The sequence below is a fragment of the Dipodomys merriami genome, unplaced genomic scaffold, assembly GCF_024711535.1.
Source record: "Dipodomys merriami isolate MVZ:Mamm:240054 unplaced genomic scaffold, mDipMer1.0.p SCAF_1, whole genome shotgun sequence".
NCBI classification, from domain to species: Eukaryota; Metazoa; Chordata; class Mammalia; order Rodentia; family Heteromyidae; genus Dipodomys; species Dipodomys merriami.
Genome location: NW_027202270.1, coordinates 8,856,387 through 8,928,475, shown reverse-complemented (window position 1 = coordinate 8,928,475; position 72,089 = coordinate 8,856,387). Strand labels below are relative to the sequence as shown.

General features: G+C 40.6%; 1 pseudogene; it reads left to right on the top strand.

Moving 5' to 3' along the window:
• The first annotated feature begins 25,141 nt into the window (after positions 1–25,141).
• Positions 25,142–25,714, top strand: LOC138811541 (transmembrane protein 126A pseudogene; annotated as a pseudogene).
• The last annotated feature ends 46,375 nt before the right edge of the window (positions 25,715–72,089 follow it).

Sequence of the window (72,089 nt, the reverse complement as noted above, 5' to 3'; positions counted from 1 at the left end):
ATATGCAAGACAGAGTTGAACTAGTGTCTGCAAATTTTATGCTTACTATTCTCACATGACTTGGGAGAAACCTGATCGTTCTCGAAGGTCATCAGGAAATACATAAAATGACTTTGCAGTGTTATTCTTCCAATAACTTCAGCTATTCCCAATGGGAGTTAAAAATTCAAGCCATGCAGCAAAGCTAAAAGTAAACTTATTAGGAAAACAACTTAGCTAATATTTTCCCTAATCCTTCCTTTATTGGAAACAAATTTCACAAATTTCCATTAAGTGGTATAAACAGTGTGCATAAAGTGCATTTGCAGTTATTTAAATGTCCTTACTTATTGTGTAACCTTGAGAGAATATTTCAATACAGTTGAAAAGAATCCCTCATCATTATATTGATAATGTAATCAGCTTATGATGTAATGTCTGATTCAAAACATCAAAGTAAAACTGAACAATAAGTTTAATAATATGACCATCTCTGGAGAGTGAATAATTAATTGTGCTCAGAAAAAAATAGTTCTAGGACAAATTCCTAATAATAACTTGGCTCCAGCCACTAACTACGTATCAACTATATACTTAATGTGTTTTCCCTCATGAATCCAAAACTAAAATAGGAGTTTTGCTGTTGGAGTACCACTTTTCCCACTGAAGGATTTAGTTCACCTTCACTCTGAAGGTCACAGAACAGAACCTAATTATATTGAATCCTTATTAGAACAACTAAGGAGCCACTGTGATATTAAGAATGGTGAGAACTTCACCTATGCTTAGATAAAATTAGCAGCCTCAGAAGCTCTTATTTGTGCCTGTTAATAAGCCAGTATGCCACCAACCAGTAACAACTTAGAATTTAAGTTAAAGGATGCCAACAATGTTTATTAGTTATACCCCTTTCAAGAGAGACTTTGGCTTTTAATGGGTCTTGATTGAAACTTCATTTTTCCAAGAAAATAAAGAAATTTAGAAGGGACAACTTTAACTGTGCAACTAGTCATGGGTTTTAGGAATATACTTCAAAATACAATTTTTCTGATTAAACATGAATAGTATAGTATGAGATATAATAGTAGTAACCAAATATGGTATCCATTGCACACATAAACTAGAGCTGTGGTAACTATGTTAGGTTCTGTCTTAAATCTTCCTGATTCACTATAGGTGAGTGGAAACCTTCCTTTGGCCAAGTATCAGACAAAACTAAGACAAGATGGTTTTCTGGTGGTAGCTCATGGGTAGAAGGTCAATCCGCACTATGGAACCAAACCATATGTGCTAATTAAAAGCCACATAGTGGGGCAGGGAAGGTGGCTCAGTGGTAGAGTGCTTGCCTTGCATGCATGAGGCCCTGGGTTCAATTCCTCAGCACCACATAAGCAGAAAAAGCCAGAAGTGGCTCTGTGGCTCAAGTGGTGGAGCACTAACCTTGAGCTGAGGAGCTGAGGGACAGCACCTAGGCCCAGAGTTCAGGCCTCATGACTGAACAACAACAACAAAAGCCACATAGTGGCTGAAAAAGGAGGAGAGAAATCTGCTTAATGGAAGGTACTAAGAGTTCTAAGAATGGTGGAGGAATGAGACAGGGAGGAGAGGAGGAGAGAGAGGAGAAGAAAGAGAAGGACTTGCTTAGAATGATGCCTAGTGTCTGCTATAGTGGAAGGACTCCAAGTATGTTCTAGAAGAAAGCCTTTTTAATCAGACAACAGGTCACCAGGGTTTTGACAACATATTATGGGAAATAGTACAGATATGTAAAAAAAAAATGAGTCACTAGAAAAATCCTTGCACAAATCTTAAGGAAGACCTGGAACCAAGCAGATGCATGGTCCATTCTATGACTGTCTAAAAAATGATGTAGGGACACAAAAGACAGAAAGGCCCCATGAACTGGGCCTGCTCAGAAGTGGTGAGTGGATTATATTATCTCATTTGCCTATGGTCACAGAAGGATACTAATGGAGTTTTATTACTGCACACATTAGTTCTGAATTTAGGTTTGCATTCTCGGTAATGGTAACAAATGCTTTATGCATCATAAATCTACAGGTACTCACACTGGATGGTAAAAGACAACATAAACATATACGCGGGCACGATAAATTATACAGGACTCTAGACATTAACACAGTGACACCAAAGGAGGATATTCTTAGGAGAGGATCAAAATGGCCATGTGCATATGATCATATATTTATCAAAATGAACTCTAAGAAATGGAAACAATAGACTTTTGGTTATTTTGTTTTTTATGTTTTTGTTTTTGTTTTCTCCTTTCATGCTGTTTTGGTTTTCTGTACCTTTTGTCTCATATGTAAGTTTATCTGTTTGGGGAAGAGTAAGTAGGGAGCACAGAAATGGTGGGACAAAGAGTGAACCAATGTAGCAGTGATAGTCACCAGACACCAGGCTGAAAACGCACTGCATGACTGTGTGGGCGGAGGGGGTCAGGTGGGAAAAATCTGGGACAAAGCAAGGGAGAGGTAACACTGCTCCAGAAGAGATGTAGTCATCACCTGACTTACGTAGCTGTAACCGCTCTGTACATCACCCTTACAATAAGATGAAAGCAGACAAAACTGTTCCTCCTTGAGCTCCTAGAGTAGATGCGATCTGATTAAGGATTCCATTTTCCTGCCCGGGCTATATATGATGTTTGCTTGAGGGTTCATCCCTTTGAGTCTATGAACTTGCCATCTATCTGCTTACTAGGCTAGCAGGTGCCTGGGAAGGGGAGAGTGAATGGCGCCTGTGGTTTAAGTCAGTGTGACAAAATAGTGTGGCTGGTATTAAAAGTGGTGAGTGGAGTGGGTGTTGGATTGTATGCTGTGCTTTGTCTTCATTGTGGTCTTTTAAGAGTGCATATTTGAGGAGTTTTCTAAGTTGGTTGAGTAGGCTGAAAAGCTGTAAGTGAAAAATGTAGGAAGTGGAAAGATGCAAGATTTGAACCAAATTTTTAAAAAAATTAAGGCAATTAACAATCACCAGATAGGCTCCTAAACGTAAAAGGTTATTTCCAGTAGTAGGGATATAAACACAGGAAAAAGAGAAAGAAAAGGGTGGGGGACTCGGAACCGGATAAAGATCCAGGCCTTGCAATGTGAAGCATACCTGTCTGTGTCTCGTGGTTTCCAGCATGGTTTTATAATGATTCATTTCCATAGCTGAAGCCTATTTTTCAGATCCCAAAACAGAATGCCCTAACCTGGATTCATTAGATATTCTTTGGGCTATGACTCTATTTGATATTCATGACTTTTATTGATGTTTTAAAGTCAGTAAAGGCAATTTCCAACTCCAGTGTAAATTTTTAAAATCTATAATGTTAGTGGAAATGAAAAGAAATTACTTTTAATATAAAAATCCATCTAGGCTTTAGAACAAACTGTCTCAGGTCTATATTAGAAGATTCAAAAATGTGTCCTCCTACATTCATCAAATCAAAACTGCTTCTAACTTTCAAACTAAGAGTTTTCAACTGAAAACTTTTAAAAAAGTCATGGTTTTTGAATTATGAGGTCATTAGCACCATGAGCCATTGCATAACAAAAGAGCAAATTATTACTATAAATCATGAAACCATGTAAGAGTTTGGATTTATGTAGTGCAAGAAAAAAAAAACCTATGAGACTATTTTTCAGTAGGGCGCTATCAAGATACTCTTTAAGTAGTAAATATTCCTTTTCATTTAAACTTCTAATATAGAAGTTTAAAATATTATACAAGTATTGCCTGGATGCCATTGTGTATATTAATAGAACTAAATAAGCACCCTTCCACTTTTCCAAATCAACTCCTCATAAGACTCCTCCTACTTCACTATAATTTGCTATTTTTAGGTGTGGGTAGAGGTGATAGAGTACTGATGACTCCATTGGGGTTGAAAAGTAGAAAAATTGGTGGGGGGGAGGAGGATTGGGTGGGGGACAGGGGGAGGATGGGAAGGGGAAACAAAGGAGGAGGCTACAATGCTTGATAAGAAATGTACTCATTATCTTGCCCATGTAATTGCAACCCCTCTGTACAGTATTTTCACAAAAAAAAATAAATTAGAGTATATTAATCTAATTTTAAAAAAAAAGAAAAGTAGAAAAAATGGATTGTATTTTTTTAAATTTTGGCTCAAAAGTGTCCAGGATGTAAGGGCTCTGTCTGTATAAAACTGGTGTATGTCTGTGTGTCATATCTCTGTTTAAGCTACATATACACCCTTTTCTGTTTTGTGGCTATGGCTCTAAAATTCGGGTACTTACATGGCCTCAGCTTGAAGCTCACACTGAACCCATTTTACATCCACTGATTTTTGTTTGTTTGCTTGCTTGTTTTTGTTTTTTGGTTGGTTGTGGGACCTGAACTCTGGGCCTGGGTGTTGTCCCTCAGTTCTTCAGCTCAAGGCTAGTGCTCTACCACTTGAGCCACAGCACCACTTCTGGCTTTTTCTGCTTATGTGGTGTTGAGGAATCGAACCCAAGGCCTCCTGCATGCAAGGCAAGCACTCCACCACTGAGCCACCTTCCCAGCCCTGCTTGCTTGTTTTTAGATAGAGTCTTGAGGTTTTGCCCAGGCTAGCCTCAGATCAAGGTCTTTCTGTGTCTAGCTTTTCACAAAGTTGGGATGGCACAGGTTAACCACCATACTAGGATTTCTGGTTGACACACAGTCTTGCCAACATTTTGTCCTTGAGTCCTGATTGTCTGGGTCTTCACCTCCCAAGTAGCTGGGATTGATTATAGATGCAAACCATTGTCCCTACTCATTCTTAGCCTTCCTGAGCTCATGTCCTGAGTTCCTCTCATTAACATTTCAACTCTAATCTCTACAGCCAACATTTCCTTCTTGTCTGTGTTTGTTGCTGGCCTTACTAGAAACAGAATGACTGGCAACTTCTTCCATCCTTATTTTCACATAATAATTTCCCCTTTAAACTTCAGCTTCACATTCAGTTTCCCCTTAACTTCAGTTTGTGGATTATTACCAACATCAACCATGGCCCCCAAGTAGTACATGGCCAGTTCCAAAGATATTGATTTCACAGGTTTTAAACACTTTTGATTACCATATGTTGCTATGGTTGTCCCATTTTTCTATTTATCAATAGTATTGTTCTGTGTCTAATGGACAAATTAAACTTCCTCATAGCTCTGTTTGTGCATACCGCTCCAGTTCTGTACGCACTTCCATGCACCTGCTGGGTGTTGGGATGTTTCTCACACAGATACAGGAAGAAGGGATTACCGGGTCATGTATTTTCCCCCCTATATATAGACGCCCATAATGAAGCTTAACTCATAATTAACCTCAGGAAAAAGAGGAACAAAGTTACTAGCAATAAAATAGATCAATGTTAAAGAAATGCTGTTGTTGAACTGATAGGATAATGGTCACTCTTTCTGAAAATAGTGTACTGTGTTTGCTGCTCTGGAAATGATTTGAAGGCAATACAAGCCAGGATGAGAGGCAGGGAAGGAGTTACGCAGCCATGGATGTGGCATTTCTCGACTTCATATGAGTTACTTGAAGACAAGCACTGCAGACCAAGATGCCCTGCATGCATCCCAGACGGGACCACCATGGCACTTAGTAGCCGGGCACCATCCTCGGTGTGGATATCTCCAACAAACAGATGATCCATGCCTTTTGGGTTGGAGCAAAAGCAGAAATTTAAGACCTTACCATCTTACAACAGTGCACAATTTTAAATGTATGGTTTCAAAGCAAAAAATTAAAAAATCTCTCTATATGCACACACACATATAAGCAAATTTTTGTTTCTGTCATTATTTGCAGACCACAGTTAAGCACAGTGGGTGCATGTAAACTCAGACAGCAAACCCACAAGAAGGGGGGAATACTGCTATGAATCTCTGAATCAGAAATCAGATAAACCTGGCCAAAAGAAAACCCTTTCTGCCAATGCAACTACAGCTTTTTTTTTCTCCTGAGAAGGGCACAAGGAGAGCGCCGGACAGTCATCTGATAAGCCATGACAAGCCAAAGGGCAAAACAAGGACAGCGAAGTTTCTCCCCTGGTTTGAAGACATGCACGGGGCAGCGCGGCCAGTCTTGGAAGGCTCTTGCCTTGAGCTGCTACTATGTGAATAATATTCAAACAGCACCCCAAAAGAAACTGACGGGGATTTTTTCCTCTCATTTTTTAAATCATCAGCAATTATTAGTCCAAGAGGGCCCCATTTAGACATGTTCATATGTATACCTGATACACTTTGATCAGATTCATCCACCACTGCCCTCCCTCACCCACGCTCCTCTTTTGTTCTGTTTTCACACGTGTCCGTACAGTAGCTGACCCCAGTCACCCCCTTCCCCCTCCTCTCCCACTAGCATCCACATCCTGGTCATGGCCTATTTTCCCATCCTGTCATCCATTTCTCTAGTAGATGCTAATTGCCCAAAGGCGTTTCCATCCAACCAAACCCTTGACAAACTCCCACCTCCAAATGACCCTTTTCACATGGTTAGTGGCTGTTTTTCCTACTATGGTTCCTAAGAGGTTGAATTAATTAACATGTGAAAACACGTTTTTCTTTCAGGAAGAACTTTCATAAATGTTGTTTCAACTATGAACCAACGTGAACCTTTTACTCAAACACTGTCTTGATTTGGGGTCTTTTTTTTGGGGGGGGAAGGGGTTCATATAAAGGTGGTTTAAAATCTTTCTTCCATACGCTACCCTTTCAGGAAGAAAGGTTGAATAAAGGATCCAGAAATCTTTTCAAAATTAGATTTTTCTGCTGCATGCCAGAGGTCTACCAGATTGACATAGATGCCCTTCATAGTGATAAAGAAAATAAAGAAAATTACTTGCTGTGAGCTTCCCATTTGATCCAATTCTGTGCATAACTCCTATTTAGGTCAAGCTCTTGGGTTTGGAATTAGCTAAGGGAGAAGCAAATGGCCGATGAAGGTGGCATTGGAGGAAGTGGCTTGGGGCCTGGTCCTGATAGCACAGGCTATTGTCAAGTCGCCCTGTGCCCAAGCCGTCAGACCAGAAAACCTCAGTGGGCTGAGGCACTAAAGCTGACTTCCCCCCAGTGTCACTGATCACGAAAGCCATTCTTCCCCAGCAAGGAAGTGAGGAAACAGCACAACCAAGGAGAATGCAGGCACGGCCCCATCCCCCGCCCACTGAGGATGAGGATGAGTTCCGCTTCACTGTTCTCTCCAACTTAACCACACAGAACATTCTAGTTTGCAAATACTTTGACATGAACATAAATACTATCAGTGACGGCACACGGTAGAATTTATTACATATATATATGCATCTATCTATCTATCTATCTATCTATCTATCTATCTATATCTATATCTATATCTATCTATCTATCTATCTATCTATCTATCTATCTATCTATATATATATATATATATATATGCCAGGCACCAGTGGCTCTCGCCTATAATCCTACCTACTCAGGAGACTGAGATTTGAAAATCATGGCTCAAAGTCAGCCCAAGTAGGAAAGTCCATGAGATTCTCCAATTAACCACCAGAAGACCAAAAGTGGTGTTATGGCTCAAAGTGGTAGAGTGCTAGCCTTGAGCAAAAGAGCTCAGGGACAGCGCCTAGGCCCTGAGTTCAAACCCCATGACTGACATATCTATCTATCTATCTATCTATCTATCTATCTATCTATCTATCTATCTATCTATCTATCTATCTATCTATTTATCTATCTATCTACCTACACACACACACACACACACACACACACACACACACACACACACACAGATTCCCTACTTTAGAAACAAGAATAACAAATGCAGACATGGGAAGTCCTCCCTGAAGCCTTGCTGCACTTGGCCATGTTGGTTTTACAATCAGTGGTGTTCACTGCCCACATCGTGCTCTGATGGACTCCCAGGAGAAGTGTCATCTAACCCTCTGTCCCTCTGACTGGACTCAGCTTCTGCTGCTCAGAATGCCCCACTAAGAAGTAAGAGGCCTTCAGCCACACTAAAGCTACCAGCACAACTATGTTTATTGCAGCATTATTTACCATAGCTAAGATATGGAACCAACCCAGATGCCCCTCAGTAGATGAATGGATCAAGAAAATGTGGTATATATACACAATGGAATTCTATGCCTCCATCAGAAAGAATGACATTGCCCCATTTGTTAGGAAATGGAAAGACTTGGAAAAAATTCTATTAAGTGAAGTAAGCCAAGCCCAAAGAAACATAGTCCCATGGTTTCCCTTATTTGCAATATCTGGTATATGTATGAGTCAAGCAGAAAAGGTCAGATAAGTTGATGTTAGGGGAATTAACCCTAAGATATATATTCAAATGTTTTTTTCTTTCAGGTGATTGTTTCTAACACATTTATAAGATTATTTCTTTGTTGCTTTGTATGTCCCTCCCCCGTAGTATAACCCCTGCTTTCACTGTATTTGATGTTGGTATAATTTGTGGAGGGGAAGAGAAAAAAAATGGTTTAAATAGGGATACAGGTGGATCCATTGCAACAATGAGATGTACAAGTCGTTATGTGGAAAACCGAGCTTTACAACTTTGGTGCGGGGGTTGGGGGGGCAGGGGAGGATGGGAAGGGGTGGGAAGGGGAAACAAAGGAGGAGGCTACAATGTTGGATAAAAAATGTACTCATTATCTTGCTCATGTAATTGTAACCCCTCTGTACAGTATTCTCACAATAAAAAATAATATTTAAAAGTGAAAAAAAGAGGCCTTCAATACAGAGATGAACTCAAAAGTCAGTAACCGTGTTCTGTGTTCTGCGTGTGTTATAGAATCAAGTAAGGTCAACCAAATAGTGAGCAGCTCTCTCTCGTGCTGAGAACTTTGTTTCTCTACCACAGGTGTCACTGGCATCCAGATGTCCTCTCTATCTTCTCTCTCAAAAATGCCTTTAGGGAAGCACTGGCTGGCACAGAAACCCATCCAGCCATATAGCACTGAAGCACATTACCAAGTACTTAAATACACATAGTACTCTCCTAGGGCTGATTTTGAATTTTTTTAAATCTACTTAAATGTATGTGGTCTTACTGGGTTTCTAGATTTCATACTGAATGTCACAGCTTTAGAGAATATTTAACAAACTGTGGGTTGAACACATGAATGGTCTCTGTGAACAAATTAGTATCTTGTATCAACAGTGAAACAAATAAGCTAACAGTATAAGTAATACCAAAGCTTTCCCTACATGATGGAGGGCCAGTGAGAAACTGTGTGTTGATTGCGCCACCTAGAGGTCAGTTGGTAATATTACAAGTCTAGAAAAGCAGAATGGAAAACGAAGATAAATTTTCTCCTGAAGTTTGCAACATAGTCTCTTCTTCCTACAGCTCCCAATTTGAGACCTCCAATATACCAGCTGTTTCTACCCCAAACATTGGCTCTAATTTCCATCTATGACACAGGACGGTCTCTGCCTTGTGACACTTCTCAGAGCAGGCTGGCTGTGGTTTCTGAGGAGTCATTTAGGGAGTAAGATAAAAAAGAATCTTGTTGAGCTTTATCCTCTACACGACTCAGAGACCACCTCTACACATGGAGTGTTAATGCAGGACTCTTCAAAAGGAACAGAGTGCTAGTTACAATCTCGAAAATAGAGAAGAAATTGTATTCTGAAATTGTGTTGCATCATCATGACCAGTAAAATCTTTCCCTGTTATTATTTATTAGTTACTGTAGAAAGGGATGGGTTGAGTGGGTTTTGGAAGAAGGATTTACAGAAATTAAATGAATTGACCTTAATAGTCCAATAACTTTGATAATTGTATAAAATGAGTAACTACCATCCAAGGAGATAAAAGAAGTGCTGAGCCATGGCTAACATTTCTCTTGTATAGCTTTACCCCTTAAATCTTGCCTTACTGTTTTCTATCACTGCAAGTGAATTTTGTCTTCTCATGGACTTGAAATAAATATTTCTTTGTGAACATTTAGACTTTGGGACCTCTATGCTGACAAGTGTTGCTATGAACACTTTTGTTCACATTTCTATGACTATGAAGTAGAAGCTCTGAATCTTAAGACTCTGCTGAATGCTGGGTGCCCGTGGCTCGCACCTGTAATCCTAGCTACTCACAAGGCTGAGATCTGAGGATCACAGTTTGAAGCCATCCAGGGCAGGAAAGTGTGTGAGACTCTTATCTCCAAATGACTGTCAAAAAAGTGGAAGTGGTACAGTAGCTCAAGTGGCAGAGTGCTAGCTTTGAACAGAGAGGTTAGGAACAGAACTCAGGTCCTGAGTTCAAATCCTAGGATGGACACACACACGCACACACACACACACACACACACACACACACACACACACACACACACACGCTCACAACAGAGAATCTACTGAAAGACTGAACATAAAGAAGGTTCCAAACAGAATTTTTTTTAACACTTGGAGTTATTTACATACCCAGGATGCCAACCATTGTCACACACACACCACACACACACACTGCACACACACACACACACACACACACACACACACACACACACACACACACACACACACACACGGCTAATTATCACATAGCCAATGTTTGTTCATGTACAAATCAGTATACAAGCAGACCAGTAGGGAAGCTCAACCTACACCTTCCCATTCCTTTTCTTATTTGTGAATTTCAATTTTTTTCTAGAGATTACAGGATAAAATATTAAATATCTGATTCATAGTGCTGTAAATACTTTCTTACCCAACCCTGTGACTTTCTTTGGTTTACATTAAACTAGTACATTTTCCAGATCCCTGATGTTTTGCTTGAAGAGTTGAGTCAATTAAGTAAAATTTAAAAACCTTGAGAGACAGAGAGATAGATAATAATAAAGCATATTGATCTAGGATTTCCCTCTCTCACAGAATTTTTGTCCTGTTGGGGTATCAATGCTTTCTTCTTTCTATCAAAACTTCCCTCGGGAATTATTTTGTCTTTTCCCATGCTCAAAGGCATATCATTACATTTAGGGTGATCTGATCTTTGAACATTGGAATAGAATGCAGCTATATAACACCTTTGCATTTGGGGGGAGTGAAAGAAGTTTTGAAAAAACAGAAACTGTTCCAATGTGACCTTCCCGTGACCTTGGCCTCTAAAGTTTCTTCTCTCCCTGGAAGTTCAACTGCACCTCTGTGATAGTCTCTCTTCACCACCCACTGCCACCCCTGCAATGCTCTCAGCAGAGCCCAAGGCCTCATCAATGCCCTCTCAGTCTCGAGAGCCCTGGCACCAACCCTTCCTAAAAGTGGGTGAGCTTCAACAGACTTTTCTTCCTGCACCTGTAAGTCCGGCCTTTCTTACCCAAGATAAAATTCCCCAAAAACTTTCCTCACATCAGGTAACCGAAGTAAAGGCTCGTGCTGAGTGGCAAGACCGTGATTTGTTTCATCCCACAAAATCAGGTGAGCAAGGTGAGTTACTGGATTTGCTGTTGCTTAGTTCTGGTCCTCTTGATACATGAACAGAACATCATAGTCCTCAAGATGCCTCCTGTATAACCAGGGCTGGTTTGCAACTCAGTCTTCCTGCTTTGCTGGGGTCTCAGGGTGAGCTGTCATGCCAAGGTATAAAAATAATTATTTTTCAGTACTGACAATTGAATCCAGGGCTTCAAATCTACTGGGCAATGATTCTATCGCTTGAGGCATATCCCCAGTCATTGACTTTGTTTTGGGTCTGGGTTCTCTCTCTAATTCTGCCATGGTGGGCCTCAGACTTGAAGACTTCTTGCCTCTGCCTTCAGAATACTATACTTTGATTTTTCTAGGCCAACTTTTCCAAAGTGCATTGTTCCTTTGTCTCTAGACATAAAACATTACTTGATAAATTGCTTGCCCTGATTTTCGTGTTTAAATCAAGGCCCTGTATTTCTAACCTCTTTCTAGTCTGTAAGTCTCAGGTGTGAATTTTGAAAAATTATTCCTGCACCTGTGAATGTCTAAAAGAAACTCCCCAGTTCAGCCTGGGGCTCTCCATGACATTGTAGGTCATGGAACATTAAGTATCCCATGGTTCTTTCTTCAGTTCAAGGGCACTTCAATCATTATATTTTCATTATAGTTTTATTTCCCTGGCTTCCTAACTGATGAGTCTTATATGGACAAGGCCCATATCCCATTTGCTTTTTTTTACTTTTTTTAGTTGCAAACACTAAGTTTGGTGCATAGCCAAAGTTCAGTAAGCTTGCTAGTAAATAAATAAATTCCTTTGATACCGTATCATTACTATATAGTATTGCTGCCATATTACTCTTTCTGTTGTATCACAACTTCTCCTGTGACTAGCCCACAGTATGAGTCAGGAACTATCTGAGTGGCACACGCCATGTCTGTGCTCACAAGCTGAGACTCAGGGGCTATGCCCTTGGGTTACAAGCTGAGTCACGTTATCCATCTGGCATGACACTTTGAATGGATTTTTAGGGCACAAGCTCTATTCTGGAGTTCAATTTTTGCAGTGTCCTTTTTACCACCCACACTGAGAGAGTGTCCCATGACGTCTCAGTAACAAACAAGTCCTCCGCACCAATAGATTTCAATATGATTAATAGTCTTGGCTTTCTCATAATAACTTGGGCTCTGAGCTGGACAGTAGTGACACATTCCTATAATCTGAGCTACTTAGGAAGCAGAGAATGGAGGATCTTGGTTTAAAGTTCTACCAGGCAGAAAAGATGGAGAAACCCCCTCTCAATCCATAGCTAAGCCAGGTGGGAAGCTGAGATTGGGAGGATGTTTGTTCCAAGCCAGCCTGGTGAAGACAAGTCCCAAGACTCCAGGCCATCTCCATGGAGTCACGAGCCTTTGATCCAACAAGGATGGGAAGCCAAATGTAGGAGGATGGTGCCTGGAGCAAATGTTCTGGTCCAAAGATAGATCCTATCACAAAATCACCAGAGAAAATCAGAGTGGCAGACCCGGCTCAAGTGGTAGAGCACCAGTCTAGCAAGTCTGCATTTCTGACATGGTCTGGATTGATGTTGATTCAACCAGACTTGAATCTCACTTTAAACAACAGAGCTACAAGCCGGAGTATCCAGGCACAGATGATGAATTACTGTTTTACACAGAATACAGCCATCTCCTTAACAAGACGGAATGATGAATTCACTTCTTCCTCTGCCCTTTAGGTGGTAGATTCAGTATAAAATAAATAGTATTTCTAGTCCTTTTAAAGGAAAGATGTGCTTCAGCCTTAACATGAATTTGATACACGATACATTTAACGAAAACCTGGAATCTGAAAGTAAATTTCTTGAAAACTCAATTCATTGAGTGAAAAGCACAGGGCATGGTTATCAAATGCAAAATTCAAGATCTCTGAGAATATCTTGACATTTTACATTTCTCTTTCCTTTCTTCCCTTCCTTCCCTTTCTTCTTTCTTTTCTTTCTGTGCTGATGGAGATCAAACCCACAGCTTTGCACTTGTTAGGCAAGCACTCTGCCCCTGAGCTACTCTGCCAGCCCCTGGTATTCCATTAACATCTATAATTCAGAGATTAAAAAGCAAATACTGTCACAGAAGGTAATGTAAGAGATTTCACCTGGAGAGATCAAAAGGTCAGAGCTGCTAATTGGAACAGCTGTTCCAATAGAAAAAGCACCACGTTGCTGCCCTGGTCTCCCTGACTGGAAAGCCAAACATGCAGATGAAACACTGGGGTTTGAATGGCATGTAAAGACAAAAACCAAATCTCCACTGAAGCATGATAGGAAACAGGAAGGGAGAGATTTTAGGTAAAAGCACCTGAGTGTTAGTCTTGTGCTTTGTCTTATATTTCCCCAGTGAAACTGCACTGACTATGCCCAAAGCCCCTTGCAAAACCCCCAGATACTGTCATAAGGAGTTCCTTGAAAATGGAAAGGACTGAAAAAGAGAAACACAGACAGCAAAAGTGGGATGTAGAGCAATAGGAGAGAGCCGTCTTGCAAGATTAATTATTTATGTCATGAATCCCAACAAAACAAGATAGTAGGTGAGGATGATTCTTGTTTAAACTGCTAGTGAACAGGGATTAAGGTCAGGAGCTGATTTGAGGAATGGAAAGCCTGAGGCTTGAGTGAATAAATCCTAGCTGCCTCTGCCTTCTTCAGTTAGCTCAGCTGCATCTCTAAGGTGACAGCGAGCCTTTTCTAAAGTATGGGGAAGTCAAAGCAGCCTCCAGACACCCAGTGAATCTTCCCATAGGCGTGAATTCTGGCAGCCAGCAGACCCTGGACTTCTCCTGCTCCCTGAATCCACCAGCACCTGAATCTAATACACCCAAGGATGACTCATTCCTGATGACTTGATTAACAGGCTGTGATTATTTGGAAATCATAAGGCTTTTCCAGCATCAGAACTTCCACTAAGCTATTTTAAAACAGTCCAGAAAAGGCAAGTAATTATTGAAATGATCTCAAATGCTTCTTGAAAAGAATGTTTTATAACCACCCAAATAATCATATTCAATTATTGGCTCAATTAGACACAGCATTTCCTGGAAAAATAACATATTCCAAGCTAAAAAATATTTGTATAGTTTTGCAGTGAAAGATGCAGAGGAATATATATATATATATATATATATATATATATATATATATATATATATATAGAGAGAGAGAGAGAGAGAGAGAGAGAGAGAGAGAGAGAGAGAGATACACACACAGAGAAAGAGAAAGAGAGAGAGCACTGTATATGTATGCTGTTCTGAGGCTCTAACTCAGGGACTGTGAGTAGTTCCTGAACTGCTTTACTCATGGCTAGCATTCTACCACTTGAGCCACATCTCTACTTACAGTTTTTTGGTGATTAACTGCAGACAAGAGTCCCATGGACTTTCCTACAAGGCTGGCTCCAAATTTCAGTCCTCAGATCTGAGCCTCCTGAGTACCTAGGATTACAGTCATGAGCCTCTGGCAACTTGCTTTGATATTTTATTTTTATTTTTACTATATTTTATACTATTATTAAACAAACATGACAGCTAGAGAGATGTACGGCTTATTTGTAATCACACCCAGAAGTGAGGGATAGGATACCTGTTTAAATGTTTGTCTACATTGCTATGAAAATTAAGGTGAACTAAGAGAATCAAAGAGACCCTGCTGATGTTTGAAATCCTAAAGAATTCAAATTCTAGAGTCTATAGAACATACGACCCTAAGTATATTCATATACATAAGCCTTTATTTACCAGTCCAGACTAAAACTGTATGAACACGGTATTCAAATTAGGCAGGAAATAAGAGCAGAACGTTTGCAGAAATGGAAGGAAAAAAATGGGTAGATATTAGTTGAGAAAAAAGAAATGATCAACAAATGATTTTAAAGAGTTAAAATGTCTAACATGACTGATCCAGAAAGATATGCAAACTTAAACTACATTAGAAATCACCACAGAAGTGTATTTAAAATACCTAGAAAACCGAGAAATCTGTGAGAAGTTCTCATGGGTCTTAATTTTCTTAGTAATATCATTTGTTGCAGGTTCAACTTTTTTCTTCTTCTGTTGCTTGTGGTTCTTTTGTTTGCCAAACAAAGCATTGCCTAATACGAGGTCCAGACTATCCGCAGGCCTTTTTCAAAGACTTGTATTTTTATGTCTTGAATTTAGGTTCCAATTCATACTGAGGTATTTTGTGTGTGGCATCAGGAAAGGATCCAAGTAAATTCTTTAGCCTGTGGATATCTGGTTATTCAAGAACCCTTTTGGTAAAGACTGATACTGTCCTGTCCCCCTTGAACTGTCTTGGCTTGCTTGTGAAAATTAATAATTCAGGTTTCTATTTCTTTACTTTTCACTGTGCTCTCCTGGCAGACATATCTCTTCTCATGCAACATCGGACTGCTGGGGTCTGCAGGACAAGAAAGGAGCTGTTTTAAGGACCAGATATACTCATACTCATACCCCCACTTAACTGAGGGTAAGAAGTCAGCCATGGCTCAAACGCCAAAGACTCTGAGGATGCGCAGATGGTTTTGAAAATAAATCCTTGTTCGTTTGCTCTGTGCTTGAGGGGAGTTTTCATGAATATTATCTGTGGGTTGTTTCATAGATGTTAAGCAGTTATGATTGCGACATTGGGGAGAAAATCCACAGTGCTGATGGCACCACCTCCCATCGGGTGTCAATTTGGGATTTGGGTTTTGTTCTGCATTTCTTTCTCTCCCCGCCCCACCGCAGTACTTCTCTTATTTGCATAGCTGTACTTCCTGTATTCAGACTCCAGCTGCTCTTCTCTCTTGTAGTGCTCAGCTTTCTGTTAAATAACCTGTGCGCTTTTAATTTGATATTTTTCTCCTCCAGAAGTCCTTTATTCCTTCTATTTCTCTTGTCACTATGCCCGTATTTTCCATTCAATATTTTATGCACTTACAATGAGCTCTGACAGCTCATTCCATTATCTCTGTCATTTTTGGCCTTTTTGTGTTTCCCTTTTTTTTTGTTGTTTTGTTTTTTGTTTTGTTTTGTTTTGTTTTTGACTAGGGATCAAATCAACTGCCTTCCCACTAAGCTACAGCCCAGCCCTCCTGGGTAGATTTTATTGTCTGAGTTTCCCTTCTGGTTTTGCTTCATAGTTTTTCTCCTTTGGTCTGTCCCCTAATGTTTTATTACTGCTGAGCATTCCAAACATCATGTTTGACTATTTAGACTTCTTTATTTTTAGTGGAACATTTGAATTTCTTTTTGAAAGATAGTTGCTAATCGTTTTAACATGTTGGGACTCATATTTAAGCAATCATAGGTGGGGTTCAAGTTCACATTTCATCAGGAACAATTTCATCCTCTTGCTAACATGTGATGGGGGAACAGGAGGGGGGGGCTTTGCTGAATCCCTAGAGATTTGGAAGTTCTGTCCGTTTTGATTGTTGAAGATGAATATGTGCTGTGTGGCCTTAGGAATATTTCCAGCTTGTAACAGCTTAGCTATTCTTTGATTAGACTCATGAAACTCCACTTTATGAATGTGGCTTCCCCTTCAACTAGCACGCAAGAACTCTGTGAGCTTTCTGGAACTCTTTTTAGGTCTAGTTCCCTCTAGTTATTCTAGCTTTTGCTTTACCATGTCCAGCCAGTGAGATGTACTGAACAGCCAGATGTCTCTCTTCAACTCAACTACAGGAATCTTCTATTTGCATCCGTTCTGCTACACCAGGGCCCAGAGTGTGGGGACAGACAGGAAGCTATGCCATAAGAGAGCTTGCCTCCTTCATTTCCCTTTGCAAAGGTACGTATCATGACATCTGCTATCTAGTAGCTGTAAATAGTGATTTTGTATATTTGATCTTATTTTATACTTGTTACGGCAAAGCAAAAGCCCAGTTCATTTTACTGCATTGTGGCCTGAAATGAAGTCATCCTAACAAGATTTTAAGAAGCAAAGTCAGGCTGGGTGGGGTGGAACATGCCTGCAATTCCTGGAACTCAAGACATAGAGACAGGAGGATCGCAGTTTAAGGCCAGCCCAGGCAAAGTTCCAAACTCTTTCAGAAGGAAGCCAGAGATAACTGTCTGTCCTTGTCATATTGACCATTCAGAAAGTAGAAGTAAGAGAGTGGCAGCTGGAGACCCAACTGGGAAAACATGTGAGACCCTATCTGAAAAATAAAAAGCAAAAGGACAGTGGATGTGCTCAAGAGGTAAAGCACAGGCCTTGCAAGTGTGAGCCCTGAGTTCAATCCCCGCTACCATAAAGATGGAAAGTTAAAACGGGAGTTATTTTTATGAAAGGAATAGTTTGGGAAAATAATTTTAAAGACTTGAAAAGAGTGGACCAAAATACAATGATCTTCAAGTCAAAAATTTAATGAAAACTCTTAAAATATGACTTCCTATAGTCAAGATTTCCCTGTGTATTTGTGTTTGATATGTCTGAAATCCCTATGCTTGGATATGAAACAAAACCCCAGAGAGAACTTTCAAGACCCAAATAACATCTTAAATTAATCCTTCTGGTAAACCTTTACAATGCAATACAGTATTATCAACTCTATGTACCATGGTGTACATTAGAAAAAAAAGAAATGCAGAAGGGCTAATGATTTGGCACAGTGGTGAATGCCCACCACATGCACAAGACCCTTGCAGGAACTGCAGCACTGCAACCATCATCACCAACAACAACAATAACAACAACAACACTACCATCACCACCAACAACAACAACACTACCACCAACAACAACACTACCACCAACAACAATAACAACACTATCACCACCACCACCAACAACAACAATACTACCACCACTCCCCAACAACAACACTACCACCACCACCAACAACAACACTACCACCACCAACAACAATACTACCACCACTACCCAACAACAACAGTACCACCACCAACAACAACAACAGTACCAACAACAACACTACCACCAACAACAACAACAACACTACCACCACCACCACCAGCAACAACACTACCAACAACAACACTACCACCACCAACAACAACACTACCACCACCACCAACAACAACAGTAACATCAACACTACCACCAACAACAACACCACTACCACCAACAACAAGAATAACACCACTACCACCAACACCAACTACAACACTACCAACAACAACAACACTACCAACAACAACAACAACATTACTACCACCAACATTACCAACAACAACACTACCACCAACAACAACTCTACCAACAACAACACTACCACCACCAATAACAACAACAACACTACCACCAACAACAACACTCCACCACCAACAACAACACTACCAGCAACAACAACACTACCACCAACAACAACTCTACCACCAACAACAACACTACCACCACCAACAACAACAACACTACCAACAACAATAACAACACTACCACCACCAACAACAACACTACCACCAACAACAACAAAACTACCAACAACAACAAGAATGACACCACTACCACCAACACCACCACCAACAACACTACCAACAACAACACTAACACCAACAACACTACTACCAACAACAACATTACCACCAACAACAACAACACTACCACCAACAACAACACTACCACCACCACTACCAACAACAACACTACCAACAACAACACTACCACCAACAACAACACTACCACTACCACCACCACCAACAACAACAACACTACCACCACCACTACCAACAACAACACTACCAACAACAACACTACCAACAACAACAACACTACCACTACCACCACCACCAACAACAACAACACTACCACCACCACTACCAACAACAACACTACCAACAACAACAACACTACCACCAACAACACTACCACTACCACCAACAACAACAACACTACCACCACCAAGACAAAATTAAAATCCCCAAGGATACAGAACAAGAGTCCACAACCCACTTCAGATTCATCAGAATCCTAAATCTAAACCATCTTCTATTCCTGGTAATCATTTTATTAAACCATAAGTTGGTTGCTCAACTTATAAGTTGGTGTAACTCCATTGGAATCTGCCCCTGCTGCATATACCACACTTCAGTGAGCATGATTGTGTTATATGCATGAGACCCTGTATGCATTTATGTATATACTTATCATTTCACTCTCACTTCTTTTTTTTTTTTTTGTCAGTCGTGGGGCCTGAACTCTGGGCCTGGGCGCTGTCCCTCAGCTCTTCAGCTCTAGGCTAGCACTCTACCATTTGAGCTACAGCACCACTTCCTTCAGTCTCACTTCTACACACAAGAGAAATAAGCCCTTAGCATGTGCTCTAAGGTGGGGAGGGGAGAGGCGGGAGGGAGACCCAGGAGAGAGAGGCAGATGAAGGAAAGGAGGAAGAGCAGGGGAAGGTAATCATAACACAGAATAGACATGTCAAAATGGAGCCTGGAAAATTAAGTGGGGGGGGAGAGATGGGGGGAATGAAGAAAGGGTGACATGGCTCAAGATGCATTGTACTTACAAACTGACATAAAGAGCTGAAAGCCCCCCGGTAACATAATAACATAAGTAAATAAAATAACAAAAATATAAAAACCTAAACCCTGTCCTCAGGTAACTTTTGCACAGCCAAGCCCCCACTTCCGGCCTTCAGACTGGAGCTCTTTCAAGTGTCTTCTGCAACCATGCACTGCTCAGATTTGTGTTGGATCCGTCCTGACTTGGGCCTGTTGGCATTTGCTTTCTGTCTTCTGAAGCTCCTATTACTCCTCTCGGGGCTGTGTGGTAAGATTTCTTGGAAGGTCTCGGTGGCCCAGAGTTTTCCAGCCTTTGAAATGCAACCCCTCTCCCCGTGTCACATGAGGACATTCGTGACTCTCTGTTTGGAAGAGGACACAGTCCTTTCCGCTCAGCGTTTCCATACGCTGAGCCTCCGCTTTGCTTTCACAGCTGCTCTTAGTGCCTGGGGTGGGGTGGGGGGCTGCCTGGGGGCTTGAATCTCTCTCCAGATCCTCTGCTCTCTCTCAGCAAAGGTCACGGGGATGCCCATCCCTTAGGGCAGGAAGAAGACCATATGTCCTGGTCAAACTCTGCCAGCACAACTCCTCTTAGTGTCTTTCTAGAAAGCTCCCCATGGCCCTCTACCCCTATCAGCTTTCATGCAGAAGAAGCATTGGCCTGCGAGGGTCCTCGGGAAAAGCCAGCTGGCCCTCGAACCTCTTTGTGCATCTGGGAGGATGAACTATCTGCGGTCTGACCTCCGTCCGGGCCACAGAAAGCCAGCTTTGCTGTGTGGCTGGAGAGCGTCCCTCGGCAGTGCCGCGGGCCAGTTCACTTTACACATTTGATCGAGGAAATTAAGTTCAATTGGATGAGGAGGAAGGCCGAATGATTTCTAACAGTGAGATGGAAAGTCCCTCACCTCAGCCAGGGAGGAGTTTGAACTGTCCTGATGGCAGATTCCACACACGCAATGTGCATCTCCTGAGCTGCTTCTTCAGCCCATCCAGATAAGTAAAAAAAAAAAAATCAAATACTGGCAGCGTTAGAAGAAGAAGACCATATGTTAATTTCCAGAGGAAATAGCTACTCATTAAAATATTTGCAGAGTCTGATGAAAAATATTTTGGTTTTCTAATAATATGCCTCATATTCTGAAGCAGCCAAACAACCCACACCCTTAGCCTGGCTGGAACTAATATCAGCAAGGGTGTGTGGTGAAAAATGGGAACTTGCAGGCAAAGATCTATGAAGTGTATTCTCAAGCGATGCACTCTGCCCCTTGCCATACCACTTTCTCACTTGATATACACATTCAGAGATGCAATGTGGCCAATACTAAAATCACCAAAAGAATACCTAGAGAGTTACAAACAGAGGAGGAGAGTGCAACCAATAAGAATACACCAAGAGCCAGGCACCAGTGGCTCACGCCTGTCATCCTAGCTACTCAGGAGGCTGAGATCTGAGGATCACAGTTCAAAGCCAGCCCAGGTAGGAAACTCTGTGAGACTCTTCTCTCCCCTATACCATCAGAAAACCAGAAGTGGCACTGTGGCTCAAGTGGTAAAGCACTCACCTTGAGCTGAAGAGCTGAGGGACAGGGCCCAGGCCCAGAGTTCAAGCCCCACGACTGACAAAAAAAAAAATGCATCAGGAAAGCCACATCAATTACAGGCAGTGTGTGTGTGTGTGTGTGTGTGTGTGTGTGTGTGTGTGTGTGTGTGTGTGTGTGTGTGTGTGTGTGTGTACATATAGCTACCCAGCTGACTTCTCTGTGAGCAGTTTCGATAAAAATGAGAAGGCTATGCACAGAAGAACTGAGAGGCCGATCAACACGGAGACAGTGAACTAGTCACCTCTTCAAACTCTTCAAAATAATCTACAACGTTAGACAATAGCAAATCACTTAGGTGTCTCTGATCCTGTAAAATACTATTTGTTGAAATGAACCCCAGGAAATGCAAACAAGAGGGTTTTTTCTTTGTTGCTGTTTTTGTTTGCTTTTTGTCTTGCCTCTTTGTTTATCTGCCTTTAGGAGGACAGGGGGGTACAGAAATGGTCAGATCAAAGGTGAAAAAAAAATGTAGCAGTGGTACTCACTAGACCCAATGTTGAAAATGAACTGTACAACTTGTGTGTGGGGAGGGGAGGGGGAAACTGGGAGAGAGGGAGGGAAGGGTGACATTGTCCAAAAAAGAAATGTATTCTTTACCTGATTTATGTAACTGTACCTCCTCTGTTCATCATCTTTATCGTAATACTTTTTAAAAAATTTAAGAAAATAGTAAATCACCTGCAACTATAAAATTAAGACATAACTTTAAGTTGATGGATTCCTACATACAAAATTCTAGCATCAAGATTTAGGTTGAGTCATGGCCTGTCATCTTTGCTACTCAGATGCCTGAGTATCTAGGTTGATACTTGATCTGAGGATCAAGGTTCAAAGCCAACCTGGGGAGAAAAGTTTATGAGACTCTTGTTTCCAATTGGTCTCCCTGGAAGTAGAGGTGTTGATCAGGTGGTGGAGCACTGGGCTTGAACAAAAAAGCCAAGTGAGAGTGTAAGGCCCTGAATTCTAGCCTCAGTACCATACACAGAAAAAAAAAAGTTAATTGGGAAGGAAAACTAATAAGAACACAGCTCGGTTGAATCCACTTGAAATGAAGGAGAACATATCATTAGACACAGCCTAGAGAATTCAACTAGATAACTGGGGTTGATGAGACTGTGACTCCATCTTTAATGCTAATACACCTGGCCCACAAAAGGATTATTGCCATTTTTGAATATTTTAAATGAAGACAATTAATGAAATTATATCCAAAGAGCAGTCTTTAAAGGATGGGGTCTGAAGAAAATAAGGACAGATAATCAGCTCTACTAGTTTAAGATCTACTAGTTAAGGGTTAAAACAGCATGAAGAAGGCCAGCAGTGGCCAATATAGATGTGACTCAGGACTCAGCCTCAGACCAAGAAGGTTCTAATGACAGGTGGTCCAATGATAGCGGTCCCTCTTAGGACCACAATGCTTCTCACCAAGGCGAATACTGGGAAAGGATGGGTATGGGGATTTACTGTAGACATTAACCTGAGGGCCAAGGCTTGGGAAGCAAGGCGGGGGCTTCCCAATTCCCCAGAGTGGAAAGGATCACTTCAGAGACGGCTTGACAGGAAGAGCATGCACTCCGCACCCCCTTCCTGGGATGAGGAGATGTTACAAGTTCTTGTCCAGAGAACATGGGGTGGGGACCTCCCACAGAGCACGCAGCTTTGCAAATCCTGATGTCTGGGCTACAAAACCAGGTTTCCCCTCACTTAACCCCAATTAGAGTGTCGGGATAAACAGAGAAAATCGGCCAGAGAGAATTCAGTCTCATTCCACACACCTTGATGTATTCTTACGATTGTAAAAGCACGGTGGGGTGAGATTCCATTTTATCACAGGATAAAATGGCAGCTTATGGAGTTCCCGTGAATTGCCCAAGTCACTTTGGAAATCCCTAGCCAGGCTGGGCCTTTGCTCCCAGTCGTCGGTGGACCTGTCACCTGTGCCACAAGGGATGAAAGAACTTTCGGGACATACAACAATCCCCTACAAGTTGTCTGCTAGAATTTCCTAGCGGACAAATTGAGGAAATACGTAAAGGCTTGGATTTCAATGTTGTGCCTATGGAGAATGACAAGTGTTTTCCATGTCTCAAGTGAAGAACGTAGGCTCATGAATCACTCTATGGAGTCTAGTTGAAGGAGGCTAGAATTACCAAGTCATTGTTTAACTCACCTTAAAATCAGGGCACAATTCCTGGATAATCTTACTTTATTATATTCTAAGCTATAGATTATTTTTTTGGGGGGGTATTCATCATGGGTCTTGAACTCTGGGACCTGGGCGCTGTCCCTCAGCTTAAAGCTGAGCACTCTCTACCACTTGAGCCACAGAACCGCTTCTGGTTTTGTAGTGGTTAACTGGAGATAAGAGTCTCATGGACTTTCCTGCCCAGGCTGGCTTTGAACCGTGATCCTCAGATCTCAGCCTCCTGAGTAGCTAGGATGACAGGTGTGAGCCACCACTACCCGGCTAGATTTTTTTTTTAACAAGGACATGCACACACTCCTTCATCCATCCATTTACAAGGAGTAGAAATAAGAAATGAGTGGAGGAAGGCTGAGGCAGAGAGTTTGAGATCAGCTGGAATTCCCCTCATGATAAGATCTTACAGGGGTGAATCCGGGGAAGGAGTTCAGCAAATGTCATCTGAATAATACTCACTTTGTGGCCTCAGATCAAACCACTCTGGCTAGCACACCTGCAGTGCTGTTTATTCTCAGCCCCTCCCCTTGGAGATCGGACTCTACCCATGTGGGGACAGGGCAGGAATCAGAATCAGGAATCCTCATGCAGACGCCTGTGATGACCTTTGAACTCTCAGCCCAGGAAGAGCCTTCCAAGCTGTGAAGACCCAAACTCACCTTCTAGAAACAGGCACAGAAAACACACATGATCATGTGTTTCAGATGGACTATTTCCAAGTAGAGAAGCAATGACCCCCAAAGTGCTCCTCGCTGAGCCAGGTCAGCCCTTGCCCTTTAGTGACAGGCCAGCGCTGGTCACAGAGACCCAGAGAACTAAGTGGCCTTAGGGCAAACACTCAGGCAGACAAATCCGCCTCCCTGGAAGACTTGGTCACGTGATGACCAGGTCATCCAAGGCCTTGCCCTCTCTCACTGGCCTAGATATATAGCCACAACTGGGTGGGGTTGGGGGGGACCCCAAATAAGGCTCTGTGAACACAGCCTGGAGATGCTGGCTCCAGCCACAGTCTTCCTCCCTCTACTTTGAGCAGGAGAAGCTCACTCTCAACTTTGGGCATTTCTCTCCAAGTTGGCACATGGCTCTGGAAGGAGGGAAGAGGGGAGGGAGAGAGGGAAGGAGGAGGGCCAAGAAGGGAGGAAGGGAAGTTAAGGAGGTTGGGAAGGAGGAGAGGAGGGAATGAGAGAGGGAAGGAGGGAAAGGAGGAAGGAAAAAGGAGGAAAGGCAGGAAAGAGGTAGAAAGAGAGGAAAAGAGGAAGGAAGAGAAGGAGGGAGGGAAGGAGTAAGGGAAGAAAGGAGGGAGAAGGGGAGAGCGTGAGGAAGGGAAAGGAGGGTGGAAAGAGAGAGGGAGGATGCATCAGCCAAAGATGGCTGCGCCCAGGCAAATGGAGCAAAGGTTGTGGTGAGACCCGAGCGGCCCAGGAGGAAACGGGAGCCGGCTGCTGGCAGGTTCGAGATGGATCATAAACCAGATGACACCCTCGAGGAAAACTTAACTTTTGATATCATAACCAGACAAATTAACCAACTTCCAGAAGCAGGAATACCCTTGAATATGGGTCAGCGTATGTTGGACTTAGTGGGGCTCTCTGTGGCCTAGTAACTAACAGTCTTTTCTGATGTGTCTTGCATGTTACAAAGGCTCCAGTGGCATCTGGCCTACCAATGGCAGTGATCCCATTCTTGACAGCTAATGTGGCTTACAGAGGTTTTGTAAGTTTACCTTTGAGTACAGGTGATTTGAGTTGTGAAACCTGGGTGGAGTGATTGGTTTAGCTGTAGGTGGTCTGTACCCTATTATCTTGGCATTCCTATAAATGGGGGTCTAGCAGCCAGGTTTGGATCAGCACTGCTACCAGATAGAGCAAACATCTTCACTTTCTGGATCAGGATTTCTAAGCTTGTCTTTAGAAAAATGCTATTTCCCATTTTACTTCAGACTGCATTTGCAGCATACCTTGGATCTAGACAATATCAGCTACTCATAAAGGCTCTTCAGTTACCTGAACCTGACCTAAAAATGACTTAAATAAAATAAATAGGTGAAAATAAAAAAAGAGAGAGAGGGAGGATTGAGAGGGTTAGGGAGAGAGACAGAGTGGAGATGGAAGGGAGGGAGGAAGGAGGAAAAGAGAGGAAGGCAAGGAGGGAGGGAGGAAAAGAGGAAGGAAGAGAAGGAGGGAGTGAGGGAAGGAAGCGGGAAGGGAGGAGGGAGAGAGGAAGGGTGGTAAGGGGGAAGGGAAGGAGGAAGGGAGGAAAGGAGGGAGAAGGGGAGAGAGGGAGAAAGGGAGGGTGGAAAAGAGAGAGGGAGGACTGAGAGAGGGGAGGGAGAGAGAGAAGGGAGAAGGGAGGGAGGGAGGGAGGGAAGGGGGGGTCAGAGAAGGAGGCGGGAGTCTCCAGTTAATTGCTGCAGGTTACTTTGGGTAAGATCCACTGAGACAGCACAGCACACGGGCTGGGTTGTAACTCATCACCTGGGGTGCAGGCATTTGTGGGTCTCCAGCCCCCCGCAGGCCCCTGGCTCGGGCAGAGCCAAGCGTCCTCTCTGGGATTGCTCCCCTGGCACAGAGGCCTCTCTGGGCCGTGTCCTCAGCAGGACCCTCCGTGGCTCTCCACAGTCCTGGGGTCCCCACGCCTCCGCCGGGCGCCTGCGCCCCTGATCACGCCAGGGATGGACCTAGCCACCTTGTGCATCCACACCACGACCCCGCCTTCCCCTCTGAGGCGCGGGTAGGACCCTGAAGCCGGCCCACCTTCTATCCTTGCAAGCCCAGCACCAAGTTTAGCTTGCAGAAAGAGCAAGGGAGGAGACAAAGGCAGCCTGAATTCGAGCCTAAAGGGGGAGTCTGGAAGAAGCCCTGGGTGTGGGGGAGGGGTCGTTTCCAGGGCCCCCCATTCTTTCCTGTAACCCAGGGCAGCCCCAGAGACACCCGGCAGGGGTGGAGCTGCTGAGGGTGGATTCACAGGTGAGCCAGAACAAAGCCTCCCTCCGCCATCACTTCCCCCTGACAGCCACTAGAGGGCGATGGAGGCCCATTCATCCCGCCCGTCCTGGAGTCCTCCAAAGCCCCTCCCTTACCTTCAAGGCACAGAGTGGGGGAATCTGGTTTGTGGCTCTGCTTGAGTCAGACCATAGAACTGTCCTGTAGTCTGCAATGAGACCCTGCGGGACATCCGGGCACTGCTCCTCCATGCTTGCTCTGGCCTGCCTGATTTCTCTGTACCCTCACCCAAAGGCCCAGGCTTGGAAATGTTTTTGCCCACCCCCTCCTCCCCCAATGGGTCAGGTTGAGAGAAGGAGGCCCTCGGATCCCCTAGCCTTCAGCTCCAGGCCAGCCCATTGTCAGAGCTCCATTTTCAACCCTCAGAAGCAAACAGCATCCATCCGGTTACTGTAGCCCTGTCCCACCTCCTGGGGTTGGGGAGGATGGGGGTGGGCTGGGGGGTGGGGGCGTCTCCCCCTTCCCGTTCTCTCTCCTCCACCGGGCTGGGACTCCCTTCTTCCCAGACAGATGGGGATGGGCAGTCTGCAGCCACCAGCCCAAAGCTGACCACGCCTGCGCGAGGGAACTATTTCCAGGGCCCAGCTCAACTTCTGGAGGACAGGGCGATGAAGGGTGAGTTCGGGGTTGAGAGCCAAAACCGCAGCCATCAACACCACCAGGGCCATCAGCAGTGAGATCTGGTCTTCGGGGAATAAACTAACCAATGACAAAGGAGAAGAAGGTCTAGCTTGGTTCTGGAGCAAGGTTTTTAAGACTTGAGCTGGCAAACGAATCACCTGGATATTGTTTGTTTCTTTGTATTTTCTTTAAGTAGTTGTACAAAGGAGTCGACACTTAACAAGGCAGTTTATGAACACAATGTATCTCGGCCAGTGTCTCCCTTGAGAACGTTCTCATCCATCCCGCCCCGCCCCGCCCCTGCCCTTACTCTTCTTAGTGCTGTGGGGTTTACAGGGATTTTTCACTGCATTCTTAAACACAGATTTCTGGTCCTCTTCTCAAGGCTCTGACTTCAAAGTCTAGATTGCAATCCTATTATTTATATTTCTTTGCGGCAGTTGGGAGATAATAAATTCTACTCTCTCCTTAGGTAGGTTATTTCGAATAACATTTTTTTCTTATTTTTAACACCTGGTTTTATGACTCCACTTTGAATAGCTTTGTATGGTTCGCCTCTTCTTTATAGATGATCAAATATAAAAGCACATATTTGAATTTTATTTTTTAAATAAGATCAATTCTACAAAATTGTGCCCTAGAAGAAACCTCCCTCTTGAGTTTAAGATTCTTTGAGCCGGTTAAAAAAATATATAATGACTACAATAATAAATATTTTTGCAATTAGTTTTGTAAAGAGTCTGCTTAAGTCATACATTTTAATACACGTGGAATTTTTAATTTCACACATGATTTAACACTAAACAAAGTTTATTTAAAAATACTCACAAAACTGTAACCAGCAGATTAAATGCTTTTCATTGGGAAATTGTATAGAAACTCAGACAAAGAGCAGAGAGAAAAACTAAAAATTGTCCTTGGCATGGTTTTTTTTTTTTACTCCATATAGAACCAGATGTTAAAAGAAAAAAAAGTCAATTTAGCTTAGTTTCTCTTCTCTATAATACCTCACATTTACGGATTTCCCCTCCCCCTCCATTCAACTAAAAATATAGCAGCATTGGCATGCCCATTTTATTTTAATTAATAGATCTTTGTTGTCATGTGACAGTAGCGACTTCCCCTTGGGCTGAAGCAGTTCTGAGGGTAGCCCTCATCATCTGTGCTTTCCAAGCAGTGATTTCACTCCTACACATCAGAGACCTTTGATTTGGCTGAGCTAATAACATCTCTTTAATTATTTTCATGACTTACTGATGCTCCCTCCTGTACATTAATGAGTTTTCTTAGTGCAAGAAGCCAAACTACAGGAAATGCCTGGTTGCATGCATGCAAAATTCCTCTGGGTTCATTCTGAATTTACACTCCATCTCCATCTCTGTCTCTGTTTCTGTCTCTGTCTCCATCTCCATCTCTGACTCTGTCTCTCTGTCTCTTTCTTCTGTCTCTCTCCGTGTGTCTCTGTCTCTCTCTGTGTTCTCTGTCTCTGTCTATCTGTCTCTCTCTCTCTCTCTCTTTCGCTCTCTGTCTCTTTCTGTCTCCTTCACAATCTTTTCTGGTTCCAGGGTTTGACAAGCTCGGGTTCTTGGACTTGCTCAGCCTGCTTTCTTGGCCTGATGCTCTACCACTTGAGCCACACCTTCAAGCTGGCTTTTGGCTGGTTCTATTGGAGATGGAATCTGGCCAAGTTCTACCTGGGCTGGCTTTGAACAGTGTTCCAGATTGCAGCCTCCTGAGTAGTTGGTATTATAGGCCTGAGCACCACTACTCACCATATTTTTCATGGTTTTAGTTTGTTCATACGTAGAATGATGAGTTTAAAGAAATTGATTTTAAGGAAACTTTCATTTCTCAGATTCCATAATTTTATAATCAGTCTCTTATATGTTTAATCTTATTAAATAGTTATTTAAGTGGACAAAGTCATTGGGATTTTAAAAATCATAGTTGGGATATAACTTTATTTTTAATGTAATTTAATTGTTATTACTAAGGTGGTGTAAGAGGTATTACCATTCATAGGTCAGGACAATGTCACCCTTCTGTCATTTTCCCTGTTTCCCCTTCCTGTTCCTGACTAAAAGTTGCCAATTCACTTTTCACACAGTGTCTGTGGAGTACCATAACTTTATGAATTTCTCAAGACAGATGAAATCTAATAGTAGTAGCATGCTAATTTGTTCTTTTCTCCCCCTTTTTGAATAAGAACACTGACAAAGATGAGTTTAGCTGGTATGGCCTAACAAAAAGATCCACTAGGTGGCAGTATCATGAAGAAAATGACAGCCATCTGGGCAGCTGTGGCTGGAATACATCCGCTTTGTCTGCTCAAACGTCTCTGAAAAATTGAATTATCTAATCAATATAAGCCAAAATGAACCGGTGAACTGGAAAATATTGATAGCAATTTTGGGTTGTTTTAAAATAAGATAAACCAGCACTGTAAACGTTATGTGGGAGTTCATTCTAAAAACTGGTACCAAGATTGCTTTAAAAATTCAACCCTCATTGGGCAGGGGTGATGAACGGCCGAGGATGATGAAAGGTGTGATATTGATCAAGAGGCACTGTGTTCATACACTGCTTTGTTGGATGGCCACTCCTTTGTAGAACAATTTAGAGATAATAAAACTATTTAAAAAAATTAATCAAATATGGAGTTGTTGTTTTTTTTTTTAAATAAGAGAGACTGGTAGTAATTCCTAGGAAAAGAATCTAAGAGGAAAGATTGACCAACTGATTCATTTCTTTAAAACTGTATTTGGAAGGTGGAACAAGGAAATATTGTCTTAGGTAGTGTGTTCCTTGTGTGTGACCTGTTCCTTGTGAGATGAGTGTTTTAATGGGTCCAGAGGGAAGTGGTAGCCTACAGCTAGGGACCAGACAACATGTCAAATCACAGACTCTTAGTACCTGGGGCTCCTCCATTTTCCTGAAGTATGAACCTCAGCATGGACACCAGCCTCTCCCCACCCTTTCCTTCAACACCAGACACTGGTGGAGGGTTGTGGGGTATGAATTCAGTGTCGATAGAGGGAGCACCACCTTCTCTCCTAGAGGGAACCCAGGACAAGGGTCAGGACAGCTCTCAAGGAAGACTTGGGCAAGCTGACCACTGGGACCACAAGAGCAGAAGCAGAGACCTGCAAGGTTTCCCTGCAGTTCAGATGCAGATCTGACTCTGCCTTCACTACAATGCTCTCCATCCTGGCCTAGCTAAAATCCAGCTGCCACCTAATTTCTGATGAAAAGCAGTGTGATCATAGGTCTAGATTTTGTGGTAAGTCTGCAGAAAGACACGGCTTGAAATTCTTCAGTGTTTACATCTTGCTGAGCTTTTGTCTCTTTCCTGCCACTGGAAAAGGAATAGAGAGATGTGTCATTGGGGTTTGGTTTGATTGTTTGGAGCTTATGTTCATTTCCATGCCTCTTTTTCTCTCATATCAGATTGTGGCAACTGTGGCTGAAATAACCACAGTGAAGTCCATAGAATCTCTAGGCCAGGTCTGCGGACTTGGTTCAATGGGTCAAGCATTTACTTAGCCTAACACAACAAGGCCCTGGGTTCAATCCCCACTCCCACAAATACAAAACAAAACCCAATCATGTCTCCTGTTTTTTTTTTTTTCCTCTTGGAGATTTACAGTGAAGGTTTTCTGAGGCATAGACTAGATATTGAAGATGTTGCAATTGCTGCAAAGATTCCAAATGACAAGGCTGAAAACTCCTGTCTAGAACAGTCTTTCTTCTCAGCAAATTTTCCTTCAGCTGAATCTAATTTACAACTTTCACTTGCTTACTGGGATGTCTAATGTTGATGTTCCCTAGCCATTTGTCATGGTTTTCCATTGGTCTTTTCTGTTTGCCAGTGTTCCTGTTTGCTTACAATCTCCAACCTTGAATTACTTCTCATCTGTTTACTCTAGTCTGTCTATGAGAGGATTTTACACTGGGATACTCTTGGGGTTCTACTATTCTTTTAATTTGCTGTCTCATGGGAAGGCAAGTTGCTCTCTGGAGTGGCTTATAACCTGAGAGAGTGATCAGAGTGCTGTCTGGGAATCCATCCATGGCTGTTTTGCCTTTCCTTTTGCAGAATGCCCAGTGGTACTTTTATAGGTTTAAGAACTCTGTTTTCTGTCAGTTCTACTGCTCTGTGTGTCTGGGTCACAGACGATTGATATTTTCCTGCTCTAATCCCCTTCATTGGCTTTAAAGTTCCCAGAGGAGTAAGTTTCCTCCTAGAGCCAGTATACAGTGGGGGCAAGGTTCCCACAGAACTCCACTCACAGCTCCACACAAAGATGGTGGCCCGCTGTCCTTTCTCGTGGCTGTCCATGGAAGCCACATTTCAGTTCTTGGTCTTGACTCTGGTTTATTCCTGCTGCAGGGAGATTGCCTGCCATTCTTTGGTGCTTTGGCCATGTAGTGAAAATCTACTCATTTATCTAACTTGTCTATGGGGGGGTCTGAAGCAGCATTTTGGATTCCCCTGTTCACTTATCCCCATTCCTTCCCCAACCCACATCACTACACTGACTAACAGATGCTCAGCCACGCCCTCAGATCCCAGGGCCCTCCCAGCCCCTGGCCACACCAGACACGACTCCCTGCTGGGGCCACAGCTAGGGAAAGACACAGATACCCATCACCTCTGACAATGTGAGCATTTTATACCACAGAGCTCGTTTTCTTTATGTATGGGTTTCTTAAAATCTTCCCACAATGGTTATAAGCCACTGAATGATCATTGTGATACAAAAGGGTTTTTCTTCCTTCCTTCCTTCCTTCCTTCCTTCCTTCCTTCCCTCCTTCCTTCCTTCCTTCCTTCCTTCCTTCCTTCCTTCCTTCCTTCCTTCCTTCCTTTTCTTTCTTCTTTTGTACAAGTACTGGGGATTGAACATAGGGACTCATAATCTCACTTGTCTTTTTTGGCTCAAGGCCCTTGCTCTACCTCTTGAGGCACATAGATGCAGCCAGCTTTTTGATTGTCAATTTGTAGTTTTCCCACCTGGACTGGCTTCTAACCATGATCTTCAGATTTCAGCCTGCTGAGTAGCTAGGATTTCAGGCATCAGACCCCAACAGCACCCAGCTGGCTTTTAAATTTTTAGTAATTTTGAATGACTAACATTCAACTGCTTCTCCCCCAAGTGTGTTTCTTATGGATGCATATTCTTAATTAAATGAGTTTTATAAAATACATGAAATTGCTAGTATTTTAATGCATGTTGAGATGAAGTTTGGCCCTTGTTTTGCATTTTACATTATAGAAATTGTTAGCATTTGGTGAATTTTGGGGGGCTGTCGGGCAGGGCTCTGCTGACTCTTCTTTGGATTGATCACTGAGTCTTAAGGAACAGAAAGTAATTTTTTAAAATAGTTTTTAAATACTTCTAGAAAGATAATAGGAGTGGTAAAGCAAGCAAAAGAAATCATCACTCCAAAGTAATTTGTGAGAAATCACGATGGTAAAAATACTTAAATGTAATTGGAAATTAGCTTTTCGGTTGCAACCATTTGCTTAGATCTTTACGGAACAAAGGAACTAAAAGATAATGAAAGACACATCCATCATCAGATTGCTCAGATTGCGCAAAAGTGCCTCTGCCCTTAGTTTAAAAGAATAAAAATCAGCGTATCTTGCATATGATTAGCCAGGCTCCATTTGGATTGGCTCCATTAAGATCTTCTTGTTAGAGTGTAATGAGATTCAGCCCGCACACAGGAGCCTTTACCACCTGTCAGGGAGCCATCTGTCCACGACTTAAAGGCACAAGCAGACTGTCTTCCGTGAAAAGAAAAAAAAATTGTATTAGTATGTTTTTTCTTTGTTCTTTGTTCCTGATTTAAAGCCCCTGGATTGGGATCAGGACCTGACAGGAGCAAACCTCTCCAGGTGCTCCGCGATGCGTCCTCAGACAGGACTGCCCGTGAACACCTGGATCTCACCCTAGCCTCTTCACACACTATCCGGCTGAGAGGAGACTGGAGCAGATAAGCCGCAGAACCTCCATGAAGTCTGCTCTTCTTTCAATGTCCCCTTCAATCCACATCATGCATTGATAAGATGCCTTCAGTACAATCAGTGACCAATGCTGAAGCCTTGTTACCAAGGGATATCTGTCGCTTGAAGGAGAGTTTGCCCACAGTTCTGTGGGCTTTGCAGATGCATAATGTGCCACATGGATGGACTGTCTAGTGGAACACAGTTATTTCTTTGCCCTGAAAATCTCCAATCCTTTACTTACTCATCCTCTGTTCCAGTGTTAGACATGACTGCTACTACTACTACTACTACTAGTAGTTATTATTATTATTATTATTATTATATTACTGTTTTTGTAGTTTTTCATTTCATGGAATTTCATAGAGCTTGGCAATTACCTTTGGGGCTTTCTTTTTTTTTTCTTTGAGCACTATGCACTGTATACATTTTCAATTATTTGAAGTACACTATATTAGTCCAACTCATCTTCTTCTACTTCTTTCTCCTTCTATTTTTTATTACTTAATCATCATTATCAGTCATGTCTATTGACTGTTACAAAATACTATGTCAGAATCCAGCCTTACACCTGTAATTCTAGCTACTCAGGAGGAGATGTGAGGATTGTAGCTTAAAGCCAGCCTGGGCAGGAAAGTTTATAAGATTCTCATCTCAATAAACTACCAAAAAGCCAGAAGGGAATCTATAGCTCAAGTGGTAGAGTGCTAGCCTTGAACACAGAAGTTCAGGGACCATGTTCAGGTGCAAAGTTCGAGTTCCAGGACAGACAGACAGACAGACAGACAGACAGACAGACAGACAGACAGACAGACAGTCAGACACACACACACACACACACACACACACACACACACGTACACACAAAAAAACCCACTGTATTAGGAAAAGAACATAAAATTCTAGAAGGAGACTTCAAATGTGTCACTCTACTTTATGAATTGAGATAAATAAGAAAGGGACATAAGCCGGGCGCTGGTGGCTCACGCCTGTAATCCTAGCTACTCAGGAGGCTGAGATCTGAGGATCACGGTTCAAAGCCAGCCCGGGCAGGAGAGACCGTGAGACTCCTATCTCCAATAAACCACCAGAAAACCGGAAGTGGCGCTGTAGCTCAAGTGGTAGAGCGCTCGCCTTGAGCTGAAGAGCTGAGAGACAGCACCCAGGCCCAGAGTTCAAGCCCCATGACCGACAAAAAAAAAAAAAAAAAAAAAAAAAAAGAAAGGGACATAAAATAAGTAGGAAATGGTGGATTTTGAACTCAGAGCCTCAGTTTTTTCAATTCTGAAATGGGGGAGCCAGGTTTCTCATGAGGACTAAATATTATCTATCTGTCATCTATCTATCTATCTATCTATCTATCTATCTATCTATCTATCTATCTATCTATCTATCTCTCTCTCTATCTATCTATCTATTATCTCTCTATGGAACTCAACAACAGTGAATGAAATGACAAAAAATACAAGAGAAAGATGGAAGATTGGAAGGAAAAAAAGGACTAGCAGGACTCAGGTTGGGCAAGTTGGAGTGGAGGGCCTTGCCACCCCAAACATGAAAATGTTTCTAAGAGCAGTTTCCTCATCAGGATACCAAAACTTCTTCAAAGATGTGGAATAGAACAATGTTCAACTTTAAAAACAAAACAGAACCCTCAAACCTCACAATTATGGGAATTCAGGTGATATTTTTTCAAGAATGTTATCTCTAAAATCAACACAATAAGCACAAAATGTAATGCTATTTCTCTTCTCTAATAATTCTCAAAATATCCAAAAGGGAAGAGAATTATCTTATAATGGGATAAAATGGTAATAAAAAGTAACGTTATTATCTTAGCAATTTCAATACTTCAAACCATTTTTCAATCAGTCTCTTTTTGAGCTGACATTTTAAAATTGCCCATTTTAGCCTTCATAAATATTTCTGAATGTATAGAACAACAGAGGGTGAAATGCTGGTGAAGGGACTTTAACTCGGTTCCTTGACCTCCCAACCAGCTTTTCCATTCTCACTTGGAACTCTCCCATTTGAGCCATACCTCTACTTCCAGCTTTTTGTTGGCTAATTGGAGGAAAAAGTCTCAGGAATTTTTGTGCTAAGGCTGGCTTTGAACCTTGATCTTCAGATCTCAGCCTCTTGAGTAGCTAAGATTACAAACATGAGCCACTGGTATCCAGCTAACAATAATACTTTTCTAATAATTATGGAACTGTATAAAGATTGTGTTTCTCTCTAGGAGACCACTGGATGTTTAACATACATGAATTATATTTTACAAGAAAAGTGTTCAAATCTGAACTTCATAAAGATCCTCTCTTTGTAGGTAGGGCTGAGGCTTCCTGTCCTCAGATTCCAATGGAGTTGCTTATGTTAATCCCTCCAAAAGAAAAGAGAGGTGAGGAATTGTAACAAAACAAGTCATAAACATGATCACCTGATGCCCATGCCTGTCTATCTACCAACCAGTCAGGAACTCACAATCTCTACTTCCTTTCCCCTGCCATTGCGATAAATTCAGGAGGAACTCAGACAATCCCCCTTTCAGTTAGACCTTCTCTTGGTAGTGTTTTATGCAAGTTGGTTCTTTCTCTCCTCCAGGCCATAAAGTTACAGATGACATTACAACACAACTTCTGTCCCCTACAGGTGATCTTCCCATTACTGGTAGGCCGGGATCCAGCTTCTGTGTGATTGTATTCTGATATTCTATAGATCATACTGCCCCCTCCTCTCTTCCCCTCCCAAACTCTCTGCCAGAAAAACAAATCACAACCCAGGACATCTCTCTGACCCTATTCACCTTGAAACAGTTACCAAAAAATGAGACCTTCACTCCACTCCAACCAGGACTGGTTTTGTTCTGTCGGTAGAGAATATGTTGGAGGCCTCTTTTAAGGAAACATGTGGACAGAGGAATAGCGAGGTCCGGGCTGGATGAGCTAGAACGTAAATGAGCCTGGTGTGCAAAACAGGCCAAGATCAATGAGGAAGCCAGTCTGGATCATACAACAGGCCAGAAGGAATGATATGAAAACATAGTGGCTCCCCCTACCCATGAAATTTGAACTATGGTCTAAAACACTTAGCTAGTCAGCAGAGTCAATGTGTGTGTATGTGTGTGTGTGTGTGTGTGTGTGTGTGTGAGAGAGAGAGAGAGAGAGACAGAGAGACAGAGAGACAGAGACAGAGACAGAGACAGAGACAGACAGAGAGACATAGAGACAGAGAGAGAGAGAGAGAGAGAGAGAGAGAGAAAGAGAGAGAGAGAGAGAAAAAATCACTACAATAGCCACCAAGCCAGTCCCCTAGTAACACAGCAGGAGCAGCAACAGAGGCAGAACCCCTTCAGCTGGCCAGCCGCCCAGCGTCTCCTTTGTACCCAGGTTCCAAGAACCTTTTGCTTTCTCAAAGTATCCTATCTTAGTAAATTCTTCTTTTTTTCTCTTTCTGTTGTGGGGCTTGAACTCTGGGCCTGGGCACTGTCCCTCAGCTCTTCCGCTCAAGGCTAGCACTCTACAACTTGAGCCACTGCGCCACTTCTGGTTTTCTGGTGGTTCGTAGGAGATAAGATAAGGCTGGCTTCGAACAGTGATCTTCAGATCTTAGCCTCCAGAGTAGCTAGGATTACAGGCATGAGCCCCCAGCACCCAGCAGTAAATTGTTTTACTAATCCACAACCTGAGCCCCCAAATATCTGTGCCATTGTGCAGCAAAATTTCCCCAAGTTTCCTGGAATTTTCCGGAGATGGGAGGAAAATTACTTTTGACATCCGTGAACTGGCATCACTGACTCAATTGAACACTGTATTTTCCAGGGGCAATGTTTAGGTGCTGGCCTTTCCTAGTGAGAAGGGGCACAAATAGAATTGCTCCTCCAGGGAAGAGAGTGAATTTTTTTTTTTTTGTCGGTCGTGGGGCTTGAACTCTGGGCCTGGGCACTGTCCCTCAGCTCTTCAGCTCAAGGCGAGCGCTCTACCACTTGAGCTACAGCGCCACTTCCGAGAGTGAATTTTACCAGTGTAATTTCCCTGTGCCTAGATTCCCTGTATCTAAGGAGCCTGGCTTTATTGAGGATCAGCATTTAGCCTAGAAAGTGCCCCGAGGTCATTCCTTAGGGACCAGCACCTACTTCTCCATGCTAGGGAGTCCAGGTTTCATCAGAGTCTTCAAGTTCATGTTCACTATGACTCCTGGAGAATGGCAGTCTCCTGCAGCATACACCCTACTCAGGATCTGAAGCTGATAAGTTAGGATCCTTAGGTGTTGTCTGGTGTTACATAGACCCGGATCCCTCTTCAGGGTTGCCTCTTTGTAAGGAGCTTGGTTATCTGATGTCCCCCAGACTGAAGGTGAGATCTTCAGTTCTCTCCAAAGCATGTCACTTCTAATGGTCAAGCTGCTCTTCAGAGCTCCAGCTAGGCCTGACAGGGACTGTCTCCATCTGTGTCAGGGTTAAATGACTTCTCCTACCAAGCCTGTTCCACTTAATTCCCTTCTGTAAGCATTTTTACCCCCAACAAGACTTTTGGTCTCCTAACTCTGTCTCCATGTCTATTCTCTCCTTCCAGGTACATTCTATCCGAATAACTCAACAAACGCTTAAGTGCAGAGCAGAAGGCGAGGTGCTGGCTGAGATCTCAAGTTCATTATTAAATGATCTGTGACCAACTCTTTCTTGCCATGTTGAGGAATAGCAGTTGATATCTGTGCAACTCAGCTTTCCGTCTCTGTGACGAATTACCCGAGACAATCAACTGGAGAAGAGTAACAATTGATATGGACTTAGCCTTTCAGAGGTTCAGCCATGATTTCTTGCCTCCATAACATGAAGGCTGAAGATCAACTGGAATGCATGGTGGAGAGGAAGCAGAGGAAAGGCATCTCTCTCCAATGATCTAACTTCCTCCCACATCTTAAAAGACCACGCTCCAATGGCACCATAATTCGGTGACCAAGACTTCAGCATAGGGGCCTCTGGTGGATCGTTAAGATGAAAACTCTAGCCTTAGCCAGATGGATGCAGGTCAACTACCTCACTGCTTGCAAGGGCCTTCCTCCACAGGTCCTTTCCTCTTTAGCCATTCTGTGTATCCCTGCGGCATCTCTGACAGGCAGTGCAGGGATGTCATTTTCTAAGAAAGAGATTCACGGGAAATTCAGCTGTTAGACTCCTTTCATTCGCTGTAATATGCTTTGGCAGCTACAGTAAGTGAAAATGAGGTGTGGGCTGTTTGCCCTTTCAACAAAACTTGCTGAAATGATAAAGGATATGTCCACCCTGTGGCAGGGGTATATGCAACTAAATGACTCCCCAGGAATCCCTAAAATCTCCATTCATTAAGAAGATGGTTTTGCATAAGCTGAACATGGTGAAGTCCCTCTCAAACACTTTAAATGAGGATGTATCTTCATTTGACAGGACATTATTTTCCTACTAAAGGGCATGTTCCTTCACTATTCGTGAGACATGATAGCTTTGGGTGTTTGAGTACCTCCCTAGGCTTCTTTTGAAGGGAAACTCTTGAAAAAAGTCCACATCCACAGCCTCATACTCAGCCAGTTGCTTTTCTTAAAAATTAAATCTCTTCTTCCTGGCATTTGTCATGCCTGTAAGAGTACACTTTGAGGACTCTAAAACGACTCCATAATCTGACCCTTTCTGTTGATCTCTTCTCCCATTTGATCTCACATCTCTCCAATCTTTTCTGGTTTTCCATCCTTCTTTTTGGTTTTCCTGGTTCTGAATCCTTGGACAACTTTGGCCCCCTACTGATAAGCATCCCCTATGGCTTAATTGAAGGTTAATCCTTCCGTGAAAGAGGAATGTTCCATCACAACTTCTGGATCTATAACTGAATTTAAATTCTATATTGCCTAAGTCCCTGATTGAAAGAAATCACATTTACTTACAGTATATTCAAGATTAATAGTTCATTTGAGGAAGACACAGGCCACTCAGGAATACAACACAAAGCTATTCACTTAAAGTATTTGTATCAACTTATGCTGGTTGTCAGAAGGGTCTGTGAAACTTGAGGTAGTGGTGGTGGTAATGATGGTAGTGGTGTGTGTGTGTGTGTGTGTGTGTGTGTGTGTGTGTGTGTCTGTGTGTGTATGTGTCTGTGTGTACATGTGTGTGTTCACCTGCATGGATGATAGGTAAAGAGAGCTGAGGAGGTGTACACAGGACAGTGAACACACTGTTAATAGTGGGTAGATTTTGAGTGAACCCAAACCATTGCCACAAAGAACCCAGAAGTCTTCAAAGAAGATCATCAGTGCCAAGGACATGGCTCTGATTTCCTGTAAGAACCTTGAAACTGTCCGTGTTTTTGTAGAGCTTTCTTCTCTGCTTCCTTTAGAGATCATTTAGTTCATCATTCCTTTTTCCTTAGTTAATCTGGTGAGAAGTTGGTGAATTCTCTAGACATTTTTTTCACAGTATATTATTTTGGTTGCATTTTCTATTTTTTTAAAAAAATTATCATAAAGATGCTGGCCAGAGGGATTACAGTTACATGAGTAAGTAATGAGTACATTTCTTGTCCAAAATTGTTACCTACTCTTTGGTTTTTCTCCTACTACCCCTTCTCTCCCCGACCTTTCCCCCGCCCCCCAGAAGTTGTAAAGTTCATTTCTGACATAGTGTCTTATGACTATCATTGTTGCAATGAGTCATCCTGTGTCCTTGTTTCAGCATTTTGTTATTCCCCTTCCCCTCCCCAAATCAGACAAATGTTTATACAAGACACGGAGTACTAGAATCAAAGACAGTGTCTGCCAGGGATAAAACAATGGAAAAGGAAAAATGAAATTAAATAAGAAGAAAAGAACTACATACAGTACATTGGCCACAACAAGGTCAACAACCAAAAAAAAAAAAAAGACCTGCTGTTTCCATGTCTTAGAGTTCATTTCAATTAGCATCCTTTTGTATGGTCATATGTACATAGCTCTTGAACTATTATGATTCTCTTCCAGTACTGTCATAGGCATACACTAATTATTGCAAATGAGGGAAACCATAGAACCTATGTTTCTTTGGGTCTGGCTTACTTCACTTTTTAAAATCTCTTCTTGACTTCACTAATTTTTGCTGTTACCATTGTTATTTCCTTCCTTTTTTTGCAGTCTATTTTCAATATATTAGGTACTTATACAACTCCATCTCACTAAGAGATGGAGTGTCTTCAATTGGTATGAATGAATAAAGCACAAGCTACGATTCTGCCTGCAGCCTGCTTTGGTGAGCTTGTCATATGAGCTTCAAAGGAATGTGTCTTACCTAGTTATTGATGTGATGTTCTGTAATCACCAAAGGGAAAGTGATGGGCAGCATTATACATATTAAAAATGAACTTAAGATTTTCTGATTTCTATTTGTTCCTTCCATTGCTGAGATAGAGGAATTAAAATCTCTTGCGATACTTTCTAGTTCCCCATAGAATTGTATCAAATGCTGTTTGATATTCTTTCCAAACACTGTTATTAGGCTCATAAATATTTATGATTATTATATATCCCTAAAGAATTAATTCTTTCTATCACAGTGAAGAATCTCATCTTACCTCTGGAAGTATGATTTGTCCTTCGGTCTGTTTTATCAGACATTTGTCTGGCTATCTCAGCCTTGTTAGGTTCTTTGCATGTTAAATGTTGACATACAATTTACTTTAAGCTCCTTGCATGTATCTTTAAAATCTGTTTTTATCAGCTGCATATAGTTCTGACAGCACCTGCCTCTCAATTGGACTGCCTTGGTGAGAACAATTCATGTAATTTATAACACAATTGGGTATCTGTCCTCTGTCTTATTAGTTGCTTACTGCTTCTTCACTTCTTAATCCTGTACTCTCTTACAGATTTTCCTTTTGAAATTATTGAGAATTCAGCGCCATCAATCTATTTATACCCTCTGCAATATTTTAATGATAACTTTTTTTGCTCATTTCACCTAGAATTTTTTAGGTTTTTTTCATTTTTGAGTTAGTGTCTATTTTTAATATGGGAGATTCATTGTGATATTTTCAGACAAGAACACAACATACTATCAACAAATTAACTTCTTTTTACTGTATTCCTATTGCTCCTGTCCCTCCTCCCTTTTTACAAACAGCATTCAATGGGATTTTATGCTGCATCCATTTGTGTGAATATGTAATTTTATTAGTGTATATCAATGGTACAAAGAAAGGCGATTTCGTCTGACTTTTCCATATACACATATGATGTACCTCCTGTATTACACTTTCTTATCTCCCTGCCTGCCTTTCCCTTCTCCCTTCTCACATTCGCATAGTCTCCCTCTCACTCGCATGTCCTGCTTTTTGTTCTCCCCCTTGGATCCCAGGAACAAGAGCAAATGTGATGTTTGTCTTAGTGAGACTGGCTTCCCTTCCTATGATGCTTTTCAGGCCCACCCATTTTCCTGCAAATAATGTAATTCCGTTCTTCTTTATAGATAAATAAAAATCCATTTGGCCTACATTTGAAAGATTCTTTTTATCCATTCGATAGGACCTTAGGCTAATTACATGGGCTTGGCTAGCGTGAACTGCAGTAACCAACATGTGTTTGGGGGTTTGTCTATAGTAAGCTGATTGTGAAATCCTTTATTAACTCACTTCACATCAAACACAACTGAATCTCCATGCATGTCCACATGCTTCATGCTTTATTGTTATATTATTAAAATGCATCTCAAACAAACCCCACATCACAAGATCATAATTTTTGTTTCATAAAAATCCATGTACTTCAGATAAAAGACATCTTTTTATGTTGACACATAATTTTACTAGTTTGAATAGTACTCATTCTTCCTGAATCTCCAAGTTTCTGGTTAGTATTCTTAAACTCTGCATTTGCTAGAAAATATCTCATTTAGTTTTCCTCCACGTAAAAGATGCCTCACTTCAACTTAATTAGTGAGAAATGTTTTTGCCCAAAACAGAAATTTAAGTTGGCAATTTTGCTCTTCTAGCACTTAAAGATGTGTCCTACATTATTTAGCTATTGACTTCTTGTGTAAAGTCAGCACTCATGGATAAAGAGGATCCTTTGTACATGTCATTTTTCCTTTGACTTCCTCCAAGACTTTACCTTTGTTTTCTAGCCATTTGGGTATGTTCCTTCATCTTTATCTTATTTGCATCTAATGAACTTCTTGAATCTGTAGATTTATTACTTTCACCAAATATAAAAAATCATTTTAGTACTTACATTTTAAATTGAGGGTTGGCCATTCCCTCCCCGCCCTCCAGTTATGCATGCACGCTATACTGGGCTCTTGCCGAAAGAGGTTCTGCCAGCTTGTTTTTCCATCTTTATTGCTCAGCTTCATATCACCACAACTAAATGTCTGGGATAACTAACCTATCAAGAAAAAAGGGTTATTTTGGCTCCTTTTGGTGGTTTGAGTCCAAGACCAAGTGGATCTTTTCCTTTGGACCTGAGGTGGGAGGTGTGTCAAGTGGCAGTAAGTGGTAATGCAACCTATTCACTTCATCAGCCAATCAAAGTAAAAGAGAGCAGGGTCGCAAGCTTCAATGGCTTAAGGATGAACTGCCGGAAAGGTTCTTCCCTCTCCTGGAAATGTTATCTTTTTCTTTTGATTCTGTTATACTGCTAAGCGCCATCAACCAGGATTTTTTAACAAATAGGCTATCTTTCAATTTTAAAATTTCCATTTTGTTCTTCTCATATTTTTTTTCTACTGACTCTTTTCTTCATTGTAAGCCTAATTTCCTTTAGGTAATTGGACAGAATATTCATAGCTGCTGTAAATGTTTGGATGCTAGTTCTAACATTCAAATCACTTTGAAGTTGTGTTCTATTTCTTGGTTCTTAGCATCTCCAGCAATTTTGGGATCATAAGCAGGTATTAAGTTTTCTTACAATCTACCATATTGATTTCTGTTCTGTTTGTTTTAGCAAGAATTTCTCTTCGTTGAATAAAAATGCAAATTATGCAACTTTCAGCCAAGTAATAATTCAGATTTCCCTTCAACTCTTGAATTCCGAGCTAGGCTTCTCTGAGTCTTCATGTTTGAATAATTCAGAGGCTGCCTGCTGAAGTTCATATAACAAATAAATTTCAGATTCTCTCTCATACTAGCTTAGTTTTTTACTTGGAGTTAAGTACTTCCGTTAGTACTCAGAGTTTAGCTTTATTCTGAATGGGAACACATTAATGACATGAGAGGATTTCATGCCAATGCTTCCATACACATGTATCAGGATATTTTGAACAATTTCACCCTCTCTTTTACATTTTTATTTCCCTCCACTCTCTTACTTCTTTCTCCACTTATGTTTGGATTTCATTATACTGTCTTCATATGTGTATGCATGTGTGCATACATGTATACATGTGTGTATTGTGTATATATATGTAATATTTTAATCCTCTGCACCCCTCAGTTCAATAGTCTTTTTCCGCTCACCTCCAACTAGTCCCCTAGTTAGTTCTTCTTTTATGCACTCATGACCCCCCATCATTCCTATCATCATGACCCTCATCATCATGTTAGGTCTAGCTTCCACAGATGATTGAAAACATGTGGCATTTGGCTTTTGCAGATGCTGTGGGCTATTACTTAGCTAGCTGACTGTTCAAGGTGAAAGGCTGTTCATCCCTCACCTGCCAATAACTTCTATTGTCCTGCTTCTGTCTTCTGGTTTTATAGGCCAGAAACCTTACAGGGTATTTTGTTTATTTTTCTATTCTGGAAAAAATGTTTGAATCCATTTAATCTCTGACTGTGGGCTGCCTTTATACCAATAATAAGTCATAAAACAGGAAATGTATCCCTCACCATGCCCTTCACTCTAATATTGGCTCCACATCTCTGCCCAGTTTTTGGCTCTTCCCAGGGTGATTAGATAGCTTTATTTTTCTCCTATTCTTCCAGAGTTTGTGGTTGTTGTTGTCTGTGGTTGGACCAAGTAGGTAAGAATTTAGTTGGCTACAGTAATAGTAAACTAGTTACAACAACTGATATCTGAGCCCCATCTGCTTGACTCCTGACTCTGTCAATATTATTGAGTGGCACAAAATTGGAACCAGATGTTAAGATGTAGTGAGGATCACACTGAGAGACAAGATTGATCAGGAGCAAGTTAAAGGAATACAAAGAATGGATAGATCTGGGTGTGTGTGTGGGGGGAACCCTGAAAAGATAGAATTAAATGGATATGTCAAAAACTTAATGTGAGGAGGAAGTTGGAAGTTTGCTTAGGTAAAAAAATAAATTCTGGTGCTGCTTTAAGCGTGTTCAAAAGAATGCAATATTTAGGCTAAATTGGAAAGAGAGATAAGAAAAAATGATGAGTTGAAATTTGAGCATATTGTGTTTGAGAGGGCAGTAGAGCATGTGCACATAATCTATACGATGAAAATTTTAGGTTTAGAGTCAAGAAATGATATTTAAAGAGAACTGTGTATCTGTTGATCAATTCTGATATTAGACATAAAGATATTGGAATACAAGGTGGTTTGAAATATACAAAGTTGATATTTGTGTGGGTCAAAAACAACCAAGTATTAACACTTTCTTAGGTTCAACTAAATGAACTGAAGTCCAAGAACAGAAACATAGGGTATATCGGCCTCATTGAAGGAAGATGTTAGCTAATGGGAGCCTCACTGAGAGCCATATTAGGAGAAATTCTTGCTTCTGCTGTCTTTACATCTTTCAAAATGACCCTAAAAGTAACAAGAAAAAATAATTTCTCAAGCTATTGCATAGCACCGCTAATGTCTCATAGAGGATAAGGTTGCAGCAGCTACTTCCTTTCTGGATAAAGAATATATCCATGAGGTACAGGAACGCAGAGGGGCTGCTGGCTTCTCAGAATCAGTGGCACAGCTGCTCTCACAAAAGGTTTCCTGTTTGTTCTCTTGGGAACTGAGATACTGACCAATATCTATTTTTCTAGACTAAAAATAAATATCAAGCTCAGCCTTACACTCAGTATTACTGAAGTGAGCCATGAAGGACTCCAGAGAGGCAGTGAAACATGTCACCTGTTTTCTCTGCCTTCTTGGAAATTGTTTTTCACCGGGGGAAATATTTTAAGGGGACATTTAGAAATTCATACATGAGTAAAAATGAAATAAAGTTAAACTTGAATGAAGGAGGATGAGGAAGAACAAATTCAAAATGAGGGAGGAGGTGGATGGATGGGTAGGAATGTTGCCAGGTGTGATGTTCTCTAAGTTGTGGGGTGTGCTGAAGTGTGTGTGCTGCAGCATTTTATACTTGAACACGGCCAAACTATTTCACAAAAACCTTCTAAGCATTTAATTCAGAAATCAGAAGCATACTGAGTACTGACTCATTCTGTAAAGATCTGTTAGGCACTGGCTGTCCGTTATGGCGCAGCAATTGTCATTTCTTTTCCTTGGGAAATGAAGACACAGCACTCTAACTTGAACACTATTAAGTACTCAGATGACCCGCCATGATGTGGCCTACGTGTCTGGAAAGCATTGTGAGCAAAGAGACTTAGCTATTCCCCCAGGAAGTGAGCATGTGCCACAGGAAGTAAGCAGGGACCACAGGAAGTAGGCATGCACCACAGGAAGTAGGCCAAGACTACTGGAAACAGCGGTCAGTTCACTTGGGATTTGGGTAATAACAACAACAGAAAATTCCTGGAAATAATTGGCTGCAGGGATGAGTGGAGAAAAGTGTTAAAGATGACATTTGCCTTTGATAGGGAGTTTATTCATAAGAAATTTGTCCAGGAACACTGAAGAACATGACTATAGCTTAGAAAATCTCCAGAAAGCATATGGTTACAAGGTAGGAAGTCAGGTAGTTGACATGAGATGAACTGGGCCTGAAATCTGAGCAGGATTTGCGCCAAAGGCCTTTTGTAGTTGGAAGATTTAATTCCCTAAACATATGACTGTGTTAAAACCACAGTGTAGATGTGAAGAGAATATAAAAAGAGATAGAAAGAAAAGACCACTAAAGCTTACAATAGAAGGAACATTCTAGAATGAGGAAGTAAAATTAAAAAATAAGACCATCAGAGAGTTCAGAATAGAAGTGAGGAATGAGAAAGGCATGATGACAAAATCAGGGGTAGTAAAATCATACAAACATGGTGGACAGACTAATGCCAGATGAGAAATTTATGACAAGTCATTCCTTTCAGTGATTTCTGTGATGGGCTCTCAGTTTGGTAATGCCAGTAGAATTCAATATTTCAGAGACTTCAGGGATAAAGTGAAGAGTACGGAAATAATGTTAGTTAAAGAATCAAGTTCTGTGTTGGGAAATTATCAGCTCCCAGTGTACTACAGCACAGGGTGAAAAGTGCTATAATGAAGAGGAAGACTTGGATTTGGTCAGTAGATGCTGATTTTGGAGGGACCTGTTATTATTTTAGTATCCATCAATAACAAGTCTTATCTATTCTCTGTAGCTGCATCCCATCCATGTGCACACATGAGACTATTTTGCACAGTTCACAGAAGTAGACTTGCCAGATGCTGTCTGCAGTTAAAACAAATCTCATTACTGGAGAGAAGATAGTGGAGAATGCAGTTACTATCAACTGATCGATAGTCAGATTCCTACATGGTCATCACTGCTTGATCTTGCACACGTTACTTCATTTCTTTATCCCTAGGTTTTAGTTGTTTTTCTTGCCTCAAATTTGTGTTTTATAATATTTCCTGCTTCAATAAATAATGCATTAACTTCCCATCTCTGTTCCAGGTGCAAAGCATACAACAAGAAAAATTCATCTTCAGCCACTCCTCCTGGAGTTTAAATTTACTCAGGGAAAATACAAAGGACTTAATCTGCCCCAGAAACCAGCTTTACACTCTATGATACTCCAATCCCCACTGCCATGCATACTGCATCTAGATCAATGGTTTCTGTTTTACTGAGATGGTTATGGTAATGTCTACAATTTAACAAGGAAGGGAGAGAGGGCAAACTATTCCTAAAGTATTTGGGTAGAAACACATAATTCCCAAACTGTTTAAAATGCTTCACCACTTTCAACTAGATATAATAAAAGCAATAAATGAATTGAAGCAAATTTGGCCTTGAACTTCTCTAGTGCTCCTGACTTCACAATAAATTATAGCAGGCTCTTCTTGATTACTGTCAAGCAGGAAAGCAATCGGAGAAGGTTATATGGATCAAGAGTGTCACCATCTTTTCAGAGGTCTATTTGTCACTTTCCCACCTAATGTGGCTGTAAAAGGTAGGTGATGGATTTCATTTTGTACTCACCATTTCAGACATCTGGAGCATGCAGTTTTAGTAGCAAGGGGATTCAACAACAGCATAATCATCTATGATATTTTTGTTGAGCCTCCGTGTTGGAATGACTCTGGCTAAATCAGGGTAAGTCCTAAATTAGAAGAAAGTTTTAAGCGATTGCTTTTCTTTCGGACCTAAACATTTCCTAAATTATATCTGTGGCAGTATGTCAAATGGTTATAGATCTAGTCATTAGAAAGCTATCTCAAACATATTAAAGGGTGACAGGCCAATGATGGAGAATTAAAAGGTTTGAAATGAGAACAAACCATTCTATTAATGGTTTCCTATCTGCCTGCTTAGGGTAGCATGAACTGTAATCTAAGCATACTTGTTACATTTATCATATTGAATTATTTGCTTGAACAAAGCCTTATCTCCAGCTTTTTTTTTCCTGTTTTGCTAATCACTCCATCCTACAGGAATTCGTCACATACTGATGTGTCAGAGTGTTTGAAAGGCAAATAAAATGGATCCTGACTTAGAGAAAGACATATTCTACTTGAAAACAGATATAGTTAAAGGCTATCAAGGGGATGAGCTACAGGAAACACCTAATAGAGACCAAGGAAGTGAAAGTGAAACTTTTATGGATGAAGCGATGGTTGGGTAGAATCTTGAAAGAGGAACAAAAACAAATATGGCAAAAGATTGGGGGAAAAAAGCATTTGTTTAGGAAGACAGATCACATGCAGAAATCCAGGGAATGGAGCACATTGCATAACGCAGCTCCTCAAGGAGTTTACCTTGTCTGTTTTGTTAGGAATGTCAGCATGGAGGGAAAGGGTCTCTTGATGAGGATGTGCCTTTCACGTGCATTTTTAGAGGCAGTCTTCCCCTTGGTGCTCCAGTTGCCCCACCAAGACTCTCTCAGATTCACTAAGCAGTCTGTAGTCTTCCTAGTCTTTTCTTAAGCTGATTCTTGACTGATTGAATATCCTTCTTGATTCCTACTTAGCATCATATACAGGTTTGTTTTTCTCGATGCTGTGTAGATCGACATGAGAGTGGCCAAACAACACAATGCATGGAGCAAAACATGGATGCATATCATCCTGATAATGGGGTAAGCAAACAAATGCTAGCCAGGATACAGAAAACACTAATCAGGTAACAAACCACTGTTAGAGTTCATTAATGTTAAAATCTCTTTCAAATCAAAACACCATAAAGAAAATGGAAAGGCAAGTCACATCTAGCAGATGATATGCATTGTAGGTTCATCTGACAAATTATTCATACCCACAATACATAGTGACTATTTCACATGAGTGGGAAAAGACAGACAATGAAATTTAAAACAAAATCAAAACTCAAGCAGGCACTTAGGAAAGATGACATCTAACTGGCCTAAAACCACAAATCCTTGGCATTGTTAGTTAAGAATGATATGCAGATTACAACTCTTAAAAGTCTTCATATCTGGTGTTTGGATGGATTCACTGAAAGTCATAATTGGAAGTCATATATTGCAGTATTAGTGAAAACTAAAAAATGTAGAAATATCTATTGAAACCAAATATAACCCATAACCTAGACATACTACAAAGAAAGAACGCAAAATACTAAATGCAGTTGTCCATCACAAGACATAAACATTACTTATAAATTCCTAATGCTCAAAGGAAAAGGTATTTCTTCAGCTGAAGACACAAGTTAAATCAGAAAGAAAAAGGAGCTATTCTCCTTAAAAATAACTCACAACTTCTCCAAAATTGTCTGCATTTCCTATTTTCTCCTTCTATACAAATGACATATGTAAGTTTTAGAATCGTTTTTGAGACATAGCTAATGATTCTATTAGAATTTCTACTGTAGTTTCTTCTTTTTGTAATTAACAAAGTTGTATTCACTTTCTCTACGTAACTGTGGTCCATTTTTTGGAGGGAAAAGAAGACATTTCTGTTTACCCTTAAATTCCAGTATGTTGGCAAAAGTGTACGGAAATGTTCAAAAGACTTAGCAGATCCCAGCTGTAAAGAACCAGCCCACATAATACATGAATAAGAGGAGTGCTATCAGAAAATATTTCCCATGACAGTGGTACTCTTAGCAGTTAGGTGACCTGCAGGGTTACAAGTAGAGGGGCATAGCCATCATGACGGTCCTACAGCAGTGTTTCTCCTGGGTCATACTTTGCCTCTTCATGTCACTACTATATTTTACCTTCAGAGACATCTTGGCCAGTGGCATCATCATAATATGCTATACCCACAATTCTGAACTGCCTGAGTACCTTCCCTAATATCTGCATCTTTTCCACATTTTTCAAACCTTGGCAGGCAATTGGCCTTTGAATGGATGCCTAACACAGATGAGTATTTGTAATTGGAACTGAACCTCAATCTGATATGATTCTTCAGAGGGAATAGAAGCCACATGCAGAGGGAAGAACACACAGAACACAGCTGTGTTCTGAGTCAGGAAGGCAGAGACAAGAGACAGAGGTGTAGTGATGACCATTTCACAGTTGATTCCTGATTCTCCTTCTCAGACAGCCTGTCTCCATTCTTAAGTTTTGGGAGATAGCCCCATTTCCTTGAAATAAATTCCATTTCATAGTCCACTACCTCACTGGTTTCTGTTTCTTGCACCTAAAAATTCTTGACCGAAAGAGATTCCCAAGATCTTGTTTCTTGAATGTTAATATATGAAATAACTAGTTAGCAATGATGCAGGGCTGATCTCTCTGAATCCTCACACAATTGTACATTTGCTCTACAAGGCAGATAGGTTCAAATTTCAACTACTAACTCATGTGTTTTGAAGAACTTGCCTTTTGAAATACAGAGATTGTCTATTCTGTTTTTACAACTACTTCTGCTTCTCTTTTAAACAAGCCCCACTACTATTTATTTCCGTGAAAGCTGGTCCTTCATCTCTCTTCTGGCAGTACATGTTGGGTTGAATCAGGGATCATCTGGCTCAGTTGAAGCTTCCTAAAAGATATTAAAATCGTAGTTAAAATAGCTTTTAAACAAGAACCAAGAAGGAAAGGAACATTTATTAGGATTCTTGGAGGATCACTCAAGTTTTATAATTATGAAACTTTCAAAACACTTCATTTGAATTCTTTCTTTACTTCTTGTTTTGTTATTTTGTTGAACTGCTCATTTCTGAACAAGTTGACTATGAGTTTGGAGGAAAATGGCTTTCCTCGGTGAGCAATTTCCACATAGGTGATTTGGCTAGTGGATAACATTTTTAGCATGCTTTTCCAGAATTTTCCAGCTACCCATTTTCAAGGGCTCTTGTTTTGAGTTCCATAAAGTCTCTCATTCCTTCAACTTTCCCACTTGGTAGCCAGGAGGTTAGTTGAGTCATGTAACTTATTCTTCCATGAGCTCCATGGGCTCCTCTCTGTCTGCAGGCAGAGTGTAGACATGTGAACTGCTTTGAAAACTTTATTCTCTTTTATGATTTTAATTTGTTTTCTGCTGCGGTGTGAGGTTACCAGGCTATTTGTTGGAATATGAAAGTACACAGGGACCTTCCAATGATGAAGTCATTTAATAGTTTCCATAAAAATATCTGTAGAAGGTTGTGTTTTGGTTGTTTCCTCTGCCCCCCGCACCACCCCGATGACGGACAAGTCAGAAAACAACATCAGGAGAGGTACACAGTGAATGTACTGTTGAACAAAATGCAGACATTCTGAAAGGGCTTTCAAAAGACTTAGGATAAAAGACTGGATAAAATTCCTCTAACAAAATCAAAACAAAAAGCCACTGACTTCATTTCATTCACTTTAGGGTTCGTATATGTCTGTAACACTGGCTACTCCAGATCTCATATTAGAACTGTTTAAGCCATAGTGCCTCTTAAATAGCACTCTAGACTAGCATTTCAGAGTCCTCCTTCAGTGGTATGATGCATTACTTTTGTAGATATACATAAAGAAACAAAATAAAACTCCATGGTTTCACTAATCTGCTCTTTCTTAAAGTAATGGTGAAATTAAATAAAATATGCATGTGCTTAGGAAATGCACAGTAATGCACAAAATAAAAAATACAAGCTTTCCATCCATTTCCAGTTTTGACTGCCATAGGTAAATAATTTGAGTATCCTGTGCAGCCTAGTGACTGTTGTTGGAAATACTTACTGTATGCTTCCAATTTACTTAAGTGTTCTCAGCCACAAGCCAAGCCCAATCAAACAAAACAAAACAGTACCAAGATGATAGCTGTGTTGATTCATTTCACTGTGGCAGTCATCTCACAAAACACTTGTGTCTGAAATCATCTCAGTACAGACCTTAAACTCACAAAGTTATTTGAAAGTTCTATCTGCACGAGCTGCAGTGTTGCATTTTTTTTAAAGAAAACTATCACTATAGCTTTTCTTTTATTTTTCACTTCCAATAGTAGGATTTAAAATCAGGGCCTCACTAGGCTGGTGCTCTACCACTTGATCCACACTTCAAAATCTGTTCTTTAATGTAAGGTCTCATGAACTTTCTATTTTTTTAACCCAGGATGAATTTTAATGGTGATCCTTCTGTCCACAGACTTCTGATTATCTATGATTACAAGCAAGAGTCAGCAGCTTCTACCTAGGTCATATATACTTAAACGTGCTTATAGGATTAAAAAAATCTTGTTTTGGTACTGAGTACTGACCTCTGGGCCCCATGTTTGAAGCATGCTACATTTGAGCCATGCTCCCAGTAATTTTTATTTTAATTTGTTTAGTTGGTTTTAGGTAGGCTTTTGCTCTCACTTAAACCTCTGGCCTTGAACCTCAGTCCACCTGTCTTTATGTCTAGAGTAGCTAAGATTACAGGCATGCATCATTATACTGAACCCAAATACAGGATTCTTAGTGTGTGTTTATGTCCTAGGGCTTGAACTCAGGGTCTGGGCACTGCCCCTGAGCATTTTTGCTCATGATAGGAGCACTACATTTGATTCATAGCTCCATTTCTGACTTTTCACCAATTAGAGATAAGAATCTCACAGGTTTTTTCCTTCCGGGGCTGGGTTTGGACCACTATCCTCAGGTCTCAGCCTCCTGAGTAGCTTAGATTACAGGCGTGAACCACCAGTATACCTACAGCGTATCTAAAAAATAAAAACAGTGTTTTCAAATGTTCAATAATATATAGAATACCTTTGTACTAAAGAAAGTATGCTTATCATACTTTGAAAACATAGATTAAACCTAATCACTTCTAAAAGTCCTTTATTTTCTCTTTTTTTCTGTTGATTTCTGTCAACTCTGATATATTTATTTTTCAGCAGAGATATTAGTATCATTTTGTCAATATAAACTCAGTCCCCACCAAATACACAAGTATTCATGTGCACACGTGTGCCTTCAAGCACACATATCATACACACATGCATATAGTATGTATACATATGCATACATATTTGTACATACATTAGTCTTCACCTATCCAAAGGGGATACATTACACAATCCCTAATAAATGACACCATGGATTGCATGCAATCTTATGTATGCTATTTACCCACTACTGTAATACACACCTATGATATTGTTTATTTTGTAAATTAGGCTTTAGCAATAGCTAATAATAAAATAGAATGGTTATAATGCTATATCATGAATTATTATTTAGTTATGGAATCACCACATGAGAATTTTCAGACCACATCCTGCCACAGAAACTGAAACCCAGTCATGTGCCTTGCATTTTACAGATACTTTAAAATAAGAGTAATACCTTCATTCTCACACCTCCATGCTCTTTTAGTTATTCCTGTCTTCCTATGGCATGCGTCATTTCTTTTTCTTGATTATACTGCCAAGGGTCTACTGGACAAAGCTGTAGAACTGACACAAGTATCTTCATGATTGAAAGCTCCAATCTCCAGCTTTTCTGTATTGGATGTGATCTTGGAGGCGGGGCGGGCGGGGAGGTGGTCACATTTTATTAAAGCAACCAAATTTCTTATTCCTGGTCTGTTGGTTTTTAATATGAATTTCTTTAGAAATAGCCATATGGTGCTTTTCTTTATTCTATTAAGGTAAAGATCTACATTTATTCAATTTTGAATGCTAAAGTAGCCTTTGCAATGACTCCTAATATAAATCAAATTGATCATGACATATTAACCTAATATGTAGTCTTGAATTTGATTTATTACAATGTTGTTTAGAAGTTTGCCTCTAATCCTGAGAAATATTAGCTTACATTTTTTACATTGTCCTTTTCACTTTACTGTCAAGGTCATTCATACTTCAAAATGAACTGGGAAGCCTTCTGTTTTATTCTATTTTCTAGAAGAGCTTATATTTGCCATCAAAGCCATCTGTACCATAAATTACCTTTGTGAAAAATTTAGCTTCACATTCATTTGATAGTATAAAAATCAATATTCAAACTTTGTCTTTTCTTCTCATTGTAGTTTTGTTATGTTATTCAAGTAATTAAATGTTTTTCTTCTGCATAATAAAATCTTTATTTAGACTCTGTGCACAGTGACTCAAGCTTGTAATCCTAGCTAGTTGGAAGGCAAATGTATCAAACTTTAAGTTCCAAGCTTGTGGTAATTCATTACAATAGCAGTAGATCACACTGCTGTGCCCCTAATGGATAGTATTTAAAGATGAAACTTCTGGAAATAGACTTAAATGAGGTCATTAGGATGAGGCATATACAAGCCCTCGAAACACGAGACACCAAAGAGCTCTCTCTCTTTCACCATCTTTGTTTCTCCTCTGTCTCTGTCTCTGTCTGTCTCTGTCTCTGTCTATGCTTCACTCTCTCTCCGCCCCCCCGCGCTCTGCCATGTGAGAATACAGCAAGAAGGTTGCCAGGTAAAAGTGAGGAAGAAAGCTGTTCATACATTTCAGGAATGCTGGCACTCCTAGCTCAGACTTTGACCCTCCAGAGCCAGGAGAAGAAGAACGGCTGTTGTTTATGCCACCCGCTCTGTGATATCCTGTTATGGCAGCTGGAGCAGACTAAGACACCTACAAAATTGCATGGACTTAATTTCCCACTCCCCAGCATAACTCAGTTGTCATAATTCTTCTTAGTGCTTTAGCCTTCTAAATTCTTTTTTTTTTTTTTTTTTTTGGTCAGTCATGGGGCTTGAACTCTGGGCCTGGGCGCTGTCCCTGTGCTTTTCAGCTCATGGTGAGCGCTCTACTGCTTGAGCCATAGCACCACTTCCAAGCCTTCTAAATTCTTATTTCCATTGGTTTTTTTGTCTATATGCCCTGTATATATGCATGTCTTTGGAGCCAGTCTTTATCTGTAAAAGAATTCATTTGTAGATTTACTTAGGTCTCTGCATGGTCTCATTCTCCTTTCCATGACCTACTCCTTGAATGCCCAGAAACTGACAGAGATCTCTTCTCTAACTTATATTTCTTTAGTCTAGTCAGACAGCTGTTTTTGAATTTGTGTTCCGCTAGCATTGAACTGGAGACTACATCCAGAGAGAACATGGGGCAGGTATGGAGTTCGTAGAGTCCCTCTAATCGTCAGGACTGAACCCATCCAATTCTTGTTTGCTATGATTGTGCCCCAGTGCTTCCAAAGCTGTGACTTTTTTCTATACTTCTATATTTTATAGTGGTACCAAGGGAGGCTTAGCTCAATTATAGCTACTAAACTTAATGTAAAACATGTATTTTAAATAGATCAATCAATTAAGAATGAAAACTACTCAAAGAAAGAAAGAATTACTATACTTTTGGATAAATCCATTACATTGCTTTTAAACCATAAAGAATTGAAAAAAAAGAGAAATGTATCTATATTTGTGCAACTCCATGTTCTGTTTAATAACCGAACCTTCAACCTCAGATGTTAATTAGCATGTTTCTAAATGTTTATTTCACTTTATGAAAAGACAGCTACCTATCTGCCTTCCAAACTACTGCTACGCAAGATTCCTTTATATTAGAATGTTGTACTTATAAAGCACAAAATTTACCACACAAATCTTTTCATTGTAGCAAAGTCCCCAACTCTTATCTCCAATTGACCAGCAATGAGCTGGAAGTAGACGTATGAATCAAGTAGTAGAGCACCAGGCTTGGGTGAGAAAGCTGAATCGGCTTGAGAGGTCCTGAGTTAAAGCTCCAGTACTGGCACCCCAAAATAAAAGAACATACCTATAGTAATTTTCAAACCAAAGATCTCTTTCTAATATAAAAACAAAATGCTCAAATGAAACAATTTAGACACACGTGTATATATGGCACTAGAAATCCACAAAGAAAGAATATGATGATCTGATAAGATAGTATTTGGGGTACTGAAACAAGATATTGATAAATCTGCACAAATCTACCTTACACCTAGTAAAAAATATTACAAATATCCTTAGTCACAAAGAAATTAACTTTGAATATTGAAACAAGTCTTCAGAATTCTTTTTGTAGTTAGAGTAATATATATATATATATCATATATATATATATGATATATATATATATATATATATATATCCTTCCTCTCTAGGATATTATATATATTACTGACAAGATTAAAACAGAACGTCTTATCCAATTAAAAACAATGAAGCAAATAGTTAATTTCTAATCCTTGATATTCAGATATCATCAAATAATTTTCTCTGCCAATGAACCTCCTTTATTTAACAGGAGAAAGAGACAAGGAGAGAGAAATAAGAGGGGAAAAAGAAAAAGGGGAGAGATAGGGGAGGAAAGGGGAGGGGAGGGAAGGGAAGAGCACTTGAGGGGTGGCTCAAGTGGTAGAACACTTGCCTAGCAAGTTTAAGGCCCTGAGTTCAAACCTCAGTGCTACAAAACCAAAGGTTGTTCTCAGACCTTCTTGACACAGAAGAGAAAAACATTGTGGAGTTTGTAAACTTTCTATGAAGCTATTCTACAATACGGTTTGATGCCATAATTATAAATAATGGCTTTGTTGAGAGATGCCCATTTTTCCTTAGTAAAGCAACTGGGTGACTGTGTGAGCTCATCAGTGGTTCTAAATCTTAATTCCTACAGTATTTCAGCAGTACCCAATCCAGCAGAGAGAGGTAGATTTCCACTTCATTACATTCAAATAGTTACTTCTATGTGGTCTGAAGCTCTTACTTCTGGTATCTCTTCATTTCAAATTTTTATGAAAATAAAGTGGGTATTTTCTTTTCTCCTAACTTGCCACAAGTAGCAATAAAAGAGTGTGAGTTGCATTGTTTTGCTTTCTAGAAGTTTATGCATTTTAATTAGGAATAAATTATTATTTTATTTACTTCATTAGTGAAATTCATGTGTTTTGCTTGATGCTACATATAAATTGGTTTTTTTGGAGAGGGTGTGGGTGCATGGAATTTGAAAGCTATTTGAAACATAGGGAAAATGCATTATGTATAGTATTTTAGAAATGTTTTAATATTGTCCTTTGGATGATATGAACTATAGAATAACTAAAATTTGTTTTTCTTTTGTATAAAAAGCATTAAAATAGAGAAGAAAGGGGTTTCAGTTCAAATCTGATAAAAAATGGTATTTTAATGTACTATTTCTTACTTCCTTTTATGCCAAATTTCTAATTTGGGTCAGATATTTTTAATTCCCTACATATAATGGTGGTTTATAGTTGACAATAATGTGTGAGTACTCTTCATATATTAGTAACAATTTATCCTTGTCCAACACTTCTGGGTAGTATTTAAATAATATTTAAATTAGGAATTGAAATAATAACATATTAAATATTCAGCAAAGCATAAAAAGTTTGAGCATCCACCATTTTATATACCACACATCAGAAATAATGTGGACAAAGGACTCTGTGAAATCAGACTTGAGTTTGAGTTTTGCCTTCACAGTTTAGAAGCTTCTTTAACATAGTAAGTTCACATATTGGCAACTCCAGAATTAATTTATAAATGGTATAATAACCGATACATCAGTGGATTCATGTGAGCATTAGTGAGTTGAGACAGATGAAGTAGAGTGCCATTGTTGCGCTGGGTAAACTCAAAGCAAGTGCTGTCCTTTAATGATAATGTTGCTATTCAGAGCACTGATACATCAGTCATCTGATTTGCCCATCACTTTTTCATTCTATCTTGTTTCATTGTACACACAATCATTGGAAAAACTTTTTCAAGAAAAGATACTTCTAGATGTATCAGACCATTATAATATATCAGTTTCTCCAATAGTCAGAGAGCATCTTACTCTGCATGCTCTTCTTATACCAGAACAACTGACACCAGGAAAGTTTATCAAGTAAGGAAACTTACTTAGCTTAAGGGAATTCCATCGGCATCTGCTCAGTTTCTGTTGAGGGTCTCATGCTGCTAAAGCATGGAAGAAGAGATGAACCAGCCAGCACATGCAGAAAGACAAAATTCAGGAGACATTCTTGCTTTGAAACAGCACACTCTTGGAATTAGTAATCAGTTCCATCAAAGCTTCATTCATCTAACTGGCTCTTAAAGGCCCACCACCTCTCAACAGTTACAGGAAACCAAATTTCAACCAAAGTAGTTTTGGTGAGGGACAGATAATATTCCCACCGTAACCCAGGATCACTGTTTTGTGTGTGTGTGTGTGTGTGTGTGTGTGTGTGTGTGTGTGTGTGTGTGTGTGTGTGTGTGTGTGTGTGTGTGTGTGTGTGTGTGTGTGTGTTGTTTGTTTTTAGTTTTTTTGGTCAGTCGTGGGGCTTCAAGTCTGGGCCTGGATGTTCCCCAGCTCTTCAGCTCAAGGCTACCACTCTACCACTTGAGCCACAGCACCACTTCCAGTTTTCTGGTAGTTTATTGGAGATAACAATTTCTTTTTTTTTTTTCTTTTCTTTTTCTTTTTGGCAGTCGTGGAAGCTGTCCCTCAGCTCCTCAGCTCAAGGCTGAAGCCACAGCGCCACTTCCGGCTTTTCCTGCTTATGGGCTGCTGAGGAATCGAACCCAGGGCCTCAGGCAGGCAAGGCAGGCACTCTTACCACTGGCCCAGCCCCTGTGTAACAATTTCTTTTGCCTTTCAAATCAAGGAGCATGGTTGATTTCATGAGTATCAACCACACTAGGAGCCAGACAGGTTCCAATGGTAAATTATTGCAAGTCTCTAGGTTGAATTACAGAAATATTGTAGATGCTAGGGACATAATGAGGAGGCAAGAAAACAACAACAACAAGAAAAGTGTATTCACTCTCTGTAAGACTTGTAGACACCCTGAAGACAGGAGTACCTACCTAGGCTTCCTTGATTCTTGTAGTTTTAGTTACTATTGCATTCATGAGGGAAAAACATGAACCTACCACACACACACACACACACACACACATACACACACACAAGGATAAGACACAGGTTCCTCACTGGACTGGACTTGGAAAGGAGAAATATAAGGACCACTTTTGCTCCAAGATTTTGATCTGGATAAGAGTTGAGGAAGGTTGATGGAATGGATGAAAATACAGAAGAGCCATGTCAGCAACCTGGACAGGGGGGAAAAATAACCACAGCAAACATCCGTGGGAGTCATTAGTGAGTAATAATTATTGCAGCTCTTCCATGTCCAAGCCCTCTCTTCTGCTGTGGAGTCCTCTTATGAAATTTAAGCTTTGGTGGAATCTATGTGAGCATTTTCCATTTTATGTGCAGGAAAGAATTATTCAGAAGCTAATCTTTCAACAGTGAATATTTAATTACTAAAACTCCACCTCCAAAAGCCTATCCACCCTACACTTGAAATTCAGCCTATATATCTTATCATTCTGAGTATAAATCAACAAATTTGGGGCTACTAGTTTTTTTTGATGGAGCTCTTGCTAACTATTTGGTCTTATTGACAGCTCTGACACATTCCTTGAAACAGCTTCTACTGATTTGCTAAATTTAGTGTTGATGGTTGTCTTTTTGAGGACTGTTTCCCAAGAGACAGAACAATCTGAATCTAATGAATTAAACATGCATGTTATTAAAGTAACTACTCAGATGAATCAATTCAGAGCATGGGTCAAGTGAAGTTTAGCTGCAGGGACCAGGTGTTCTAAGCAGTTCAGAATTCTTGGTAGAAACATTTATTGGGGGGGGGGGGCGCATGGCGTGGTGGTTGGATGAACTTTTTAGACTATTTCTCAAGTTTCCATTAAGAAGATATTGCTATCCTCATTAAAGGTCCTGAGGTACTTCACAGGGCAGAAAGTCAATTGTGGGCAGAGTTTCTTAAGCTAATTAATGTCTAACTGACAGTTGCTCAGGTAAGGTTTCATATTGTATGGAGAATCACCTTCCAGAAGGGCCTGTTGGATGGATAACAAACACCACTATGCTCTGCCACAGCTCAAGGTCTATTTCTCTTTTTCAAGATGGTAAATCTTTAACAATCAGTATCTTAGCAATTCTCTACTTAAAACCTCCAGCAAGACAATTAATCCATTTTCATTTGAAATACTAGGTCACAGCAGATCATTTATGATGTTAATGAACTTAGCATGCCAAATTTCTCAGAATCCTCCTTAACACAAGTGTGCAGATGCTTTACATTTGGTTTAAGGGTTTTCATAGTGGATTAGGTCTTCCCAGGGTTAAAAGATACATATGCAATAGAGAATCCCTAATTATGTTGACAGAGGTGATTTGCTTATCAGATCTCAACTGAGTTTCAAGACGGGCTTCATACTCTTCAGATTTTTTTCCCCCCTCTAATAATTGCTACTGTCTTTTTGATAGTTGTTACATCCAAAGCTTGGAGAAAACTGTCCTCTTTATCACAGTTTTTTCATGTCCCTCTATTCAAGGAACCTAGAAATGTCCAATTCTTCCATCTATCGGTGATCAACTGAAAGACAATGACAATTATACAGCTAACTTAGTTAAAAAATTATTGCATTTTTTGGCCTCATTTATATTTAGTGATTTTTTTCAGTCTAGCTCTAAAGATATGCTATTCTCATTCCAGTAGATTCTTTCCTTCCTGAAATGGTTCTGTTTATCCTCATTGAGCTTAATTGGATCTTTTTGGGTGGGGTTTAAACTCAGTGCGGATTATCCCATGACAGCATTCACAGTGGTGCTGGAGGCCTGGTCCAGTAACAGCAGGTGTGGTCAGAGCTGTGGAGGCCTCTTAGATGCAGTGCAAGTGGCCTGGTGGCCTGGCAAGCAGGCTCCTGTGTCACAACCTGTGGTCATAACCTGTAGCAATTCCTATTGACCAGCTTCCTTTGGTTCCTGACCATTTCTTTTCAAGTCTGCTTCTCCCTGTCAATGGCTGTAGCTAAGTGTTTGTACTAAAAGATGTCGATATGTAAAGTTTTGATAAAAATGAGATATTTTCCCCTACTTATTTTATTATCTAATTTCTTGAAATAAACATCTACCAGTTAGGGAGTAAATTTTTAAACTGGATTTCTGTAGAAACTAATATGTGCAACTTTATTATTGTTAGTTTGTTTTCTTTTTATAGTATCATAGAGATCATATATGATTTGGGCCGGCCTCAAACGGTCATTTCTCCAGTCTCTGCCTCCTGCTTTGTGAGTTCTGGGTTTGAAGGTATGTGCCACTGTAATTGGCATTGAAATATATATGTATATATGTATATATATATATATATATATATATACATATATATGTGTGTGTGTGTGTGTGTGTATGTATATATATATATATATATGTATTTTATGAAAAAGACTCATAAATGTCAACATTATCAGTATTGGCAGTTTGGATGCTACCCAAATGATAGCCACAATTTCTAGGATATCTCAATTAGTACCTCAGGGGTCCCTCTGAGAAATTAAAAATGCAATGCCAAAAAATCTCATAAGACTATTTCATAATATTATGAAACTAAAATTTTTCCTTGTTACCTTATTTCACAGATTTGTATTCTCATACAGTGGTAATCTTGTTCCTTCATTATTGATAGATATGTCAAACACTCTCAGAAATAGCATTCTATTAGAAATGCTTAGTTACATTACCTCAGCATTTATTTCTTTGCCCATGCAAACTGTGGAGTTTGGGTTTATAGTAGTCCTTGGGATAGTATTCAATTTGAGGCCTCAGTGTGGTGACAGTAATGATTGTGTTATTCCCATGACCTTTGGGAGTCCTTGGGGGGTTGGTGTTCCATGTGTCCTAAATCTTAAAGTTTTAAGAAGGAAGTATCAAACCTGGTCAAGTCACTAGGAAACAGTAGTCACAGAGATAGTAATAATGACTTTTCCTCATAGGGCATTTTTTGCGAATGTTCTATACCTTCATTCAATAGTGCAGAGAATTTTTATCATGAATTAGGCAGCTGAGTTATGTTGTAAATGTTGACACAATTGGATTATGCATATGAATTTTTTTTTGGCTAACGTGTCAGCTTTTGCTATCACTGCTGGTTATCTAAAATATTTGGAAGAGAAACATTTCCAGTAAAATATTCCTGGTATTACACATTCCATAGCTTGCAAAGAACGTGCTTATGTGCTTATCTCCATATGAAGTATAGAAAGCATTTGTGCTGCTTTCTTAGAGTGTGTTAATAGGTAGGCCTATCTTGTTTCTGCCTAAACATGCAAAGAATGATAGGTCTTTGCTAGGATCTGCTGTGGAATATAGACAGAGAACCAGAGAATATCAGCATAACTTTGCAAACTGCAGTCTCTCTTCTGAGCACCTTCGGTTGAAATATACAATGTGGTGATATCAGGAGTGTCTCTTTGCTGACATGAGTTTTGGGATATCTGAGTTTTACTAAGAAGTTAAAAACACACACATACATGAAATTTTTTATATAATCAATGCAAAGGTGTTTGAGTGTGTATCACTTTGCTTTTTGTTTGTGTTGACTGTCATTTATTGAGCACTTAACTGTGCTATGAAATTCCATTGCTTTAGTTCTGCAGGGATTCTACCATATTCAGTGAATACACTTGTGTACACTTGGATACCATCCCTACGTATTACTAGTGTATTTATCCATTAATTCTAGGTTCTACATACTAGAGAAAACCTGCAACCTTTGTCCTCCACGCTTTCTCATGGCAGTTCTATCTCAAACTGGTCTTCATGAGAAAGCATGGTCTCTGTTCTTTTCTCTGAAGCTGAGGGTTGAGTATGCGACAGGCAAGTATACCTTCAGCCCAAGCATGGCCTCTCCAGACATTGCAAAGGTCCTGCTTTCCCTGAACTGAGGGCTCATCCCTACAAAGGCAAGATTGCCATCAGCATCGTAACTCCACTATTTGAGTTGTCAGTGACTTTCTGTCGCCCTTAATTTTTTTTCTGCTCAGCTTCTTGCTCCACTAGTGCTCTATCACTTGAACCATGCCTCTACCCTAGAGTTTTGTTAGTTATCTTGGAGATGGAGACTCATCAGATTTTCTACCCATCTCAGCCTTCTGCATAGATAGTTATAGACAGAAACCACCGATGCCAAGCTACTTTTCTTTCTTTAATTGCTTGTACTTCGAGTGTTTATGATTGTACCAAATAATGTTGAAGTTTTTCTTTGTTTTTTTTTTTTGAAATAACATCAGTAGACAAACTTTTCCTAATAGAGAATGGCTAAGTATATGCATTTCTACAAAACCTTTAAAGTAAAATCAATATGCCTCAATTTTCCTTTTCTCTTTCCTCACAGAAAATATAAAAGGTTAAAAAAAAAAGAAACTAGAAGAGATTTGGATCCTAACAAATCTGATGAGCACTTTTTGCCCTGAATCAAGCATTGTCCTGTTGGCTGAGTCACTCATGTCCTGACTGGTCAACTGGGCTGGAGCAGAGCAGTTTTATGATCAAGATTTGACAAATCTAGGATTTTTTTTTAACTTTTTTGGCAACACCTTGAAGCTATATATATATATATATATATATATATATATATATATATATATATATATATAAAAGATCTGCTATAGAGGTGATAATATTGTAAAGGAATGAACATTTTCTCTTGAGAAGCTTAGGGCATAATCAAAACAATTGTAACCTGCCCCATCTGTGTTCTAAGAGAGACTTCTTTACATTCTCATGGGTGACTGTGTGCTGTTTACACCTGGCCCACAGCCATGCCTGCAGAAGAGCCTTTTTCTGAAAGTACAATTGATCTCCGTAAACTCCCAGTCTTTCACATCCCAGTCTCAATGTGCGACCCTCAAAAAATGATTCACTACGAAATGGTAAATTCTAAATTCCAGCTTATAGGATTAACAAACACACAGATTATACCCACCACCTAATACAATCACACTCCATCAGCACCACAAGCAAAAGACCCACCCCAATATAAGAATAAAATCCAAACCTATTATATTTCACAGGCATTCATGATCTGTGCTTTTGATACAAAGCTGCACAGTAACAGAAAAAGAAAAGCTGAGAGAACCCGAGGAGGCAGCATGGTCTTTGTACAAGAATTTCCATTTCAGTTTTATGTTGTAGTGCCTAAAAGATAGACGACTTTCCAGCAGGATGAAAAGTGTTTGCAGAAAGAGATGCTATGTCTCTCTCTTGGCAGCATGAATGATGGTGAAACCAGGCCGTGAACAGAAGCCTAACTATTCTCTGGAAACCACTGATGAAAACAGCTTGATCTGCTACCAAAATGAGCATGAGAAATACTGAAGGGGGTTTCAGCAAATCAGTCCTTCATTTCCCGAGCAATTAATGCAGATCTGAGCCAATAGAACAGTAAGCAGGACCACACCTTGACGAGCCTGCTGTTTTGTACATCTGTGGCTGCAACAGCAGCTCGGCCACAAATCCTGGAGATTTCCTGGGGAGAGAGAGCAGCACAGAGGAGCCATCATCCCAGCCAGCTGTGAGACTGTGGGTTGAAGAGTGAGAATTATTCATTCTGGTAATAAACTCCTGCCTCCAAAGTAGGTTGGGGATCTTTACTGCTCAGACTGTCTTCACGCAAATCGTTTGCACACACACACACATACATACAAACATACAAACAGTCTCTTTCCCCCTCTCTCTTTCTCTCTCTTTCTTCTCTCTCTCTCATAAATATCAGATACAATCTTCCTGCAAGAGTGAATTACAAGGTAGACTTCTGTGTTGGTTCTCATGAGAAATATATGCAATGATCTTTGTTCCAAATTCTTGGAATTTTTCTGGATGAGAGGAACACCTGTTGTGCTAACAATGTGGCTGTTGCTGGGTTTCTGGAAGGCCAAATGTGATAAAGACAAAGCCATGACCAGAACCTTGAAACTTTTGTTCTCACTCCACCTTTTCTCAAGATAAGAGGTTCTAGATATTAAGTTAATAACTAATTATGTTACATATTAAGGCTTCCATTAAAAAAAGCCCACAACTCTGTAGGATTCAGATAGTTTTCAGCTCAAGGAGTAATTACATTCTTAGCACTGAGTGGATATCTCCATCTCCATTACTATGTCTCCAGCTCAGATTTTTCACTGGTTATTTGGGAAATAGAATCTTGCAGACTTATCTGCAGCAGTTGGCTTTTGAACCATGATCCTCCAAATCACAGCTTTCCAAGTAGCTATAATTACAGACACAAGCTACCCATGCCTGGCTCTTTTACTTCTAGTTTTCATAAAATCATAGTAAAGTGTTGCCCTAACTACGTATCATATTCTCAATAAAAAGCAGAGGTCATATCCTTATAACATAGAAATCCTTTATTTTTTTTAACATCTTAGACACTGAAGATGGAAAAACTTCATTAAGGAATAATGATGAAAAATTCTCAGGCATCACTGTGATGTTAGTTTTCAGATTTTGTTTTCATACCCAAGAGTCAGAATTTGCAAAAACAACCAGGTCCTTTGAGTTACATAACCTCATTTGTCAGCTCTTCTTAAGGTGAGAGCTTTCTATTTGTCTTTGCACATAAGTTGTGCCCATCTGACTCCCACAGTAATTCATGCTGTCTGCTTCTAACAGCACATAAAGACTACTCCTTTGCCTCAAGCCAAATTCAGCTCACGCAAAATTAGTAGTACCAGACGAGCAACATCAATCTGGTGCAAAGAAAGCAAAGAGAATATGAAAAGAAGGCTCCTGCCGAGACCTCTGCCTCCAACTGTCTGGACTGCTGGCCTTCCAAGGGCATTTGTCAGACATGTGGAAATATTAGCTGAACTGAGATTTACTGCCCAGTCTCCCCTCTCTGTCTGCTGCACACTTCTTCATGAGGCGAATCTGTTTTCTAACTCCAGTCTGGCTGATGACTGGGCAAAGAGAAAGCGTAAAGCTCTAGACAGGTTTCAAATCAAAGGGAAATATTCACTCCTCACTTGGCCCAGAAAGAGCAATTTTCAAGAACAATAAATAAATATCTACTGCTATCTATACAATATGTCTCATAAACATTATTTGCTACCCACTGAAAAAGCTCTATTTCCTTACTTATCAAATCGGCCTACTCTTAAAGGCATCTTTGTTGGCTGCTTAAAAGAACAGAATGTCTTGTTCATTTACATAGAGTTCACAGATGTTTCCTCAAATGACACGGACTTGGAAAATGATTCTGAAATGCAACCCATTCATCGCAGCATTGCAAAGATTGGCTAATAAGAATCCCCAAAGAATACACACGGCCGGTTGTTTATATGGATGGATTATGTTATAAAAACATGTTTATGAAGGATCATTCATCTTTTGTTTCTTGCATGCTGAGTTTCAGTTTAACTATGATTTCAGAGACAAGCATCATAAGCTTCTATTATTTATCTATTTGTGTTGTGATAAAATGGATCCATAAACACACCAGCAGCAGTATACATGTCAAGCTTCCTTTATTGTCATAGTTCAGCTCTACTCAGAAGTTGAAAATAAAATCTGGAAGGGAACTATTTTCTTTCAGAGGTCATTGTTTAATCTTCCTTGGTCTGGCAGAGATCACGTTCTCTGTGTGTCTTTCATTCTGGAAGTGAGAAGAAAATATTTTTCCAACTGCTTTTGGATATACTTTTTTTCCCTTTCAGCAATTATCGTGCCAAGGTAGTTATGTGAGTGTTCTTTGAGGTCTCAATGATAGAGTGATTTGAATCCTAATGGTGGACATCAGCAGATTCTAAGTCCTAAATAAGAATGGACATAAGACACATGTCTACAGGACAAGTCCTCAGGCATTCCTTGGTTCTTACTTTGTATTTTAACCCCCTAGCCCATTAGGTTGAGAGAAACCTAGCAAAGCCAAATGTATAAAACTCACTGTTTAGCTGAGCAAACATCCAGAAACGACCTCACAATGCTACCTCTGACCTCTCACATCACAGGTAGAAGAAAACCCCTAGAAAAACCCTAATTAAATCCTTCATAGGAATAGATTCTACATTTCCATTTGACTTTTCCAAAGAGCCTCAGTTTTAGGGATATTGAATGGTTAGTTCGTTAATAGGAACATTAACGTTTGCTTTATTAAAAAGTAAACACTTAATTCTATCACAGGCCCAAATTTTTGGTCTATAAATCATGACACTGCTTAAGCTCTGTGAGAAGGGATCACAATACTTTGGCCCAACCAGAGGAAAATGAGAAGATTCTGAAGCACACATTGCTTCCACGAACACTGCTTCTCTTTGTAGACATTTGTAGAGGGTTTTAGGTGCTCTGTAAGGTGCTAGGCATATGCTTGTAACCAGAACAGAATTCCTTTACATTTTCATGGGGGAAAGACAGATCCTATAAAAGGAAGTGTAAGTAAGTTGCACTCAGTACTAATTAATGCTAAGGAGCCAAATATTCACTCAGGAAACAAGATGCAAAACATCCCTGAGACATTATCTGAGACAGGATGATTGGTGAGGCTTCTTGGAGATGGAGATTTTGAGCTCATCCTGGGGCTCGGCCCGTGGAAGGAGCTCTCTGAGTCTCTGTGCCATTGTTCCAGACAGAATAAACACCACAAGCAGCAGCTCCAGCCAGGAGCAAGCCTAGAGTACTGAAGACAATGGCAGTGAGAAAATGTCATGCCATACATACTCCACCACATACATGCTGAGCCTGCGGTTCTCATGGGCTGCTCCCAGCAAACGGGTGTCTGTCTGCCTGGGTGGTGAACACACTAATGGTGCAGGCCCCTTCCTGTAGCATGGAGACAAGGTAGTGTCTTCTAAAGTGAACTTGAGGCTTCCTCCCTCAGACTGGTTAAAACTTATGTAGAATGACACAACAGTGTTGAGGTTGCTTTAACCCTTCCATTCCTGCTTCTTTTCACAAACACCAGATTTGCATGGTGGTCTACAAGCTCTGCCCAGGTATTCCCACTTCCTCCCCTGACTTCACAGACAATGTGAGAACCAGAGAACTCTAGGGACATAGCAAACTCCACCCAAACCTCTGTCTGAGAGATCAGAGCACCAGAGCACCACAGCACAGCCTGAGCCATGACCCTAGGATGTCTCCAGACTCCTACTGAAATACTGGCTTGAGAAAGTTCAACACCTAGAAGAATCAGGTGAACCCTTAACTTCCCTTTCTTATAGCATTTATAATTAAATGCTTTAAGTCAAGACTATGCATGTGTCTCTCCCAAGGCCCTGAGAGCCCTTCCTCTGAAATAGAATCATCAGGAAGAATGAGAACTCTGTCTTCTAGTCTCTGTGGAAGGATACAATCTGAACTTTAACCACTGCCAGCAAGTGGGGCAATGTCATTCTTGCTGATGGAAACATAGAATTCTAGTGTGTGTGTGTGTGTGTGTGTGTGTGTGTGTGTGTGTGTGTGTGTGTGTGTGTGTGTGTGTGTGTGTGTGTCTCACATTTTCTTGATCCATTCATCTACTGAGGGGCATCTGGGTTGGTTCCAAAGCTTAGCTATGGTAAATAATGCTTCAATAAACATAGTTGTGCTGGTAGCTTTAGTGTGGTCTTGTTTGTGATCATTTGGGTAAATGCCCAAACATGAGATTGCTGGGTCATAGGGGAGCTCTATGTGGAGATGTATACCTTTTGACATTGTCTCCTAGTAAATCTCTGGACTGTCTTATCCCTTCTTGGTATCTGTTTCTGGGAGTACCTGAACTAACAAAGAACAGTGTACTTAGAGCCTATAGATGCAGGTGAGTGACAGAGATGGAGCCAAGCAGGATTGCTTGCTCAGATCATGTTAACAATGGAGACTTTGTTAGTAAAATGAGGAGGGATCACAAGAGTTTCAAGCAGAGAAGCGACATGATCTACCATCCTGTTTTTGCCAAGATCTCTTGTGTCTACTCTCTAGGGGCAGAATCAGAAGCTTCTGTAGGGGTATAGCACAATAATCAAGGTGGAAGTGCTTTCATAAGGGTAGTACCAGTAATGGTATAAAATAGGGAAATATGTAGGTAGGTAGGTAGGTAGGTAGGTAGGTAGGTAGGTAGGTAGGTAGGTAGATAGATAGATAGATAGATAGATAGATAGATACAGACAGACAGACAGACAGACAGACAGACAGACAGCAGAATTATAAGTAAATACATTGGATGGTATGCAAGTGAATACAAATGTATTAACTGAAATACCATATATTCAAGGGAGAACTCAAATAGCATAATTCCTTAGAAAGGCAAGGTCAAAGTGCAACAAAATCAAATACCAGTACTTGAAAGGGGTGATGAAAGAAGAGAGGAAAGGGGGAGAATGCAGTCAAGATCCAATGTGTATTCCACAAAGTTAAGAAGAGTGAGGGAAGGGGTGGGTAGGGGAAGGAGGGGTGAGCATGTTGAAAGGGGTGGCATGGACCAGGACGCACTGTCATTCATAAAGCGCTTTGTCAAATGGCAGCTCCTTTGTACAACTACTTAAAATAATTTTTAAAAATAAAATAAAAGATATTTTCTAGTAGAAGAGACATGTGTAGTGAAAGAAAGCAAAAAGGCCAAGTGGAAAAGAAAGCCATCTATCCAACCCTCTATAAAGGATGGAAACTTTCTCTTCTCCATCTATGTCAGGCCTCACAAGGCTCTCGAACCAGTTATGCGATTGCCTGCAACCCATCAACCTGTGACCAATATTTTGAATGTTCTGAGAATGATGTTATAAATTTCCAAATGCCCTTGGTAGAAAAATGGTTTTGGGTTAAGATATCAAGGAGTTATGTTTTAGGGACAGAATGTAAGAATTCATTGCTACCTGCATTATACGTGGATAGACTAATACATGAACATATTGTTACCATCTGCTTCAGATGAAGAATTCTTTTTGAGAAAATGTTTGTGGGGAAAAAATTCAACAGCACCAACAGCTGATGAACAATTGCTAAACTAGCATGTTATTTGTCATCAATTCCCAGTTGAAAGTTAGCTCCAGATGAAGCTCAAGGAATCAATAGGATAAAGTGCTGTTAGAATCTGAACCCCAAAGCCTGGTCCACGGTGCCGTTTCCTGGACTATGAGTAGAACCTTGGGAGGTTCAAGCTCCAGAGACAGAGAATGAAATGAGCACTATCACCTCCTTCTGTACAAATTAGGTCTTCCAAATAGTTGCTCTTAATATTTCAGAACTTCATTCCTCTTGACTTTGGGGTTTTTTGATATCTTTATTTATTGCGTTTCTTTCCTCTGAATGCCGCTATAAAAATCCCTTTGGTACCACTGAGTAATCTATAATTGAATCCTCTGCTTCTCCAACCCTGAAGGTTCTTTATCAGCCACCCTTAATCTCTTTGAGTTGAGATTTACTGCCTGCAAGGTGCCTTTATTCTTCCTGTTGGCTTGCTATCAGTAGATATTGATGTCCCATATCTCAAAAACATAATTTATTGACTTGATCCAGGATATAAGACTAAATTAACAAAAACCTCAAACTAAATTTACAAACCTGTATTTTAAAGTTTTTCCTCCTATCCAAGGTTAAAAGAACGATAGATTAGCAGTTCCTCCAAGTAGCAGAAAGATGAATTCTATGCAACAGAATATGACACAACCTCCATGGCCTGTGATTTACTTCAGAATTGTTAGAAAGAATGTACTAGGTTTTCCCTTAACACTTGACTACTAATTAATATTTTATGGATAATAATATGGAATTTAGTAAGGTATTGGATTTAGAAACATTGGTTATAATATCGGCCTGCCACTTAAGCCTCAGTAGGGACAGTAGATCAAAACTCGAAAGGTGTTTGTATGGTCCTTGAAGGAGGACATCAGATGCCAAGTTCCTAGGACAACCCTTTCTGGTCCTAAGGCTCTAACCAAGTCAGAGAAGCAATGGAACAGGGACCAAAGTGAAATGTCTGGACAAGTGTTATCTGAAGGACACTAGGAAATCAGCAAACTAATGTTCTCTAGAAGAGAACTTTCTTTCCTGCTCAGATGCCAGACACGCAAGCAGTTCCTTGAAATACTGTTCAGACAAGGAACAAACCAAGGCAACAAAACCAATGTTTATGTTTCCTAATCTATAAAAAAAACCGTCTTCATAGAGTTCCTGGTCCAGAGTCCTGTGAACAAAAGTACTACTCACCTGGCTAGCTTCTACTGGACATTACCGCAAAGTGCTGTGGAAAGATAAGAGTTCTGACAATCCGCATTAATATGTTATATGGTGCATGCTGCCCTGATTATTTTCTCCCATCTCTAGGGAGCCTGTTTTATTGTCCTAGTATGTCTCAATACAGTCATTACATAATTTTTGTATGTGTGGCACTGGGCATTGAACTCATGACTTTGTGCTTGCCAGGCAAGGTCCCTACCTCTCAGCCACATCTCATTCCTTTTAACTTTAAATCTTGTAGTCCAGGTAGCCCTCAGACCTCTCTCCTCTTACCTCTAGCTCTGGCATAGCCAGAATTATAGGCATGTACCACCATTTCTCACCCTCCTCGTAATTATGCCTGAGACCACTGGTCGCTGTAAAAGCACAACACCGGGTCACATGCATGGATTGGCCACAAGGAAGGAAGAAATCATGCCACCGAAGTCTAATCCAAGGGAAATTACACTGTAATAGGTAAATTGTCAGAGAAGCCATATTTGGAAAGATCGAATCTAGGAGTCTTTATTCGCACAACAACCAGTCTGCAGGCAGCCGATTGTTACAATGGCCTGAAGCCCACAAATACACTTAACACAGCTGGGAAACAGTCCAGAGACACAAAGAATGCAAACAATACGAACAAACTAAATCAGCTCCCATGGAGAGCTGAATTGGGACACCATGGTGACCGGAGACCAGTCAGGAGACAGGACACAGGACACAAACATGGAGACGTACGTGGCGTGGCAAGGGGCCTATGCCCATCCAGGCCGAAATGGGGTCCGGGAAAGGGGCAGGGTCACAAGACACTCCTAGTTCTAGGCACTGGACTGACAGGTTCAGTAGCTTATCACCCAAGTGCCTGCCCCTGTCTTCAGGGATTTGGGGTTGCCCATTACCAAGGGGAGTGGAGGAAGGAGAGGAGAGGGGAGATTCACCTTCCCCCAGCATGAAGACGGGAGCCAATCACCATGTGGGCAATATGGCACCTCCCAAACCTGACTTCCCTATCTCAACACCACCAAGCTGGATACTCGAGCAACATTTACAAGCTGCTCAATTGCGAATGCAGAAAGACAAAATGGAAAACAATTTGTTGAAATCTTTAGCTGGTGCCATAATCAATCCAGGAAGGAAAAGGAAG